Genomic DNA, 72,089 nt, shown 5'->3' with positions numbered 1-72,089 from the left:
TTTATTTTGCATCTCAACTAAAGATTGTAAATTCTTTGATAACTATAAAAGAAAGATGAGAAAAAGCAGGAAATTGCACTCAACCTTTTTTTCCTTTAGCGACACATCTTCAAACTAAAGTTACATTAGCAGGCATCAAAGCTAAAAGACTTAAGATAAACTAGGAACTTAAACCACAGCTTTCAACAGCTGTTTTCACACTTGCAGAGAGCCAAACCTTTCAAAGACCCAAACCCATTTTCTTACACAATATCACCTAAAGCACACCAAGCTGGATGTGCAGTTTGGGTCTCTCATAACTCCCAGACAATCATGACAATTTAGATTTCTGAAGAGTTTCTACAGAAAATTAACATTGAATAGAAGATGTAAAATCATACTGAAATGGAAAGGCTAAGCTTAGTTTTCTTTCTATCTAACGACTCCTGCTTTATTCAATGATTATTAATGACAGGCATATCAAATGCTTCCATCAAGACACAGTAGTCTAAAATCAATGAGGAAGAAGTCAAGCAGGCACTATTTAGCAAAAAATTATTCGAGTTCAAAATAAAAGCCAAATTTTCATTTCCCTAAGAGCTACGTGTACATACACCAAGACACTAAAACACTACAAATTTCAGTGGAAGAGCAGATCATAAAATTGTAGGACCCTTAAGGTGGAAATTCTCAGGACAAAAAGGATTATTCTGATAGTCACGTTTACAAGTCTGAGCTCTCGAGAACCTCTTGCAGCAGATGAGCACGTGCGAGTGCAGCCCCTCTGAGCTCCAGCCCCAACACCAAAGCCTGGGTAACACAGCTGGGAATGAAGAGCTGGTACATTGGGAGGCTGCATTTATTAAAAAACAAGTTTTACGGATTGTTTCCATTGCAAAGGAAGGTTTTAGAAATACCAATCTGAAATACTGAATATACAGATGCAGGAGGTGAGCTTCATCAACCCATATGCCAAGCAGAGATGTATCTACGGGCATAATCAGAGAATAATTAGGAATTTCTTTCTATGATGGAATGGAGACATGAACGACGAACCTTTCGGATCTCAAATGGAAACATGTCACATGTCACAACTGGATTTTGAGCCCTACCTTGCAGCTGTGCTTTGGGACACTCCTACTTTTTCCCATCACCTTGTCATAACTCCAACTCCCAACATTTTATTGACTGAATTGCAGCACAAGAAAATCAAAGGTTCTATTCATAAAGCACAGACACCAAGTGTCAGGACAGGGAAACAGAAGACCCCACTTTTCACAAGGTCTTTTGCTCTAACTTTTCATTGAGCTACAGTCAGAAATTATGTATTTCATTCTGAACTGTCCAAACTCCAGCTATTGCCAATTTCAATTAACCTTGTTTAAGGTGCATTGAATACAAGGTTTTGTGGCTGCATTTGATATAACACAATTATTCATCTAGAAAGTTAATTATGCAATCTTAATTTTTAGTAGAAGTACATTAGAACACAGAACTGCTGTTATTAGAGCTCCTCTAAACAGAATAAATTGAAATTCCACCAAGTTCCCCCAATAACGCTTTTTGTCTTTGTAAAAATACAAACTAGCACTTTATTAACATTTCAACCACTGTCTCCATTGAAGGTTCAAGAAAACAAAACAATTCTGAGACTTTGTTAAATCATCTGTCTCCATTTTACTTTATCATTATAAATTAAACTGCGTAGAAGATGCACAAGTAATTTGTAAACTCTTTCAAAGGATCTGATTTACATTTTTCTTCTACAAAGATGAAGATCTCCCCCTAACATGCTCCATTTGTGTTAAATATTAAATGAAGACACTCATACTACATATATGGCAAAAATGGAATATATTTTTGATATGTTTTGGAATTACTTTTAGCAGTTCAATGCTGTTTATAATACTGGTGCAAATACTGCCACCAATAAAGAAACAAACATTAAAAAGGTGTCCTTTAAGCTTCCCTTTAAGGCATCTACCATAATCGTATAATTTGCTCTGGACATCATTAAAATGTAAAGTTAATGAGGATTCAGCTGAAAACAGAAGAAATGTAACCTATTTTCAGGCAAAACTTCTAACACTGCAATCAGAGGGAAAACCTCTTTGATGTCTCTTTGTCTCTTCTCATTAATTTTCTTTTGGTTTAAAAAAACACAAAGGCTGTTTAAACTAAAAAATGCACAGAAGTTTAAACATGGTAATTATAGCCGAGCTGCAATGAGGTCATTAGGTTTTTAAAACTTTGAGATAAACAAAATTGAGATGTATGACTATTTTAAAAACATGTCAATACTCAATTTTAACTGTCCATGTGATTGATACCCGTTGTATTCTAAGGATTTAGTCTAGATACAGAATTGTTTCAAGATGATTTAGTGAAGGACCTAATCCCACGGCCGGGGTAGAGCAAAGCAATCAAGAAATACATCAAAATGAAAAGCTGTAATTACTGTATTATTAGACGCCACATTTAATATTTCTAAGTGCAACAAAGCACACTTTTGCCATCCGTGCAAAAGAGATGGCAAATTGTGAGATTTTACTATTCTTTACCTCTACAGTTCACTAACGAATAAAATATTGAACAAGTTAAATAATTCTATTTACTCACTACATCCATTCTTTTTTATGAACACTGCCAAGGTGCACACAAAGCTGCACACTTCTGTTTCAACATGCTAATTCTTTCCAGCAGAAAATACCTTAAAGAGGCATTTTTAATTACTACAGTACTGATGGAATCTGTGATATACTGTAGTGGTAGATATTTTTAGCAACTAATTTACAAGTAAATTTTCCCAAACTATAATCAAAACAATTTTTAACACAACTGTGTACAAAAGGAGATGATGGATCATCACAAACAGGAGTAAGGCCTTAAGCCACAAATACACAGGGCAAATATAATCTGATCTTTAGTGTAGAAAGAATTCAATCACAATGAAGCAAAATAAGCATATTTATAACATTTTTCCATGTGCCAGGATCACCTCTAGATAAAATGGAATAAGGTGAGATCAATACATTAGTTTGTGGCAAATGTAAAAAAAAAAGTATGAATGCTAAGACATTTGTGGACATAGCTTTAATAGAGAGTTATTTACCCTAATGAATCTTTTGAATGTGTTTGATAAACTCTTCAAATTAAACTGAGTCAATGGCCAGCAGGCAAGTATCAGATAAAACCAGGAACTATTTTACATGCAAGTGAAGCACAGCTCCAGAAGAAAATTTCATACCTATTTCAAGGGAAAGTTTGGGGGTCGTGTTTTGGTTGGGGATTTTTTTGCTTTTTACCTTTCCTCTGCCATGTTTTATTAGCACTTGCTCCTGCCCTTGCCCACTGAGCAGCTCTATCCTACAGAAGTACAACCCATCCTACAGCATGCACCAGCTTCTGCTCCACCGGAGCCACTCCTCACCTCCTGGGATCCTTCCCTACTTGTCTGCATTCTCTTAGTGCCATATTCAACAATCATAAAGCACACCACTGAAGTAACACTGCATCAAATATGCACCTTACAAACAGGAAACATCAGCAACCTGATTCTGCCTCTGCCTATACTGTGTTGCTCAATCAGCCATTCTGTCTTCACATTTTCACACTTGGTTTGAGTCTGCATTAATTATTTTTGGTAGGTGTTTCTCCACACAGAGTGATAATCTGCTTTTAGAATCTTTGGAACAGAAGATCTCAATGATCTCCAAAGTATCTTACAGACAGAAACTAGAGACATTTACTTAAGAGGTGTAACAATGTAAGAATCAATTAATTAAGAAGTCATGTTACCACTATTTATATTCATAACTACATCATTTCAAAGTAAATGATTCTTCAAAGGAACCGAAAACGGGGTTGAATTAACACCTGTAGAATGCAATGGGAGTTGTGAGTCTAATTCCCTTCACCACCACTTAAAATCCCAGCACAAATTCTAACGGTGGAAATTCCAGTCAGGAAAGTGCTCAGAAAAAACTCTCCAGACCATAACCCACTCCAGACAACAGATTATCACTATCAATTGTCTCTTCCCTTCCCTCTATCCAAGGTTATCATCCTCAATACGGAAGTTCAACTTCCTTGGTTTTGATTCTATCTCACTCTTCCATGAAAAAAAGTAATATTAAAAAGTATATAAAAAGCTATTTTCATCTTAAAAAGGCAAAAAAGTCATCTCCCAGGAGCCAAAAATCTGTCAGCATCTGGAATTTTGACAAATGGTTTACCAAAACTTGTTAGCCCCAGAAGGACCAAAATGCAAATGGTCTCTGGTAGCACAGAAGGTAGAGTATGGGATTTGTTTAGATTTGATCTTGGATTTTTACAACCGCCGCTGAAGTAAAACAATAGTCTTGCATTAATTTTACACTTATTTGATAATAATCTATCCTCAAATAATCTCTTTTAAACTCCATTTCAATTTTTAAAAAACCTAACACCCAAACCGCAAACAAACAGAAAAACCCACCACAAAACAAAACCAACAAAAAACCACAGGAAAACCTAACAATGTCACTTTCTGTTCATGACAAAAAATACCACACCAAAGGCAGGCAGCCCAGTACTGCCTTGGGCACTCTGACAGGTCTCTCTTTGAATTCCAGTTTACATTCTCTTCTTGCAAGGAACTCCCTGTAACAAGAAGAACCAGCAATAAAAACAGATCTAGTTCATCTTTTGCTTCCCCAAACTTGCTTCACCTGAGTGCTGCACTTAAAGCAGTGCTCTGTTAAGTGCTCTAAAGCACTTAGTAGTGCTCTGCTACAACCATCAACCTGCATGTCAACAGACTAAAGACAGACACAAATTCTAAATTCCAGTATTTCTATTGAAAACATCAATAGGAAGCATCATCCAACTGTGGAAGGACCGGTCAGTCACTTCTGGGACCATGCTAACACTAGGGAAAGGAACCACCCAAAGTTGCCGTTCTTCAATCTACAGGGAGTCTCCTTTAAAGTCATTACTACTTTGTTTCTTTTTCACCCGAATGACACTCGAATTGAAAGTTCTTTACATCAATGTCTATATCTAGGCTAACTGCTGACTGCAGATGCACTAAGCTTTGAGCAGAAGTTAACACTCATTAACAAGATTACCTGTCGTGATTAAGTGAGAACAAACAATAAACAAACCACCTTGGAAATGCTTGTGACTGAGAATGAACTAAAGTTAAAACTACTCCCTTAAATAAAGTCAAACACACACACACACACACACACACACACACACGCCCCTTTAACATCTACGTTTGGACTCTATTCAAAGTACAGTCTCTTTGCAGTTACTGGCATAGCAGCCTTACTCTTAAAGCAGCACAGTAAGAGAGAGTTAATTGCAACAAGTGCTTCACCAAATTCTTAAATGCTTGAAATGCTGATATATTAAGTATTTCAGTATATTGGGTATCTAAATTAAGTCTCTCAAGAACTCTTTAAAAGTAACAACCACTCAAATTCATCTATAAATTCAAGGAAAACTCTAAGTATAGCTAGTGAATGAAAATAATGTTAGAATCACTAGGAAAAAACCCTCCCTAAGAAAGTTTCAGTTTAGCAGTTAATTCCAACCTGCAGTTAAAAAGGCACTAGCTGTCAGTCAGTTTTCTCACCCAACTCTATCATGAAAAGAAAAACTGACAGATCACAGGAGCTTGCCTTTGTAAACCAATTCGGGAACTTTCATGCTTCTTATTTGTTAGGTTAAAGGTTAAATTGCTGACCTCTGCCCTCCTGCTTAGCAGCCTTTCCCTTTTTCTGTAAAGCTTTATTTTGGGGCTGTATTTACATGGATTAGTCTCTTTTCACGCTAAGAAGGAATCTGTTCACAGCCAAAGCCTTAGTTCTGGTTGTACAAAAAGCAGTCACAATTATTCAGCACCAGACAATGACCATATTGTGGATTTACAAAAAAACCACCTCAGCCATGGCAAGTTCTGTCCTTGCTGCACAAAACAATAGAAGAAAAATCTTATCAAGCATTCAAGAGAAAGCAAACAAAGCAGGCCCACTGTGAACTTGATGAAGATGTCAAGCTCCTTTAAAAAAATATAAATCAACAAAAGAGTTTAAAGTCCTGTGAGTGAGACTTTCTGTGCTGAATTTTTCTGTCTAGTTAAACAGTGCCAGCATAGCAATATACTGCAGATTAGTAAATACTTGTGAAATAGGGAAGACTGTGGACAGAAGTAGTTAAAGCATGAACCAGAAAGGCCAAACTGCTCTCTTCCCACAAAACAGCTCACAGCAACAGAGAAACGCTCAGTCATACTTGATATTACTGGTTTGGGGGTTTATTAAATCTAGTACTATCAGATAAGAACACGCCTCAAAATGTGTCAGACAAAATTTAAGATGACTTGCAAAATGACAGATTCTAGTATTTTTTTAATAAGGTGAGTTTCTCTTCAAATTGAGCTCTGTATTTCATTTATACTGTAAAAACCAAACTGTGAACTGTCTTCACAGAAAACAGCTCAAACAGTGCTATTCACTAACCCGGACACTGCAGTCCCAGTAAGCTCTTTGTTAAAATCCTCCACCTTGTTTGTACTTAAAAGCAAAGCAATCAAATGGAAACAGAAAAACAAAGCAGCAGCTTAGGAGAATTAGAATTCCCAAATACCACCTACCTACTTAGGTTTGGTTACTTTTCCAATCCTGCTTTAGGAAGTTTGGTGTAGCAACATAACACTGTAAAGATGGGATAGGAAAACTTGTGATACGGGAATTCCAGCCCCTTCAACAGAAAGCCCTTATTTAATGGAAAGAGACCTGAATTCTGCACTTCATTATTCCTAAACCTTCAGCATTTTATCTATTTCTCAATACAGAATGGGCAGATTGGAACCAACAAAATGTTTTCATCTTAAAAAAGTAAAGGCTGCTCTGAGAGGTGCATAGGTAAGGTTTACAAACCCTTGAATGACCAGCTCTTAACTTAATCCTAGTCCAGTAACTTTGCTTATGTTCAAGAAAATCCTTCATCTATACAGGAGGCACTGCTCTGCTATGTAACATTATAATATATGACAAAAGGTAATGGTAAGGAGCAGCAGTGTGTCTCTCGCAGCAGTGTGTCTACCTGCCGAAGTCCTACCACAGAAACCACAGTGACAACTGTAGAATAATTTTAGGGCCCAAGTACATTGTGAGTTCTCCCAGTAGAGTTAAGGACTTCGATTAGTTTAAGTTATACATTTGTGATCTACTGGGAAGCGGGGGGAGGAAGAGAAAGAGCTATTACAACCCAAGGCTACAACATGAAAAGTAAAGAAGGAAGTACTTAAACTACTCACAAGCTTCTAGTAGGAACAAGATTAGTAGTACATGCTACTCTAGGAGCCAATTCAAATGCAAATTTCATCCTTTCACTCAAACAATGATAAACTACCCCAGAGTTAATAGTTTCCTTCTAAGATTCATCTCCCTTTTCAACTTAGTGGTATGTTTTCGAGAAAAGAAAGAAGCACATGGAGAGTCTTACAGCAAGACCTTTTAAATTCTGTCATAAAAGAAGTAGCATAAACTACATTTCCTTTCCTAATCCAGTGAACATTTGTTAAACTCTAACACACACTTTGTCCATGCAGTCACATTTAGGCTTCTAACTTACCATGTTTTTTTAAAAAAACACTAAGAAAGAAATCCTTTAGCTGTACTAAACCATTTCAGCTTTTTCCTTGAACACACAGCAAGAATTTATGCTACACTCACAAAAAGATGAAAGATGAGGTCCTTGGAGAGAAAGGCCTTTTGGCACACTACATGGTAAAGCTACAGATTTGACATACTTTTATAATGTCTGCTTTGGCAAGAACACAAAAACCCCACACAAAAGCATGGTACGTCCTCCCAGACAGGGGTGTAGGGGGTGTTTTACTCTTGCGAGCATTTACTTTCAAATGCTCTTACTTCAGAGACTATTTTGATCGGTTACTTTAGACTAACAAATTCTCTTTTGCTATATGAACAGTTTGACAGTCAGACTACAATTCTCCTCACAGCCCTTTCTAACAAGAGAGAATCTTTGGCTGAGGTCCAGCAACAGCCTTAAATTTGTCACATCCTATTTTTGATGGATGATCTGCAGCAGTTTTAAGATCATAAAGAGCTTTGAAAGTTAAAAGAAAAATTTCACAAGTAGTAAGCTTTCACTTTCTTTATAAAGGTATTTAAACTAAATTTGCTAGCAGATTCTTTCTACTTCTGCATCTCAAAAAACCTGCACAAAACAATCTTCTGGCTGAGATTAAAAACATAGGAAACAGTTGCAATGCACTTTACTTGCCTACAATGTGTCAATAGCATAGAATTGGATATCTAGAAGTGCTTAAGGTCTGTAAAAGAAACAATACACATTCTTTCTAATTTACTACCTCAACTTCTGTGTAGTTTCACTATTACGAAATGCCATGACAAACACAAAAATCACAATCTTATAAAATGAATTTTTCCTTCCTTTACAAAAAGATTAAAAATAGAAAAAGAAATCCAGTAAAATAGCAGTACTTCATACAAAGTTTTTATTTTGCTCTCAAATTATCCACGTCATGTAACAATTCCAATGAATGAGAGAAGACCATGCACCAGAGATACAAAACTTAGTAGTTCTACTTTGAGCCAATATTTCCCCTAAAATATTTCATTTTTACAATAAAACCATGACTATTTTCCCCTCTTTTTCTGAAAGTAAATGTGTGGGAGCTGGTGAGAAGCATTAGACTTGCAAAGTTCCTCTGCTTGACATACTTACACCTGACACACACAACACAGATTTCTCACTAGATAAATTCCATGTACTGTCACTGTAAAAACACAGACTTCGTTCTTTCTATTCTAGTTTGCAGCTTCTCACTTTTGGTGAGAAGGCTCCAGGCTCCGGAGCAATGCATCCCTACAAAGAGGAAATCAGGAAAGAGAAGGCCTCTAAGGATGAACAAGGAGCTCCTGGACAAACTAAACACAAACAGGCAGCTTCCAGAGGGTGGAAGCAGGGAAATATGTCCTGGAAGGAATGCAGAGAAACTGTCTGAACCACCAGACATCAGGTTAGGAAAGCTAAAGCCCTGCCAGGAGTAAATGCAGACAGGAATAACAACAAAAGCTTTTATAGGTATGTTGGCAGTAAAAGAAAAAACAGGGAAAATACATGTCCTCTCAGAAAGGGAAATTCCCAGCTTCCACAGAAACCCCAATCATTAGGCAAAAAAATGGTCTGGGGTTGTCTTCTCCTACGGAAATACATTTTTAGTAAGAAATATTCATCTTCATGTGACTGGTCAGAGTTGCAGCTATCCTGCTTCACAGCTCTCAAACAAAAGACATCGTGTTTACATAAGTAAGAAAAATCCATACATTTCCAAGTAAGTTTATGAATTCAACAAAGAAAAGCACAAAAACCATCTTTAAATACAACTGAATGCTGGAATTGCATAATGTAGCAAAGACTTCATGTGCCAAAAATTTACAATGCTGAGCACAGATGATAATTTTTTCTAAACAATCTCAAGGGGAAAGGACAGTGAGAGCACAGCGAGCTGACCCAGTGATCATTTCCACTCTCAATTCACACATTTCACTGTGGTTTGGCAAAGTTCTGCCTGGACTGGAATAAAACAATGTCCACTTTTTCAACTTCTTTGGTTTCAATGAAAATTTTCTCTTTGTACCTTATTAAGCGTACAAAACATTTCCCAGATGATCCTGAAGCTTACACTTCTATAAATCAAATATTAGGATCATAGGATAATTGAGGCAGGAAGGGACCTCGGGAGGTCTCTAGTCCAACCTCCTGCTCAAAGACAGGCCAGATGTGAGGTTCAGACCAGGTTCTTCAGGCTGTGAAGGGTCTTGAAAACCTCCAAGGATGGAGATGCACAACATCTTGAGTGACCTGGTCTAATACTTGACTCCTCATGATGAACAGGTTCCCAATATTCACTTAGAATGTCTCTTGATTCTGTCTGTCGCTGCACCTTGTCCTCTTGCCACGCATCACTTGGCGAGCCTGGACACCTCATCCCGATGAACTCCACAGGTATGGAAGGCTGCTGCTCAGGTTCCCTGGAGCCTCCTCCAGGATGGGCCAGCCCAGCACTCTTGTCTCCTCACACTGAAGTGCTCCAGCTCTCCCACCATCTTTGTGGCCCTCCATTGAACTTGGTCCAGTTTATTGATGTCTTTCTTGGAACCCAGAACAGGATTTTCCCTTCCGCAGTTGACTGTGAACTACGAAATACATTGAAGCTTCAAACTTCAGCTGAACTTCACAGTCACATGGCAAACATCCTTTGCTACTTTCTCACTTTTCCTCTTCCAGTTTGCTCCCCCATCCAACCTGGGCTGGGGGAGCAAGCGGCTGCGTGGGGCTGAGCTGCCAGCTGGGGTTAATCCATGTCAGCTACACAAATTTTTGAATAACAAAATAGAGGCAGGTTTTACCATCCCACAAGCCAGACAATCCCACACACTAGGACTGTTACAGCTTTAGAGCAATTCTTTCTCCTCAAGACCAAGTCAGAAGATTGATATCAGAATTAAGAGCACTGTACATATCAATAGCGCTATTATACTAGACATAGACTTCAAAAACAGCTGTCTTAGTTAACTTTGGGATCAATTAAATGGGAAGAAATAGTTTTAAACCTGCCTGATAATTTGCTTCTTATGCACCTTTTATGCATTTTACTTTTCTCAACAGTAGCTGCTCCTTGCCATGTAACATACATTCCCTGACTGCAAAAAAGAAAAGTTAATCTATATTCTTAGTTTTTTGGTGTGGAACACTCAGCCAAAATGTGGACAGAGACTACATGGAGGTTTCTAGGTCTGTATTTTTGGAATTTGCCTGGGATACAGTGCAACTGTTAAATACAGTCAACACTGCAAAGAGCCAGACATTCTGTTCATTCAGAACAGAAGGACAAAATATTTGGGTATACGCAAATCTAAGGCTTCTGAGAATAAAGTATACTACTTAAGTATAAAAAATTGGTTGGGGAAAATCTCTTAAAAGATTCTTCAGAGAGAGTAACTTCAAAATACATGACTTGTAAAAACAATTATTAAAACTCTTTTTTTACTCCCTAAAAAGAATTTCTGAAGATTTTGCACCTACAAGTGCATACAACAAACCTAAAAACACAACTAAGTGAAACTCCCACAGAATCAGTTGGTTTATAGAACAAAATGTATACTAAATTCTCCAATTAAAAACCTGTAAAGTAGTTTCCGTGCTTTTTAACCCACCTTCCCACAGCAGGGAATTAATCCCTCCAGGGGGATGCAAACAAACTTCAAAGAGAAGATTATACCCAGACACTAGTACTGTACAATGTAATGTTTATGGTCAAATTTGTTCAGATTTTCTGGCACTAGAATCCAGGTCAGATGTGCAGAAACAAAGACCAGTTATTAAAAGGGCTCCTGCAGTTACATCAAATAGTTGTGATGGCACAGAGCAGTAGGATAAGCCAAAACTGTATTCCAGTTACAACTCCTATGGAGGCTTTGGCAGGGAAGGAAGGAGTTGCAGCTATTTGACTTTCGCAGACTGTAACAAATACAGATATAAAAGGAGGTAAGTGGCTTTCCAGTCAATAAAATATAAAAATCCTTTCTATTTGTTCATTACACCATATCTACAACATACACGATTGTTTCGTACAAGACAAAATAAATACTACTTCAATATATGCTGACTAATCATAATTATTTAATTTTGACAAACTTCCTTTTTGTACCATTCTACACACTGAACTCTCATAACAGTATCTTGAACTAAATTCTGGCATTACAGATTTCAACCTTTGCTTTTCTTGGTTATTTGATCAAGTTCCTCAGGTTAGATAAAGTGCAATCAAAAATTCCCAAATGTACTTACATGTTGGTTTCAGCAGTTATGGGAGTTCTCTACCATAAATATAGGAATACTTATCAAAAATAATATTATAGAAAAATACTTGTGTAATTATGACTTGATAGCAATGGTAAAAACAGTTAACCAAATCGTAAGCTGCATCCATGCCTAATTTCCAGATAAAGTCATTTGATCAAAGCGAGAATTCTGGGAGCAGATAAAAATACTTCTGTAGACAAGTAAGAAAGGGGAAGTAAAAATAAATTCCAAACAAGATGTTTTAAGAGCATTTTTTTGATTTAAAACGACCTTTTTTTTTACATGAGCAGTAAATACCAATCTGAAAAAGAACTTACTTTTTCAACCTAATCAAGAAAAGAGTCATTTATATTTTACAAGACAAAAGGAGACAAAACAGTCAAAGAAACCTGAAAATCGTCCACAATCAGGTGGTCAGAAACATGCATTTCTCATTTTTAGTCCTAACTGTAAAAGATTCCCCAGAACCAGTGATTACGATATTTTTAAAAGCCAGAACAGCATCATACTAAATATACTTCATTATCTCACAATATGTGGTTCTTAAGAATAGTTTTAGCCAATAAATAGGTAGAACTACAGTGCAAAACAGTACCTTTCCCAACGCAACTGATTCCTGAGTGGGTCACTTCTGCATACACCTCAAAGGTAGTTTCTGGATTTTGTCTGTAACAAAAGAAAGGTATATAGCACACTGAGAATTTGGTTTAAGGGCACTTGCAATGAGGCAGTCAGAAAGGGTTCTCAGCATGCGCACAGTACAATGACAACTAGAGAATCCCTATTTCTTGGTTTACAGCCTTGGATGATTTCTCATCAGACCTTTCTAAAGGTGCTAAATACAGGGATTTTTTCAGGAAAAAGATGTCCTGGAAACTTTTCACCAAACTGAAAAGTCACATTGCCCAACACTGAACAAACAATACCCAGATTCACATTTTCCTTACTGTGATCCTTCAGTTCAACATGATGACATCTATTTGCCCAGGAAAAAGGGGGGGAAAAAAGAAGCTGCAGTCAAGAGGAGGCAAAGTCACTTTCTGCTCACACTACTGAAAAACTTAAGAGGCTGTATTTCGGATGAAGACAGCGCCCCTTTTTAATACCTGTCAAAATATTTCTACCTCTTTGTCAAAAAAAGGCCATGCTGGAGAATATTACAAATGCACACGGTTTGGTCTCATGAGACTCCAGAGTCTTAAATCCAGAAATTTGTCAGATGCAAGGAAATAAGTGCGATAGTCAAAAAGCATACCAAATTGAGCTACAAGATGTAAATGATCCTTGAGGAGAGAGATTTACTCTGGTCAAGAGTTATAAATATACCAGTAGTAAAAGTAAAAAGTTAATGATACTACTTCAAATCAAACAAACAAACCATTTAGTGTATAATTTTAGTCCTTACTCATTTAACTCTATAAGTGATGCTCTGGAATTCCATCTTGTAATGAGCATGTAAATGCAGCAGGTGATTATATAAGAAAGAATACTTTAATTCCTGACTAACAATTTTAGATACTCCAGATATTTTTTATGAGATTAAAGAGACTGTAATTGTCTAGCTACTGAAATAAGGATTTTGCAGGTTTGAACATGTGACACTTTATTCTTAGACTTTCTGGTTAAAATCAAGAATCAAAATTGCATAATTACTGCTCCAAATTTATGGCTGCCTGTATAGTGATAATATTGTCTCCTATGTGTTAATGCAAACTAACATTAGAAAATTGCTGTGGTATAATTTACTTGTGAATTTTGTAGCTCCCTTACTGCTAAGGACAAAAATAATGACAAAACCCATAAATATATATGCTAGAATTCCTAACTGAACGATAATTTAAAAAATTAAAGTCATCTTACCCAACATCTCAAACCAAACATATAAGCATGTCAAGGAGTTCAGCTTACTCTTCAGAGAATTTCTATTATTTTTAATCCTACTTTAACACCAAAAGGATTAAGGAAAACATTTCTAACCATGCCACAGGCCCACTTAGCTTAACTCAAGTGGCTTTAAGCCAAACCCCACACCTATTTAAACTGACAGAAAAGCTACCATTGCTTTCAGTAGCACAAGATCACACTCCTCAGTTTTACAGAGCACCTCTCAGGAGCAACAATGGTTCACAACTCATTTAATGGTAATTTAATTTGCCACCAGTTCCCAACTGATTTGTCTTAAGTAGCTGTTTTTTTCAGAAAACTACATTCATAAGTTATGAGAAATCCAAAGTCAGCTATTATTGTGCAATATAAACCAAACTTGCATAATTCTTGCTGTGCTACTCGAGTTGTGGTACAAAATCTGCAAATACTGGGGTTTAGCTACATTCCAACAGGCATGGTACAGGGTGAGGACGAAATGATACCCACAGAGCACCAGGAATGTATTTTTCCTTTCATACACATTGCTGGGCAGCCTTATCATACCCTCCTTGTTTGTGTCTTTATTTTTAGCACCATGTTTTCTTAATTAAAAGTTTATAAACTTTATATTTTTACAGCTAATGGTTAAAACAACAAACACCTTTTTAGTATTATGTTAGAACCCATGTTCAAATTCTTAAGTGAAAGCACTGTGTAACACAGCTGGCAGGAGCACGGGCTATATACCAAAACTTTCAGACAAAAAGACATCACATTTTGTATTTTAATTTTCCATGACAAACATCCATTTATTTCTACGAACAGTGAAATTAAAGTAGCTTTCCCAAGTGAGAAACTCAGTATTAAAGGCTGCATTCAACAACCAACACCTCAGTATGAGAATGAAGTCATTGTTGGATGGTGAATATTTTATAACTTTTCAGAGGCATTAAGGAAACAAGTCACTATGAGACTTCATACAGTTTGCAAATACAGCATAAACATGATCATAAAATGTATATTCTGCTGTCCAATGTCACCTGTGCATTGCACTGAAACCCCAGCCCCTGCAATCCTCCACAGCACAAGAGCCTTGAACACACACACCAAGTTTTCCCTCCTCCCAAAAATCACTTACAGACCCATGGTAACTTATCAAGTGAACAAACAGATGCAATTAAAAAAAAATACATAGGACACAGAGGTACAAAATTACATAGTACCTCATTTATTTGAGAACTAGGTAATTTCAGAAGGAAATGCAATACTTCTTTGTAAACACAAACTTAGGAAGGAGCTGTATGAGAAAATAATACTTCTGTGATAAATGCTAGTTGTATGAATTACTTCAAATCTCTGATGGAGAAATAACTTCAGTATCAAAGCAATCAATATGAAATTCAATTTTACACTGAAATAAGATATTTCAAGTAAGTAATTTATGTACCTTTTATGATCAAAAATTGTGGTTTTTACCAAACTGTAACAGGTTTATGCAGAATAAAATTAAATCAAGTCCTTCTCCGAAGCTGGATGGCTGGAAATACACACTTTACACATCTACAGCCTATTTCAATTCTGTCAGGAGCATTTTTTTCTACACATAGGAAAATGCAATAGCACTTATGACAGAAAGTATCATTCTGCTTAAGAACTGAGGCATAAGACATTGCCTGATAATTAATTGTCTTGTAACAAGACTTAGTTGCTCAATTCTTGCAGAAAATAAATTATTAGCAGAAACCTGTAATCACTAATTCAATTCAGAAACTACAACTGAAGCCTCGATTAGTTTCCATATATTTAACTTTCTTGCCTGGTATTCCCTAGGTAGATACTCTTTCTTCTTAGTATATGACAAACGTTTTGTTAAATCTCTGAAAGCTTTCCCAGATGTACATTGGTCATCTATTGTGTCACCAGTGAAATACAATCACCTCTGGAAAGGAACATGCCAACTGTTTTTACAGCGCAATGCCATTCTGCTGAACAGATTGATAACGACACATTATTTAAGATAAATAAATAAGAAATCCTTTCCGTCTTGTAACACAGAGTACAAAGGCTGCCAAGCAATGACAGCAGCAGGTTAACAATGCTCCTATCCTACCTCACCTGGCTGGCACGGAGTGCCTGGCACATTCCCTGAGACGTGCCCCGACAGAGGATTAACCCAGCACTGTAACCCAACACTCAATTCAGCTTTTTTTTTGCCTGCAGCTATACAGAAGCCAAAAGCTTCCAGGACTGCTGGCAACTCCTTTATTTCTTTCACTTCAGTCTGATGCAGCTACTGATACTTTTCTCTAAGCAATCTTTCACTCAAATGACTCGTTACTATACACTCATCAGAAATCTAACTGACAGATATGCCCAGGTTTCATGCAGAGTCTATCACAGTGTGTGTAAGGGATCCTGTGCCAAGCAGTTTAATATTCCTCATAGTTATCAATCTATTGCAAGAAGCAAGAGGCCCGACTACTGGATGTTTACTGGGGCTCCAGCACATACTGGTGACACCCCTGAAGGAGATGTGCCTCACCCTACCCAGTTATCAAACAGTTCTCTCATTCACATTCCCAACCTGTCCCAAAAGGAACTTACCAACTTTAAAATCTTTGCTGGATTAAACATCCAGCTCAGAAAGGCAGACCAGAAAAGCCTCTTACTCAGACAGGCTCTCTCACTCTGTATATGCTAAGATTGTTTTGAAAATTGTCCTTACACTGCTCGGGCACAGTGTTCTGTCCAAAGTGGAAAAAGGCAGTTTATTAAGTGCTGCTCAAGGCAACGTTGCTTAATCACTCAGCAGACAAAATGCTTTCTCAAAAAGTCCAAGAATGAAAAGCAATGTTTACCTGGGTTTATTACCTCTGTTATTCTGGTGATTGGGAAAGACATGGGTTTTACCCACAGTCTTGAAAGACAAGTTCACACTGAAAGACTTTGCACAGAATAAGCCCTAAACTCTGCTGGCTGCACTAAATATTCTAACGGCTACATCTCCCTGACACCAGTTTCTAGTTGGAGCATCTCACCTGCCTGATGACATTCTCATTTAGCAAAGTCTACTCAAAGCCACTGAAGCCCAATCAGCAATCACAAACCCAAAGATGGAAAACACAGCTTGTGGGTTCAGTGGGCACACAAAAGAAACTGCATTTAAAGTAAGCATCAACCTCTTAATAGATTTAAGATAAGATCATCATAAGAAGTCATTTTGGATCATAATCTTAAAGCGATCCAAGCAAGGGTGATTGCTGCAGGGTCTGAAGGTGCAAGTTAGAGATACAGCCTGATCTGCTGCCAAAAGACCTACAGTTTTCAATTCTACCTGTATTCGACTGTAAGAGTTTAACCAGTTTCCCAGGCTTTCATTTCTCTGCAGCAACAGTTGATAACACATACACCAAAAATGTGCAAAACTCATGCCCACAGTATGCTTAAGGAAGGAAGGAAGGTTCATTCCTGAACCAACCAATTGCCACAGTGCTATCATTACAAACACTCATTATCTGTTTACATTTTCCTAAAACACGTGGCTGAAAAGACATGGTTTCATCTATCCAGCCTATGGACTTGGGAACATGAAGATGTGTCATCACACAAACTATGTCCCCTCCAGTCTTGTATTCAAGTTAAACAAAAGGAGTGAAAAGTTAAAGCCCAACGTAATCCTGAATATCACTGTGTTCAAGAACGAAAAATAATTGCTCAACAGCACCTGCTGAAACTGCTGAATAAAACAGCATCGACCTGGGTCTCTCCACTCTATAACCCTTCCATACACAGAGATGTCAGCATTCCCTGCTTGGCAATAGCTTTATTACACCTCTACCTGTGTCCAAGGAACTGAATTCTCCTGGAATGGCATATGAACGAACTGAGATTTTTAATATGACTATACCAAACATACCAACAGGGCTTACCAATAAATCGACCACCAGTTTTATGAAAACTAAAAAAAAACACTGAGGGCATGGACCTGCAGGCCCAGCACATCAATCACTTGCATCACTCTTCTCCTACTCCCAAACCCCTTTGCTAATGCACTTGGGATATCTCCCAGCCAGACTGTAGTCCTTCCGTCAGCACACTCTAACCTGGGCAAATAAATGTGCACTCCCTCGATCCCTCCACACCCCCGAACAGGCGTCGCCTGTGCTGGCAATGAAGATGTTCCCAACGCAGCACCCCCGCCTTCCCTCAGGCCTGCACCGATAACATTGCACTGCCCTCCCCGCCTGGCCCTGAGAGCGGGAGGGGCAGGGGGGTTGGGTGTGGAGCAGGGTCGGCTCTCGTCCCTCTCCTGGGGCAGGGCCGGAGGGTCTCGCCGGGGTCCCGCCCGGAGTTGGGGTCGGACGGCCCGTCCTGCCCGTCCCTCCGGCCCGCGGGGCAGGGAGCGCTCTCTCCCCTTCCTTCTCCCTCTCCTTCTCGCCCAACCCGAGGCCCGCGGGCTCGGCCGGGGTCCCGCCCGCGCGGCCTCACACGGAGCGGAGGGAGGGCGGGGAAGTCAGTCCCCTTCTCGCTCTCCCGAGGGCCTGAAGCGGGGCTGAGAGCTGCGGAGGGCACTCACTTGATCCTGGATCCCATGGTCTCCGGGGGGCCGCATAGACCCGGGGCGGAGCGAGACACGGGCGGGGGCCGCAGGGCCGCGCTCTGTCCGCCGCTCGCCCCTCACTCCATCCCGGCCCGCGCCGCGGCGCCCCGGCCGAGTCACGGCGCGGGGGCTGCCGGGAGCTGTAGTGCGGCGGGGCCCGGGGCGGGCGGTGCGTCCTTGTCCGGGAGAGCCGTCAGGGAAAGGAGCGGGCTCTGCTCGTGGTGCCGAGCCACAGGAAAACAGGGAACGGGCAGAAACTGATGCACAGCAAGTTCCACCCGAACACAAGGGAGAACTTCTTCACTGTGCGACTGACTGAGCACTGGAACAGAGAGGGTGTGCAGTCTCCCTCACGGGGAATATTCCAGAACCGTCAGGACACAATTCTGTACCGTGTGCTCTCGTGACTGTCTGGACAGGGAGGTTGGACCAGATGCCCCGCTAAGGTCCCTTCCTACCCGACCTATCCCGTGTCTCTGTGACCGCGGCAGGGAGCGCCGGGGATCGGCAATGGCAACGCTGACGGGCTCCGCTCCCCTCAGGGAGATTCAGGCGGCACAGGCCCCGCTCCCCTCAGGGAGATTCAGGCGGCACAGGCCCCGCTCCCCTCAGGCCCCCTCAGGCACCCGCCGCGCTCAGCGGCTGAAGAGCGTCCCGGAGCGACCCCGAGCAGCAGGGCCGGGCCGGACTGACGGGACTCACCCCGGTGGCGGCAGAAGCCGCCTCCCTCCCTGCCCGTCAGCGAGACGGAATTGTCAGGCAGCCCCGGACGGGGCCAAACCGCCTCACCAGCTTGATCCCGAGCCCTGGATATCCACTGATACCCAGGCCAGATGAGGAGCACGACTGTCCATCTTGGAAAGCCCCGTGCAGAGGGGAGCGGGTCCCATGGGCACAGGCCGGAGTCTCAGGCAGGAACAGGTATTCGATGTCCAGGGACTGCAGAAGTCAAAGGAAAGAGGCAGAGAGAGGGGCTGGGAGGGGTGCCCTGGCAGAGCTGTGACAGAACATTGTGCACTGTGGGGCAGAGAGACCAAAGCGGCTGAAAAGACAATAAAACATGACTAGAGAATATCTCAAAGCCAAGCAAGGTCATAAAGGGGACTGGAGATTTCTCAGAAATGGAATGCGGTCTGCTGAAAACATGTGTTACATTGACTCAAAAATTGCAGATAGACAGCTTTTGAAGCATGTCATGTTGGAGTTGGGAAGCAGGAACAAACAGGTACCCAACTATTTCATTAAACATGATTTACGGGAAGTTTTCAGGAAGGTTTGGAGCATTTCTAGTGTACTTTAGCAATTTTTAACTTTTTAGAGTTGGGGATGATCTACTGTGAGGAATGAAAGAATTGAAAATTTGTCTTTAAAAGGCCTCCAAAGTGCAAATCATTGTGGACACCAAGTGCTTGGCTGAAGAACCTAGGCAGCTAGAAGGATGCGAGAGAGTATAACCTGTCTGAGATCCTTTAATGTCCCGTTTGCTCCCCAGAGACTGGGTAGGAAAAATCATACCACCCTCATTCAAGTAATAAATTTAAAACATGTTAAGTACTATGCAAGAAGTCCTGGAAGATTTATTCACAGTTACAGTAAGTCAAAGGCGTGTTTGGGGAGATGAGGAGGAGTGTTTCTAGTACTAATTTGAGTACTTGAGATGAGGTGCTTCCACCGCAGGCTTCCACCCCCAGCCTCTGCCACAGGAGCCATGTGAAAGCTCAGACTTCAGTGCCCTGGCTTGTTCTGTGGTGTGATGCACCTGTCCCCAGCCCCGAATCACTGTTTGATCTGTAGTGCTGTTCCCTGTCCCAGGCAGACATTCCTGTATGCATGTGAAGTAGCTTTGTCACCAAAATTACTGTGTTCAGACAGGGATATTCTAACCCTTTAAACATATCGGTGCACTAAGGGTTACACATATAACAATGAAATAGAGGTAAGTTCATAGAAATATTGTTAAAATTGGTTGCAAAAGCAAAAAAAATCCCTATGGTCAGTAATGAGTTAAAAAATAAGGAAGCTGGTAAATACAATGCTGATGCAGTGTAAAATAACAACGTGGTAAAACCCCAACATCTTAGGAGTGTCTAAGAGAATTTCTTACGTTTCATCACTGTTACATTTCATCACATGTTCCTTTTTTTGGAACATGGATTGACATTCAATTTAAGAGACAGACTCACAATTTTAGTTTAGCTCTGTTTTGTGTAGTGAGCTTTTTAAAGATTTGGTAAACTTACTAATATGAACAGATGTAGTAAATATTTAATGGGGACATGTATGCAAGAGTAGTAGACTGGTTTATATTTCATTGTTTTTAGACAGGACATGCTAAAGAATAAAAGGCTGGGTGATTCAAATGAGCAATTTAAGCCCTCTCACAGAGAAAATGAGTGGTTGGGAAGTACGCATTCACCCCAGTTTGGGGGCAACAAGATATAAAAGGTGGATTTCGAGAACTGGACTGGATAGCTGAGGTGTTGGATGAACTGATAGTGGCTGATAACTATCACATGTCGGGAAAAATAGTGTTTGGCAACTTCCTTTAAATATATCTCCGTGAACATCTATTTCGTAGTTGACTGATTTGTAGTGAGCATATTTTCTTACCCCGGGGAAGAATTATAATGGCAGTCTCATGCTGGTATCTGCTCATCAACAGTTTCTCAGCCGGGATCTTGTGCAGGTGTATCCCTGAACTTTTGAGCAGGAGATATTATAGTCACATGGGTCATGTGATAAACATGAGACAATACATTTGAAAAACAATATTATAGTGTATTTCAAGAAGAGGATTACCTACCTCAAGTTCACAGTTAATAAAGACAAGTTTGATTAATAAAAATAAGTGGGCATGTGTATGGAAAATTGTAAGGTTCCTTCCTTGCAAAAGAAGATATACTTAATAGGACTGGCAACATGCAAATTCAGTCTATGGAAACTCTGGTTTAAAAAACTGCCTAATAAAACAGCTGTGCGCTTGTAAATCTGGTAATGCTCAGTCAGAGGAAACCAGAAAGGTGAGGACAGGATGAGTGTCCAGAATTTCTCCTACTTAAACAATAGAACAGACACTAATATGGAATTTGTACTGTGCTTTCTAACTGTATTTTGTATGTATGAAGCAAGCAAAGTAAGATATATTCCAGAATCCAGGATACAGAACATGCTTGTACTCCCCAAATGCTGATAATACAATAGGAGAATTCATTCAAAATTTCAACTGAGCAGACACTGAATATTTAAATATTTGTTCGAATTGTGAAAACTATATTTTCTGTGAAAAAGAAAATGGGGAAATAGTGTTAAACGTAGATGTTTCTGTTCAAGTGCAGGAAATTTTTCTCTCTATCTGCCTAATAGTAATTTCTGTTCCAAGCTGTAGAACTTTTTTCCCTTGCTTTACCTGGTGTATTTATGTAAATAAGCTGCTCATTAGGTACCCCGAATCCCATTTTCTGCAATTGTGTCAATGGCCCCCATGTCTGCAGCTGGCCCAATGGTTGATGTAATTGTGTCCCAGTGACAGGGCAGCAGAGACAGCGAAGCCCCCAAGGAGAGAGAAGGGTTCCAGCAATGCCTGCTGGCCTGGCCACGGAGGCCTGGGTGTGAGTGGCTCAGAATAGATGAGCTGATTAACTGTGAATCACCCTCCCAGAAGAGATGAAGCATTAATAGCAAACAAAAGGGAAGCAGAAGGGAAACTTCAGGCAGAAGAAAATAATCCAGGAATTAAAAGCTTGGTGAAAGCCCTAGGATGCTTCCAGATTGACCTGAAAGTCTAAGTTCAATACCATAGAAATAGAGGTCTGATACTCCAGGATGGATTTTGGTGAATGTAACTGAACCTGTATTTTACTATGTAACACACCCACAGCAACAAATGTACATGAGAACACGTTACTGTTTCTTCTCTGCCAGTGACAACCCTTCTGAAGCACAATGTAACCTGAATTTACTGGGGAGATTCTCCCTGCTACATTTCAGCCAATGGGAATGGCAAGGGAAAAAATGCTGACTTTAGAGATCAATAGTAAAGCTTCATCTAAAAGGTTATGCCTTGGAAGAGAATATCCTGCTATCTGACTAATATTGATTATAATGTTCATGTACATTTTTCCTAATTTCTTAGTGGATAAATATTAGGAAAATCTCTCCCCATGTTTATAAACTGATGGAAAGCTTATTAAAGATACTTTTTAGATGTGAAACGGAAGTTATTTCATCAACATAATTCTGTAATTCTTGTTGTTATCAAACAATGAGCCTCATGAGTTATGGATCAGGTCATTACAAACAGCTTCCAGAAGTGTTCACATATGTTGCTTGAGAAAAAAAGCCTGTTCTTAATGCTCCCAGACTGGAATTCATTGGGCATTGTTAGGATAGCTGGTTACCCTCAGAGACATTCACTTATGCCCTGAAACAAGAGAGATGTTTAAATCAGCCTATGTGCCTATTTGTATGGATGGAAATGGGTTACATTGACTAGTTTTCCATTACAAGTTAAGAAACAGTAATTTGTAATTGCACAGAGTGAAACAGATATTTAGAAAATCAGAAGAAAACATAAGAAGAAAAACAAAAACAAACAAACAAACAAAAAACCACCAAAATTCACTTATAAGAACATAATCAAAGAGTTAAATCAAAAGCATTCTGTCTCCAAAACTGGACACTAGCAGATGTTTAAGGAAAAGTGTAAGAATGTGGAAATATGTAGAATTCTCTTGCAGCCTCCAATAAATTAGTGTGTTTTCTCAGCCACAGATGCTGCTTCAAAATAATAACTTTTGCAGGGCCTGGCAGTGGGCTCCACGTGGATATCGAGCCGAGCCATTGACCACAAGTCCATGTTGACTGTCACCAATCACCGCCTCATTTTCCACATGCCTCAGCACGGTTTCCGAGAGGTCTGCTCCATGATTTTGCCCAGCACAGCGGTGAGACCGATCATCCTGTCTTCCCGTCAGTGGGAACGTCACTGGATTGCCCTAACTTCTGAAATACAATGGACAATGGCTCAGCAACATCATCCACCAGTTCTCTCAGGACCTGTGGATGCATCTCAGTTCCCATGAGCTTGTGCACCTTCAGGTTCTTTAGATGGTCTCAAACCTCATCTACTCTCACAGCAGGTGGTTCTTCGTTCTGCCAGTCCCTGCCTTTACCTCTGCAGTGTGGGCAGTGTGGCTGGAACATGTGCCAGTGAAGATCAAGGCAAAAACATCACTGAGTACCCCAGTCTTCTCCATGTCCTGGGTAGCCAGGTCCGCCATCTCCTTCCTGAAAGGACCCACTTTTTGCCTGTTCTTCCTATTATCAATGTACCTTTTCTTGTTGCCCCTGACATCCCAGGCCAGAACTAATTCTATCAGGGCTTTAGCTTTCCTAACCTGATACCTGGCTGTTAAGACAATTTCTCTGTATTCCTCTCAGTCTACCTGTCCTTGCTTCTACCCTCTGTAGAGGCTTCCTCTTAAAAGCTAAACAAGCAGTAAAATACCTTCCCTTTCAAGTGTTTGAAGTACCATACACTGAATGACCTTTTCATTTTCCATTTACAAAGAAATAAGAAATAACTATTCTTATTTCTGATACCTGTGATTATACCAATAGCTATAACTCAGGCCCATGAAATCCTTTAATGTAATGAGCCATGCTGGAGAGTCATTCCCCTAAAGAAAAGAGCTCAAGATGATTGACCTGAAATGGCCTCTTCATTTTTTAGTGAAAGGAGATCTAAATATGGCAAACATATTTAGATATGTGCTACTGTCTCTCAACAGACATCTTCCTCATCAGAATCTCTTATGATTAACAAGAATTGGTTATTTAATTTTAGGGGTAAACTAGCAAAATGTCTGTATCAACTATCTGGGTTTTGTCTTTAACTGTGCAGTGATTTTTCTGTCAGAAAAACCTTTTTTTTCCCTTTACTTATTTCCATTGTTTGCACAAGAGAGAAGTAGCCAATTCGGCATCAAGAAGTCAGTGCTTAGAAAAGTGTTATGGTGGAAGAGTGGGCACCCTTTGTTGGTTGTTTCATGTTTGGTGTGTGCAGAGACCATTTTTATACTGTTTCCTGCCAGCATCTTCCCCATAATCACTTTCATTCTCACCTGCTGGATCTGTTTGCCTGTATCATCTAACACAGCTCTTCTCTAATTTCAGAAATTCTTCCTGTTATAAATGTCTTAGGCTTTTACCTTTACCTTCACCTCAGAGCCCTCTCCAGCCAAGAACAGCAGTTTTACACCCAAAATATATCCATCTCACCATGAACATACCTGTGTGTGTTACCAAAGACACCAGGAGGTGGACTAAAGAAAAAACATTGGAAAGGTAAAGAAAGCTATAGTGAAACACCCCAATTTTTTGAAAAGCAGGAAACACCCACCTTTCCAAGGGACAGACGAAGTTCTGCAGCATTGGTCCCAAATTTTCTTTTAATACAGTTCTAACTAGATAGAATAGGCTTTGCAGTGTTTATCCTCCTTCCTGCAGTCTACCAGAGTTAACAGTACTTCTGTATTTTTGCTACCTGATACTGTCTCACACACATTTCATCCTCCAAATTTTCACCCAAGCAGCTTTAAATTAACACTAGGTAGGTAATAACAGTAGGTTGCTTACTCAGTGGTTTGCTTTTCTCTGGGGCTTACAGACCCCTCCTTGCATGTCGCAAAAATCGTCTGGCTCTGGCTTCTCGGAACGGCTCTGCCTTCCCAGCACAAACACTGCCTGCCTGGTTCTTGCTCTGAAGCTGTTGAAGACACTATTTCATCTGCCAATAATAAAGAAGCAACTGACCTAAGTTACTCTTCTCTGTTCACCTTGCTGTGATGGCAGAGTGCTGACTGTACCATTATTGCTCTATAAAGTGAAGTCAGATTTATGAGGCAAAATCTATGATGGTGTGATTCCAGCTAGACGAAAAAAAGCCCAGTATGAAAATAGTTATTCATATCTGTGATAGCCTTTGTCACAGAAAAGATAACCCTCCTGAGCTGAAAGGAATAAGATCACTGATGTAAATCAGACTGCTGCATTCAAGTTCCTCTAAGTTACTAATGAGCCTGGAAGAACAAGGATACTTAGGAGAAATCCAGAACAGCAAGACATAAGTTGTTGGAGCAGAGGGAAGTACTTACTTCAGATGATACTAAACTCTTGTACAGTAGTGCCCAGCTTAAGCTTGTAAGAGCATGAAAGAGAGGGAAGGAAAAAGAAAGAGATAAAAAAAGAAGTAAGAAAGAGATTAAAAAAAGAAGTAAGAAAGGAAGGTGTGAACAAATGAATGAATGAACAAAAAACCAAGGAATTTATAAAATGCAGTGTTTCTTACTTGGTAATGTTTATTATTTGAAACATGATGTTATATTTTGTTGCACTCATTCTAGAAATAAGAATAATAAAATCTTGGTATGAAGCATTGGCGTAGGCGGTGTTATTTTCTTTGGGTTTTCCCTGTCTCACAGAGTTGATGGGATCCTAATTTCAGAGTTTCAGAGTAGAAATTAAAAGAACTTTTTTATATGAAATTAAAGCATATTGTGAGCCAGGCTTCAAATGCAATCACTACAATCTCCATAAATCAAAAGACCACTAGCAGTGTCAGCTTCACTGCCCTTCTAAGGAGGAATTGCTTATCCTTTCTGCCATAGGACAGGGGCAACATGATAACTATTGATGGCTCACTACTTATTAAGTTGTCATCAGACAACATGTTGTCATAAGCTATTATTTTTAAATTGTTATTAAGAAAACATCAAATGGCACTTCTGTAATGTAAGCTGGTTGTTTTAACAATGAGAAGGTATGTGTTGATATCAGAGTTGAACTACATAATGTTAAAATCAAGATTTAGTTCATATTTCTGTGTAGAAAACTGATCAAGTATTTGAATTACTACAATCTTCAACAGCGCAACAGTGATTGAATAGTAGGGGTCTGAGTCTTATGTAATTTATAGTCATTTTATGTGAGTGTAATTCCTTATGATTGCTGAACCATGATATTCCAACTTACCTTTCTGGCAACAGCCAGTGCTCGGCAGGCAGTAGCTGTTTTGAACTTAAATATATAAAATGGAGTTGATGGCCTACAAATTTATTTTACTGATTTTCCTGCTTTAATGTTCAGAAGACATCAGTAATGTTACCCCTGATTGATATTAGGGTAAGTAAGTTCCAGATCTGCCCATTCTTGTTTGTACTCCCCCTTTGTCCAAGAAGTTCAAGTAGGATGTGTCTGATGTCCTGTACATAGTGGGGGAAGAAACCTGGTCATATTAAGAATTCAGCGATCCTTGACTAGCTTGGGGATTGTCTTTATACTGTCATTGATTAGTGTCTGTCGTTAACTTAATTTTTTAAAACATGTAGCATTATTCTTCAGAGACTGCAGGGTTGCAGTACAGGAGAGATTTCTTCCAAAACTGTAGGCATTGTTTGAGAAAAAAAAGAGTGGTGCTTTATTTCTAGATGTTATTTTAATTAGTTCTTTGATGCTAATGATCCCATTCCATTTTGGGGGCTAAAAACTAAACACAAACCAAAGTGCACTTATCTAAACATTGCCACTTACTTTATACTTCACAAAAAGTCAATTTTATTTGTGTAATTGCTGCAACTATACATGATCAAGATGTAACGAGGTGATACCATGAGCTAGCAAATACCTCTTCTGAATTCAATAGAGAAACTTTAAATAGGCAGTACTGCAAGCCAGCAAATATGCTCCCTTTCTCTAAAATGGGGGTAACATCCTGCTGGAAATGCTCTTTTGAGTCTAGTTCTGACACTTTTGTGGTATAATATAAAATTATAAGGTGGGGATACCAGTATGCTCCTGTCCTGCTGCCTCTAAATGGAGCCATCGTTAAATGTGGTTTGATTTGTCCTGGTCTTACAGTTAATGAAGACTGGGTGGTATTTCATCAGGGTTAATGCTCTTGGTCCTTGTTATTAATTCCCCTGTAAGTACTCGCCTTTTTCTAGACTTTCCAGTTAGTCCTGTAGGATGTTAAAAAATGTTTTGATACATATGTTAGTTGTTTTAATCGTAGAGCTATAAAGAACTAAGTCAAGAAAAGCCTCTCAAGTAATACACAGGAGTTAGTTTATAAAGTAAGTAAAGCTGAACCACTAAGTAATAGTGACCACAATATAATTAACTTCAAAATCCTCAGGGGAGAGATTGTACAAAAAATGAGGAAGCTAGTTAAAAAGACCCTAAAGTCAGAAGTGAGGAAATTAAAATCCTTCGACTCAGCATGGAGGCTACTTGAGCAACCATAACAGGGTAGCAGAAGGCACGCATAATCCCAAACAAACACGGACGCTGACAAGCAAAAACAATCCATAGGGCTGCAGGAAGGTTCACAAAGATTGTATAGTCAAACATGTATTTTTCTGAAGGTAGAATTATAACTTGTGAAGTCAATATGGATAAAACACAGTGGCTAAGATACCCAGTGGAGATTAGAAGGATGACAGAGGATTTGAGGAGCAGATAGCTCCTCAAACATGAAAATAAGATTTTTTCAAGTATTAAGAAGCAGCAAGCCTGCAAGACATTTTATAAGTCCAGTGGGCTATTTGGTAGAAAAGTAAGAAAACTAATGAGAATACCGTGACACTGAAATGAAAGTAAATGACTTGTTTGCATTAGCATTTTCACACAGAATTTAGGGTAAAATAGATATACCGAATTTTGTCCTGTTATGTACTATAGAAGAGGTTTTGTCAAACACAGGAATTAAAAGATGTGCTGGAACAAATTCATAAATTAAATAAAAACAGGCTCCTAAGACTGGAAAGTAAATAAATAAATTCTAAGGGGATTTCAAACAGAAATTTCTGAACTACCAACAAGAGTAGTCAATCTGATTAAAGTCAGTACACATCTAAAGTAGAAAGCATTTATCCCCTAAGAGGTATAAGGGTAGTTCTGGAAATGTCAACACAGAGATCCATATACATAAGAAATAAAACCAAGTTAAAATAAAATTGCCCATCCCTTAAGTTAGAATGATGTGATCAGAATTCAGGGACCTGTCCTGAAAGTACGTACTTCTCCAGCTCTTCAGGATAGTGACCTCCAACATGTCTACAAAGCTATTTGAGTGTTTTAAAATGTATTCATTTCCAACTAAAAATGATCTCACAGGAAACAAGTAGTAGAATAAAAAGTAAATGTAAGGCATGTGTGTGCTAGAGGTGTAGGGGTGGTCTGGCCTGACCTGGGGTGTGCAGTAGTAAAGAGCCAGGGCAGTCTGGGCTCGCTGGCTGGCCTGTGTTAGGAGAAACAGACAGCCCTCATGGCCTGGGACCTTACCCCAAATGGGGGGGATTAATCCCTTCTGCAAGTGCTTTTTTCTCTCTATAGGATTGGGAACTTGGTGTAGTTGTAGGATATTAACTACTACTAGCTCCTACACATGGGAGGAGAAATGAGCCATGTCCCAACTACCTGGAGATAAGGAGGGTTTTCCCTGGGGAACATTCTGAGGATTCTGATAGGACTCACCATTTCTGGGAACAGGCCACTGGGTTAGATAGGCTACTGACAGAGTGGGGCATTTTGTATTCTCCTGGGTTGCTGTAGAAGACAGTGTTTTTCACAATTAAGTAGATTGCAGTTTGGACATTATCTAATGTTATCCTTCTAGAGTAAAACATTGACGGAATCAGCAAAGTAACTGGCAAAATTCTGTGGTTTGTAAAGTGAACCTTTAGGAGATTGATGTTTTTCCATGAACTTGGCTATCTATAAAGTAACCAAAAACTGTTGGAAAGAAACCTAAGGATGTTATAAAAGGACTGGCAGAAAGACACGGAAAATGGAAAAAGCAATAGCAAATCCGATAGTTTATTGAAGTAAAGCATACCAAATTCTGGAAAACATTTGGGAAAAGGTAACCTGCAGTGTTTTTTGGGAGAGTACATGTTGCTCAGGTTTGCATAATTGATTTTCCATAACTGAGAGGTCCCAGCATTCAAATTAATTGTATTCCTTTGTCAAGATTATAATTTTACATTGTTATGCTCAAAATTCCATTCTGATACAGTTGAATATGCTTCTATTTCTAGAGAGTTTCTTCTATTTCCCATCCTTTGCTACCTTGTCAGTGTTGATGTAGCAATTGTGCTTCTCTCTGAAGTCACTGGCTGGACATCAAACTGGGGTGCTGCACACAGGCATAAACACAAGGCAGCGTGTCCAGCTGTGGGAGGGGGGTTAGAGATCTAGAATGAGAATTGTTTTACATACTCACACAAAAACCTTCATTCTGGAAGGTGAATACCTAAGTTAGGCTGATCTGTGTACAGCACAGACTTCTCTGTTAAAGCTGAGGAATACTATTCCAATTTTGCCTGCCTTTACATTTCATCATTCAGAATTTTTGACTGAATTGTAGATTTTGACGTCTTGTCTTTCTTGATTTCCCGACCTTGTCTTTTCATGGTTCTTCAGTTGCCTCTCTAATAATTTCTTCACTTATCCTTCATCCTGACATCACATCTCCAACTCTCTGAAGATATTTAGCAGACTTATATTTTTTGCTGCCTACTCCCCCTTCCAATCCAATCTTATTTTGGTGTAATCTCACAGTCAAACAGATTGAACTATCATCCCTATGTTCCCAATTGTCAGATCCACTTATTTATTCTAAACCTGTCTTCTCCTGTTTGAAGTGAAATCTCACTTTGTCTTCTTGAAATGTCTTTGTAGATACCTCACCATCATCTGCTGTTCAGAATGGGACTAAACAGAATTCCTTCCCTCTTTCCTGCTCTGCAGTCTTCCCCCACTCATTCCTTAATCACTATGTACATACTGCATGTCATTCAGCTTCTCGCCATGTATGGTCAATGCTTCTGGTTTGAAAATGTATTTAACTTGAAGAATGTCCAAAACTCTTTACAGTAACAAAAAAAAAAAAAAAAAAAAAGAAAAAAGAAAAAAGCCCACAAAGGGTAGTTGAAATATTGAGCAAGCAGAAAGTGATACGTTGAGAAGCCAGAATATGGCAGTGTTCTCAGTACAGCAAAGGTAGAGCACCAGTAAAGGCAAAGCGACCTTGTGCATTGCCCCCCGGGGTGCTGTGACTGTGACCTCGGGGAGCCGCATCCAGGCGGGAGAGGGAGTTCACTTGCCAGGGCCCATTCAGTCGTGAGCTCCTCTGCGAAGCCGCCCAACATGGGGTCCAATTAGTGCCACTTGTATTGGGGAATATTTTTTAGAGACCTGCTGAAAGCAACTGCAATAAGATTCTCAGATTAACTTTACACAAGCCACAGCTCCAGGGCCCTCAATCATTTTCATTCAAGGCAGATTTTGACTGCAGTCTGTAGGAGTTTTTGGCTAATGAAGGATCAGGTCCATCCTTTTGGTAATTTTTTATCATTACCTGGTTCCTATTCTGCTAGCCACTTTTCAGTCTGTATTTTTATTACCTTTCCCAGAAATTAGGAATAGTAATGTTTACTACTTCTGTTAAGTGCCTATAGTTATATCAATAAAAACCAGGTAATATTTAATTTCTAGAATTACCCACCTGCCACTGAACTAACAAAGCCCATATAAATCATTCCAAATGAGCACCTTGAGACATGTCGAGTCCCAAGTTAAGCATTATAAATGCTGGAAAGATGCAGAACAGAAAGTAAAAGGTCCATCAACTAGACTTTTTATTAAAAAAAGAAAGGGTAATTATTCACAGATATCAAATCACACTAGTATGAGAAAAAAACAGAGGGGAAAAACTTGCTTAGTAGTCATCCAACCCTGAATTTGAGCTGTTGTTCTTCTATGATTATTGTCTTTTGGTATGACTCAAATGTGAACTACACACAGAGAAAGAGAAAGAAAGAAGAAAATTGAGCTGAAATTAGCCTCCTGCTCAGAGGGCACTGGGTTATCTTGTCCATTTCTTATCCAAAGATAGTAAAAAATAAGCTTAAAAATGTGTGTAATTCTCAAATATACTTGAGCTAGAGCATATTAACTGTTAAACTATCACTTATTTGTACTGACCACTGTTTTAAATACAGGAGAAAGCACTAGCATTGTAAAATGTCAATTGGTTATGTTGATTCCAGGAGCCAGGCAGACGTCCTTTGTGCTGTTCACACTTAAACCTGAATTATATTGCTTAAGTAAATAATTAAGACAAAGCACAGTAACATTTGTAAATAAGTTAAATAATTGATAAAATACAGGGAGGGGAAACATATAAATACGAAACAGTATCTTCTGTTTAGGAACTGATAAAATGATGACTTTGTTTAGTGTGACTAAATGCAAGGACCACTGCCTGTATTTTATGTCTGCACTTAGTTGCTGGCTCAGACCAGACAAAAGCGTATCGCGCAAAACTATTTTAAGAGAAATTGCTCCTTGCCATGTAAATTCCTGCTAACCAGTGATTGCTCACAAATACTCCATTGGGAAAACTGAAATCATTAAGTAAACAATTTAAAAGCTGAAGTAGAAAGTGCCGATTGCTCTAGCTCAGCTCACCAGGCTGCTCAGATACAGGACTCCTTGCCAGTGTAACAACATATTTGGAAATATCTGGAGTGCCCATTTTGTCCCTCGTAATGAGGAAGTGAGGCCAGAAGTGGTAACTGGTGGAAAGACAATGAGGACATGAACAGCTTCTGTTGCTAATCCAGGCATTGTCCCTACTCCATGGGGATAGCAGAGGAGTGTAATCAGTATCTCGTACTACTGCAAAACATATTATTTAACATATATTATTTAACACAATGCCAACTGCATTGATCTGCTATGAAACTTATACTTTTAATAAGTTTTAAAACGAAGTGCTTCCTACCTCTGAGTTTCTGGGTTTCATTTCCCTTTCCCTCCTTTTTCTAATCTCTGACCTGCTGGTGGCTGAATAAAACAAAGAGTGTTTCCCTGTTCCTGGCGCGGTGCTTACGGGAGTTCCTGCGTACCTGTGGCATTTGCATCCCCGCCTAGTCCCAGGGCTGTCTATGGGCACCCTGACCCTGCCTGGGGTCCGATGTCCCCGTGCCTGGCGGTCCCCTCGGAGCGGCGCGGAGGCTGCGGGGCCGGGGGTGCCGGCTGCCTGCAGGACCCGGGCGGACCAGGCTGGATTTAATGAGCGCGTCTTCCCTGACAGATTCATTATTTGTGTTCGGTCGCTTCAAGTCAAAACTGATTAGTTACACTTACTGCAGCAAAGATTTAATGATTTTATTGTTTATCTTCAATTTATTTTGATTAACATCTCCGTTCTTTTCATTGCAAGTGCAATTAGGTGTAATATAGCAGCGACTACTTTAATTTTGCTGAAATTAAGATGAATAAGTGACGGATTATGGCACTTTGTTTAACAAATAAATCATAGTTAAGAGGATTGTATTAGTAATAAATGAAAAAAACAGGCAATCTAATTAAAATGCATGGAGCTGATTGTTCAAGTTTCCAGAAATGTAATGAATTTTCATTTTAGAAATCAACTAGATTTTGGTGTAGTACTTAGGTATTGACAGTAAGATGACAGAAAGGCACCTTATTTTGTAAACCATCTTAATTTCTTTTATTATATTGGTAGAAGGAAATACAAGCAATGAAATGAAGATGCACATTTAAATTTCTTTAGGAGCTAGGATGATTTTGTCAGAAAACACTGCAATTAAGGTATGGTAAAAAAAGAGACTATGAGACTGAAATGAGGGGAAAACTCATTAGTTCAATTCTCACATGTTCAGACTTCAGCATTTTCTGCAACAGATGAATATTCTCCAGGTCCCAGCCACAATTTTCTTTTAAGTTCGTAAGACTCAATTCACTGCCGCACAGCAAAAGCCTCAAGACATGTAAGATGGAAGAAAGAACTAACATGAAGAAAACTGAACTCAACAAACAGTGAGCAAATCAAGATTGCTCTATCCAAGCATCCCCAAATCATGGGGCAAGTAGCAGGGCAGCAATCCCAGAGCCAGCTTACTGTGGGGGTCGTATGGGCTTAACTTCTGATTGAGGAAAACCAAGAGGAAAACGAACCCTTCAGAATCAGAAACTTTATCCCTGTGATGTTTAAAAGACCTTGTATTTGACAGGACAGCTTTGAAGATAAAGACCGAAGTACTCTCCAGCTACAGGCTGTTCAGCACCCCACACTGCTGTCTGCAATGCACTTCAGTTTCGCACAGTTCACTCACGGTAGAAAGGAGACATGGGAGATGTTTTTGAGTATATTGTGCTATATTTTTGATGCCACTGTATCTTGCCCAGGCTCTCTTTACAGAGCCTGGAAGAGCTGGCCTCTGTTCTACACATTTCCATCATCCTTCTTTCCCACCCCACCCCACACTGGCCAGTTGCTCTTGGATGGCCAGCATATAAATTTGTTGGTTAAAATGTACACTGCCATCCCTGGCTGCAGGGATGGGGTAGCTCTGAGCCGAGAGATTGGCACTGGAGATGAGCGAGGATGAGAAGGGACTTCACCCTTTTCCTTAATGTGCAATACTCTTTTTTTGGGGAAGGCTGTAGGAGGATTTTGTTCCAGGGATTAAGGTTAAAGAAGACTTAGACAGAGCAAGACATACTCTGTTAAGACCTTGCTTTGATTTTTTTTCCCCTATGTATTAGGAATTGGGGGAGGGGGGGGGCGTGGCAAGGAGAGAAGAGAGGAGGAAATAGAGAATGCAATTTCTACGATCACAAAATCTGCAAGAGAGTACTTTGTTCTTCCTAAACTTTTGAGCCCTCTTCTTCTATTACTGTTTCTCTCTGTAACTGCTTTAAAACACTTTTTCAGATATTCAGAAAAAAAGTCAGTATTGAAAGAAGTACTTATTAGGATTTAGTAGTAATTTTTGAGGGTTTTTTCCTGCCTTATTTAGGGCTTTATCACTGTACATTCCTTGAAATACAAGAATTTCAGTGGCAATGCAAATTTGTTCCAGATAAGGATCTTCCTCACAGCTTTAAAAGGGACCTAAAATTGTATTTTAACAAATGTCTGCAAAAAAAGAAAATTGAAAAATAATTCCTGTCCTATGGGTGTAGTAGGAAAAATCCCTGAAGCCAGTTTTTTATTAGTGTAAAATAAATAAAGGGAAGGAGGAGGTGAAGTGACCGCATTAAAAGGCCTCCTTTCTTTGTCCCTTATTATACTGATCAGATCAACTCGTTACATTAAAACAGGTAGCTCTTCCTAAGTGTACAAAATCAAATAAATATGTAAGTCTGGGTTCATTCAACAAGGCAGTATACCAACTTATTTGCAAGTGTTTCTGTGTCTCAATCCCTCTTCTAATATCAGTTTTCAATATTTAATAAATAAATAGATGGTAGGTAAAGACAGAGTAAGAGCGGGAGATAGACAAGAAATGATGCTAATGACCAAATCAACCTGTAAAAAGCAGCCCTGCTCTGACTGGAGCCCCTGTCATCAGCTGAGTGTCATGTAGGAGAGCCCGAGGAGCCGGGGGAGGCTGTGAGGGCTTGGTGAGCTGGAGACTGGCAGCATCATTGGTTTGAACGGGCCGTGATTGATTTGTCACCAGAGGCCCATTTGACTGGGTGAAAAGCCCTTCTGATCTCAATCTCTCTCTGCTTCCTTACCTCTGCTGTCCCCTCTCCCTTCTCCGCATTGGGAGGCTGGCACAGCAGCTGGGCAAGGGGGCTCAAGTTGGGGCTGACACACAGCAAAAGGGTTTAAGGTCACGGCTGCTGAAACTCTGTAAGGACTGACAGCTCATCCTACTTCTCACTTTCTGTCTTGCCTTTAGAACTCCAGAGGTTTGCAAAGCCCCCAGTACACATCCACACAAATACACCAGCACTCCATTCCCCAAGCAGACACACAACCAAAGCCTCTCTCTGCCTCTCTCCTTCCCTCTGCCTCTGTCTCTCTCGCACACACTCGCACACACACTCACGCACACACGCACTCTCTCTCCCCACCCCTTCCACCTTCCCGTTATCTGTGGCTGGGAGAAACCTCTAGATCTACAAATATTAATTACAAAGGACAACGAAAGGTAAGAAGGCGTCAATTATCCAAAGGTGTCGTGATGTTATTTCAAGTCAATTGCAAATGTGTGAGGGGGAAGATTTCGCCCCAGTGATTCCTGTCTGCTTGGCTGATGGGGACCGGAGCTGATTCCCTCCCAGAACTGCTGCAGCTATGCCTTAAACCACACACTTTCCAGCAGGAGCCATCAGCATGGGCCTTTCTGAATTCTCTTTTTATTTCATTCATTAAGGGCATTAGGCAAGTTGGAATTTGTATGAAAAGGATCCTATGGGAATACTGTCTCCAGGGTAGGTATTTTCATGACTTTCCACATCCTGGGGCTCTCTCTGTATCTCTTCTCTTTCTCTTTCTCTTCTGTTAGATGGAGCTTTAAAGGAGGCTGCCCTCATCTTCCCCCTAATCTGGGGAAAGGAAATATTTTGAGCAGCATATACTGAGTGACAAAATATTTTATTTATTTTATAAAGTGGAAGCTACTAAGAAATTGTGAGACCTTTCCTGCTTAATTTTGTTAATGGGCTTTGTTATAATCATTATTATTCCTATTCCTGTTTTCAGGCTTTTCTCACACAGGACTTTCTAATGACAATTGCCTTCATTATCCAAAAAAGAAAGAGATAGCAGAATGGACAACAGCAAAATAATATTAATCAAACAAAGGCAGAGTTTAAATTAAAAGGTCTGTTGTGTTCTCATAAAAGCAGGACAATCTCAATACTCTAGCTCATTTCACTTGGCAAAAGAATGTGGCATCAGTTTTTTAACTTTAAAATAGTTTAATGAACACGAATGGAGAAATAATTTTTCTGTGTATTTAGCAGTCTATAAAGAAGAGAGAATGCTTTAACTTTGATCGCCACAATTAGTTCCCTGGGTATCTAGAGGGGAACAGGGCAGCCCTGGGAGCCTCAGTTCTTTAGATACAAAAGCATTTAGATCGCTTTAGAGCAGTTAATCCTGAGACTGGCTAGGGTCCCTTTTGTTTTCTAACTCCATTGTGGGTTTTGTTCAGTTTTTTCTATTCGCATGATTGACTGCCCAATGGATGCTAATTATCCAAATGTCGCTTCTGTCCTTTGAGTGACTTTCTATGTATTATGGGCAACTGTCATGCATTCTGTCATTCTATATCATATTACATGTATTATCATATGAAAATGGTACTCTGCATAAAGGAAGGTGTCTGAACCAGCAGATGCTGCAGATATTTAGAGGACTTGCCTAATTTGAATGGATTTTCTATAGAAAAATTGGTCAGAAAGCATATAGGGGAGAGTCAGAAATTGAAAGTTTATCAGGTAATTATTTTTGTCCTTTTGCTGTTTACATGATAATGTACAAGGCATTAACTGTCTCTGCTTCTGAAATCTGCAGCCACCTTCCTCCTCCCGAACCAGGCAACCCGTCTGTATTTATTAGAGTATGACAGCTTAAGCTAATTAAACTGATATCTGTCTAAAATAATAAGCCCAGAAAGTTAGAATAAACATTATGACTATAAGCAGAAAAGGCAGCTATACAAATGTAGCATCAGTGTTATATTTTAATGATAAACTAAAATTCCTGTATGAAAAACATTGGATGTAGAATTATGAACAATAATAAAGTTCTGCAAAGAAATTTTTGTAAATATTTTTTGCTTAGATCTTCATCTCTTTCCATGATATTAATAAGGCTAAGGGCTAACACAGCTGTGAACTTGAATATTTTTTATTTTATACATATGTGAACATATATTTAAAAGGATATCAAGGGAAAGGTTTTTACTGCAATTTTTCCACTAAAATAACTTAACACACCTCAGTGTAATGTGCATGCCAACACTTAACAGGAATACAAGATTTATAATGATAGGGCTTTTTAGATTTGCACTCTGGGGTCCATTGAATCCATAGGCACATCCAGAGTTTCCTATCCTAAAATGTTAGGATAGTGTTTTATATTTGCCATTCATATGAAATACTGTGGATATATAACACTGAAATTCATGTTCTTGAGCTTCATCAAATATATGTGCAATAAGTTTCCATTAATGATAAAGCTAAATCATGGGAAATATGTGCTTTAGGAAATAACACAAAGATGCCATAGAAAGTCTTGCTCTGCTGTATCAAGGTGCTTTGAAATTTTACATGATCAAATATACATGATCAAGCTGTGCTTGTTAGGGTACGAGGGGCTCCAAATGGTCAATGGCTATTGATCAGGCTGTTAAGTATTTGTTCGCAATTCTTTATATCCCAAAAGGTTCAGGGAAATGAACAGTGAAAAATTGCATCAGAGTCCACCTTTGTTTGAGATTGATGTATCAAAACAGAGTATTCATTTGCCAAATCTGTTGGAAAAAATGTGTAGTAAATTATGACATAAAGACTCCAAGTACAGAGTATTTCCCTTTTTTTAATTATCTTTGTAAAATTTTAAGTGCTAATTAAAAATGTAGAGACAGAGTCTTTGTAGAACACGAATAGTGAATTATTGATAAGAGCAGATTTACACAGCAAAAACAGAGATACAATCATAGCTTATCAGTTGACCTTTACATTTTACTTTACATTTTGCTCATGCCAAAATTTTTTAACTGAAGTTGCAATGACAGTGATGCAGGAGAATCCATAAGGTGAAAATGGAAATTTCTGTTACTCTTAGAAAATAGCCAATCTTACTGGGATCAGTTACTATCTTTTAGTAATTGAATACATATTACTCCTCATGAAGAGTTCAAATTAAATGTGGTGGGTTTTTAAAATGATAATGTCATTTGGCAAACATCTCAAAATATTTTAATAATAATTCTTTCTTCTTTCTTGAGATTTCTACAATATGTATTTCTACAAGTCCATCATATATATTATTTATTTTTTAAATGATCTATAAAGCTGGTTCCATAATTCAAAATATTACACATGTTGAAAGAGAATGCTAACCTATAATTCTTCCAAAATCATACAAGGCATACTTTATTTGATTTAATTATACTATACATTACATAAATTCATAAGATCTTTCCTGAACACAGAAATCTCTGAAGAGAAACTTAGTTTACACTAAAGAAAACTACTGAACACAAAGAATTATTTCTGCAGATATTTGCCTCTAAAAATGATAACATATGTCTGTGTCTGAATCTGCAAATAGATAGATGGTTACACACACATATGTTCATACACACACACAGAGCCTCATACTGTGATATATCTTATACATATTTATATAAACAAATTTACATACTGCATCTTTGGAAATCTTAAAACCAGCAATACGTATTTTGTGCCTCATCTTCAGATGGTAATTCCCTTAAAAGTACTTAATATTTTCCAAATGAGAATTACATTGAAAAGAATCAGCCACGCTTATATAAAAAGTTTGCAAAGTATAAAATGGGCAAAATGTTCCGGATTGGTGGGAAATGCCCTCTCACCTTCTCGTGTCTGACCTGCCACTTAATTAATCTGCTCTTGTCTGGGAGCGGACAGTGTGAGCAAGAGGCAGCACAGCAGCAAAGCCTCCAGCACTTGGAAAGTTCACAGTACATTCAGCTTTTAAAGAAAATCGTCCTACTCAAGTACATTTATAAGATTACTTGCCACTGTTTCAATTTGCATCTTATCTGACTTCTTCTTCCTGCCAATATTTGCACGTAAGGTGCCCTGCGTGTCCCTGTCTGTGTCCAGCTCCGGCTCTCCCCACTCCCCAGGCTGCATTACAAAGTTCGTCTCTCTTGCCATACCTGCTCTTGGGCTGGGAAATGGTTCTGCAGAGCCAGGCGGTGGCATTCAGGTAGTCCAGAGAAGGCTTTAGAGTGACAAAATATTGACCGGATTTGGTATTCACTTATGAAGGATGACGTTAGTGCCACAAAAATCCCTGTGATGTACAGGGAATAGTTAATTAATTAAAGGACCTGCTAATTGCTACTTGAGGTACTGTGCAGAGCTGATGAAGAGTGCTTGGTGCAAGGTTAGGTTCTCAGTTTTGAGTGAACATTTTCATTTAAAAGATTTCTTTAAAGTACATCCTAATTTTTTAATGTTTTTTCAGGTTACTGTATCTAGTTCAGACTCAAGTGTTCAATTGAGCTTCAATTAATTATAATATATAGTCAGGGTTCTTTAGCTGGGATAGATTGATGGAGAAGCTTTGTTTCATTTGGTGCAGGTGGCACTGTTTAATAAGCACAGGAGAGAGTGAATAATGTAGTGTTTGCAAAGAGAAATAAATGCAAAATAGAGAGGTGCAATTAGATCAGCTCAGAGAAATAAAGGATAAATATTAAATAGTCAGGTATCTTGCAAATATCAAATAAAATAGTAATAAGTATCCAGTTGAAAACTGCCATTTTAATTTATGAATATCTAAAAGCACTGCTCTAAAATAAATCTAGTGAGCAAGTCTTCTGCCTTCATTAGGCAGGCACTTTTCAATATCTGGAAAATACCAGACTGCTAATTTTTAAACTCTACACATTATTTTTCTGATACTGAAGTATAAATAGTTTCTGAATTTAAAATACAAACACGATGACTTCAAAAATTAATTTCTCAATTGTACTATAAAATACCTTAGCATTTGGCACTCTTTTTTAAAAATTGGAGCTATGTTATATTGGGGAAAAAATTACCCCATGGAAAATTAATCTGGGAAAACTTGTAAATCAGTATCAGTAATGTACTAGCCAATGAGGGGCTTCTCTGCATGCACTAAAGATGAAATAAAGCTGCAGAAGATTATTGAAAGGAACAACAAAATTGTAGTTTAAAAAACTAAAAAAGCCCGTGAAAATGAAAATCTTCTAATGGCACACAAAACCCCAAACCAAGTTTATACTCCTGAAAATAACAAATAAGAAAAAAAAAAGGAGAAATGTTATTTGACTTAAAAAAAAAAAAAAAAAAAAAAAAAAAGGGATCTGGGTATCTGGTAGCTAAGAGGATAGTCCTGTAAGCTACTTAACAAAAGAATGTAAATGTATTAGGCATTTCAGCAACACTTCTGCATCTAAGAATTTCAGCTGTAGACAGATTTTCCACAGACGATTCCCCCCTACTGCTAACCTCTTAAATATACCTATAAAATACAAAATGTTCCAAATCACCTCCAATAAAGGAAGCTTCCTTACATTAAATGCATCGAATATTTGTGTTAGAAATCTGAAGTGCTTTCTGATGTGGTTAAATTCACAAAGAAATGTGGTTGTAGAACAGAAAGGAATGTATTGAGCACATCACTCTGAATATTTGCAGATGGATACAGAGCTGGGGAAGTTTACTTGTAAAGTATGGAATTAATCATATTCTTAGGCTCTGAATATTCAAAGAAGGCAGTACTATCAGAGTCTTTTCTCTACAAACCTTGTTTTTGTTATGTAGCCGTGTTTACCAAATCCCTGATACACCCAATCAGGGCAGGCTCCCAAACCTCGAGGATTGGTTGATCCTGAACTTGTAAAATGTTTATGAGGGAGTGTTTGCCTGGTCCTGCAGCCCGGGGTGCCCTGCTGTCAGCAAGGAGCTGCCGGGACTGCTGCACACACAGGGGCTGCAGGAACGAGACAGGGAGAGCTGGGCAGCCACAGGGAACTTTCTTATCTCAACTCTTAATGTGCGTTTGGGTAAAAAACCTTCCCCCCAAAAAAATAACCTTCCCCAATTTGTTAAAAAAATTAAAATCTGCCCATTTACATTAAAAACATGTTCCTACAAAGGACCTTGTTGCACTTAATTTGAGCTCTGACTGTAGAGCAGTAAGATTAGTCTGCAGTAAACAGATTAAAAAAATAATTAAGAAGCAGCTACAGTACTAGATGCAAAAAAGAGACATTTTTGCAATCTTTGTCATGTTCTGTGCATGAATTTACTGAATTTCTAGTAATTACCACTTTATATTTGGTAAAAGTTATTCTATTTACATTTTTTACTACGGTAGATGCTTGTCAGGCAATCAGATGTAAGCACATCACCGAGAATGTCTATTGCTCAAAATAAAACTCCAAAGCTATCTTAAATATACAGCTACTGACCTTCAGAATCATGTTTTCTTTACCAATTCACTGTAATAAAAATGAACATTTTGTCATCACTTTGGGAAACTGTGCCAAACACCTTAGAACACATGTCACATGCCAACTTTACTTCATTTTTCTCCTCAGGGAATAGATACATCTGGAATCATAATCACAGATAAAAACCTTGACAAAATTGCACATGAGCCCAGCCCTTCTCTCCAACACCTACCTTTTCATAACATTTAATACAATATTAATATCAGTTACTAAAAAGGCTTCCAACCTTTACATTTCTGACATAACATGTTCAGACCCATATTTCACACTTCTTGTTCTGTTTTAAGTTCAGTGGATTTAACAGGACTCTGGAGAGAAGATCATGTGGTTGAAGATTTCCCTCCCTCTTTGACACCCGTAGAGGCAGTTTTGGAATTGTTTAAATAGCTGTGGCTATATAAACTGAAATATGTGAGACATTGGACATCTTATTTCTTTCTCACATCTATAGATATGTGCTTGTATTTTCCTCTGAAATCAATTGCTTGTACCAGTGAACAACAATTTCAGCACAACATCTGGGCAAAACCTTCAGAATATTTTCCTTTTAAACTGTATTATTTCTCTTTCCTGCATATGCCTGGTTTACCAGACAAATACAGTTAGCTAGTATATATAATAATATTATTTGGTATTTTTTATCTGTGATTGACAGTTTTTCAAATCAAAATAAAACACAATCTTAGTCGATCATCTTCTTGAGAGTGCGCTCCTCTTTTAAGCTCGGTTTGCTTCTCAATACAGACAGAGATCTAACTCCATCCAGGGTAAAAGGTGAAATTATAGCTCCAACAGATCCCGTACTGTCTGAAAAATGCTTGGCTTAATATTTAATACCTAATTCCTGGACTGATATTTTTACTGCATGCTTTTATCAAACACTCATCAGCTGGTATTGCAAAGAAAAAGAATTGGAAAACTTTGCACATTTCCATTTATGATTGTGTTTGTAATTAATCCCATGCTGGAAGTACCTCGGGCAGCTCACTGTATGGCTTTGTTCACGTCAGAATGGGGAGAGCAACCTCTTTTTGTTACATATTTAACAGCTTTGAAAGACATTTTTTTAAACAGCAAATGTACTAGACAGCTTTAAAGCAGAGGACATTAAATAGGAGCCAATTATTCATTCAGCAGCTCTACGTGCATCAAAAACATGCATACCACCAAATTTTCCTGAGACAAACCACTTAAATTTCCCATGACTCAGACACCGTTTCTGTACTAACTAGATAAGGATAGCAATGATTTACAAAAAGAAACAGATATAACATGTTTCTTACCCTGGAATACTGAAAAAATCTTCAAAAAGACATTCATTTACAATTTGGGGACAGCATTGGTGACAATAAATATCCTATTTTTAAATGGAACAGTGTTCCTTATTAAGATAATTTCATTATTCTCTTTCACTTTAAAATGACCCAAAGTGTCTGACTCAGTATATAAAAAGTGCAGAAGGTGATCCATGAATGGAGTAATAATTTGCCCGAACCGTTTCAAGCCAGTCCATGGAGCAGCTGACTGAAGCTGCTGGTCTGTCTGCAGCAACTCGAGGAGAGGAAGAGCTGAGTTGAGCTCCACTTGCTGACAGGAATCAAACTGGCTCACATTTTAGGAGAACAACATCATTGCCTATAAAAATGAAGAAGAGACAAAATAAATAAAACCAGTTAATGTTGTAGTTAACTTGCAAATCAAGTAAATCTGTTGGTACAGTATTTTAGAAATAAACGATAACAGCATCACACCAAACACACATTTCCAAACATATATGCATTCTGATTTTGATTTAATGGTATCTCAGCGTCAACTATTGCTTCCTTTGCTGGTACACACTTCCTGATGCCTACTGTGAAGGGTGCCCATATTTACAACTGAGTAAGATGATTAATTACACCTTGTCAATCACGGTGCATGAAGACATAACACCACAGCAGACAATGAAGAAGATGCCCGAAGCTACAATTACATTTTAATTCATAGTTTATTGTATGTTCCCATATATTGCAGTCTAATAACCGTAGGGGCATTGAAAACATATGAGATATCAATCACTCTGCCCCCTGGTCTTTCATGTTTATATTATTCCACAGCCTTTAAATTACCATAAGTAGTTACTTATTTTCTAAGCTTTCTTCTCTTCTCTCTTACCTTTTGCTTCCATTTATCTTTTATTCTTAGTACCTTTATCCAACAGCTATAAGTATTTGATGGAAGTTTGTAGCTCACTTAAAATCTGTAACAGACAACCTGAAACCCAGCAATTAGTAAAGACAGCTTAGACTTGTGTTCCTTTGTTGAAGGAGGCGTTGAATCTTTTGTTCTGATTTAGTCACGGTAGCTGGGTGGAAGCTGGTACCTCATTATGTGGTTGGTCTGTTTGTCTGGTAGGTAGCAGATGGTACTGGAGATGACGTTACCAAGAGAGGCAGGGTAGAGAAACTCAAGACCTGTGATTTGTTCACCTGTCACCTATAACAAAATACAGGTTAAAAGACTTTATTATTAGCTGCACCATTTTTTAAATGAAAAAACTCTCATTTCAAATGAGCCCACATTTCATTCTGAAGACGATTTTGCTCCAGCAATTTTTCTGTGGCTTATTATTTGAGAGTATCCTTGATTTTATTCTGAACAATGTAAATGTCATTCATGTGTCAGTGTGTACATTAGCAGCTTTATGTTTATATTCTGTTACTCTCCTTGTGTTTTGGTAGCAAGGGTTGGATGTCTTCTTGTGTTTGTATATCCATTAGGAAGATAATCAGAGATACCCCGTGAACTGGAGACTGTGCCATACTTTTTCAGCATGCTCTTGGTATTATTGGTTCCATCCACTGAGGCAATTCTGTAACGTAAAATACTGTATTTTAATTCTGTTAAATATCTAAAATCTTTTTGATAATTAGAAAAGTCAGATGGAGTGTATGAATCCATGACCTTTCTTAGCTGCAAAAAGTACACAATCAATTCAGTGATAGGGAATTAATCTGGTATTAAAACGTCCGAGGATAGTACGGTACACAGCTGTGAGTAAGGATATCTACAGCCAATTGCTTGAGCAAAGGTAAGCCGGTGCTGTCCCACCATGGGGTCTGTGGTGTCCGGCGAGCAATGTTCCACAGCTGTTCCTGGAGGCAAAGCTCCCAGCACAGATGGGGCTTGAAAATGTCTCACAACTGCATGGAAGAAGGGAAAGACGATTTTATCAAGATAAATACTACACAGAGCCACGAATTGTGCTGCAGAACTCTAATCTGAATTCAAACATGAACTTCCATTGTTTCCAAGGTCTGATTTTAGGACAGTCTTTGGGTAGTTCCCACAGATGCCAAATTAGCTTGCATTCTGTATAGTTTCTTGAGGGGTCTTGTGGCTATTTCATATGCATTTCTACAAGAGACACTTTGTTCTCCTCTGTGACATGCAAATGTCTTTAACTATTCAGAGCAATCCCAACAGAAAGATGATAAAAAGCCTCAATTATTGTAAGAGCGGAACACATAAACCCAGCCAAGTTTGGCTATAAACAGAAGAATTCCAGTTTTAGCAAGGATAATCTTAACTGCACTACACCTGTAAGAGGCAAATCGCTCTGTCAGAAAACAACACCTGATGGGAATGCACTGAGTGATGTAATAGTTCATAGTCATGGATTAAGCAGCAAGTCTCATGATCTCAGATGTGTATTCAGATTTACCTTCCATTGTGCTACCTTTGCTAACATAATTAGAAGTGTGATATTTGACATCTTTAATACTAATTAGTCCTTCCTTACTACCCACCTCCTGGATAAATATTTAGACATCATGAACAGTCTCCCTGTGCACTCTTTGTCTTTCCTGGAGACTTTCTGAAGCTTTTCCTCAAGTTCAGAGACCTTTCTGGCCTGGTTTTCTTACAGTCTATTTGAAAATGAGAGATGCAAGAGGCATTGGTTTGTGGAAGGCTCCACAAACTGGAGTGACTCAAGTTATTATATTCTAACACTGAATATTTTTCATAACGAGGGTTATTGGGTGCATTCAACTAGTCATAAATGTTTGGGCTATCATGATCTCGGAGTGGAAACAAACTCTTGAACGCCTCCTTCTCCCGCGCTGGAGGAGCTGTGCCCCACAGCCCCTTCGGCGCGCCATGGCCCGTCACGTCGCCGACGGTCACCGGGCGGCAAACGCCAAGCTCCGCGCGGGGCCGGGCCGCTCCCGAGGCCGCGGAGCGGGCAGGACGCGGCAGCGCTCGCGGTGCCCGGGCGGCGGGGACAGCGCGGGGACAGCGCCCGGGGACAGCGCGGGGACACCGCCCGGCCCCGAGCACATGCCGGCGGCCCGGGCGCGGCGCAGCCAATGGCGGCGGGGCAGGACATGATGTCAGAGGGGCTGTAGAAAAGGCGCGGAGCCCCGCGCGGTCCCCGCGCTGCAGACGCGCCGCTCGCACATCCGCGGCGGCTCCGGCTCCGGCTGCGCTCCCGCCCCGGGCCCCGCGGGCCGCGCCGCTTTAAGGACAGAGGGGGGCCGCGAGTGCCCGTCCCATCTGGTGCCCGTCCAACTCTTCCTCCTTCCCCTTGGCTTTTTCTTTTCCCAATGAGCTCCAGCGGGCTGGGGGAGGAGCGGGGAAGGAGCAAACTTTGCCCCTGAGCTGCCGCCGCTGCCAGCCCTCTGGACTGTGAGTGCGTACGGTGGGCATCCGCCCCAGCCTCCCTGCAGCACCAGCCTGCTCTCCGTCTGCTGCAGCCTCCCTCTCCCTCGCTTTCGTCCTCTAAATTTCGCACAATACGATGTAGGGGGCTTGTCGTAATTTTTTTTTTCTAATTCTTATTTATTTCTCACCGAAGATGGTTTAATTTTTTTATATTTCTACTATTTATTAATTCCTCCCAACCGTAAGCGTGCCCAGCCTTCTGCCAGTTGGGCCAGAGCATAAAGCCTGGGACTGCACCTGGGGCAATGAGCCCTGCACTGAAGAAGCCTCCTAGAGGGATGTGCCGGGGCCGCGCAACAGACTAGATCCAAGCCCCGAAGCTTACACCACCAGTTATCCCCTCTCCCTCATCCCCTTCGCCCGCCTTTTCTGCACCCCATCCCTTGAAACCTCGGATCAGTGCCTGCGCCGCGCTCCGGAGAGCTCTGCCGGGGGAAAAACCCGGTGCCCAAGGAGAGACGGGGCGGCCGTGCTAGATGCATGGGGGAGGGCTCCGGTTAATGCAAGTTCTGGGCTCCTGCAGGGACCCCGACAACTGTCAGCAGCAACAGCAACTCGGGCCCTCCTCCTCTGCTTCCTCAGCGATGCTTTTCCACAGTCTTTCCGGCTCGGAGATGCACGGGGTCATCGACGAGATGGATCGGAGAACCAAAAGCGAAGCACCGGCCATCAGCTCGGCTATAGACAGGGGAGAGACGGAAACGGTAGGAGCCGAAGGAATGGGAGAGTCATGCACCCCCCTAAACATACCAAACCCCTCACAGATACAGCTTTTCCCCTAAAATAGCAGATCGGGGGGAAATGTATATGCAAAATACTAAATCAGAAGAAAATTAAGCATAAAGGCACCCCAAAAGATTAAATGAAATAATTAATTTAAATTAAAGGCACGAAACTGTTAATTATTAATAATATGCATAGTAATAGTAACACTTGGGTGAAATGAACGGTACTGCTCTTGTGAGGAAACAGAAAGATAGACCAGCCTTTTGGTAGCGTCCAAGAACTCCTTCCCTTCCCCCAGCCTGTCCGGCCTTCCAAAGTTTTTAGGAAGAGGCAAAGTGTGGTTTTATATTGATAACATTTTGGCACAGCGAATTTTTTGTCTGCGGAATGGAAACACAAACACCAAAGAATCAAATGCTGTGTTATTTTTCAGGTAGGATGTCTTCACGGAGATAGTCTTTATAGCATTTATTTAAGAAGAAAAAACCAAACACGAGTGTCCTTAAGTTATGGGTTTTAAAAAATAATTTTAATATGTGGGTTTGTAAACATGGCAAACAGAACTAGAAGATATGTCTCAGGGACACGGATGGATGCGAATTTTTATAACTTTACCACATTTTACATTCTGTCTGCTGATGCATAGTCCTTGTATATTAATACATTTAGATAATAAAAAGATGCATCCGTCTAGCTAGCGTTAAGATGGCAAAGTGGAAGACATTTCCGAAGTGTCTTAAGTGATTGCACAATTTATGTATACTATTTTTTTTTTTGTTAAGAAATTACAATTCTGAAGTGAAATTATCTCGTACGTTGGTTAAATGCTCTCTTGTAAACTGATACAGGCATATGCAAGGAAGATCCGTTCTCAGGTTTTCAAACTTCAGCAGTATATGTTCTTTCTTGTAATGTTATGTGCAATTTGCTTAAAGGTGACAGTGGGACTAATCTTGAAACACTGGCTGGAAAACGGCCTTGTACTGTAAGGGTGGGACGCAATTTCTAATCTAAACGGTTTTGGTTTTCTTTTAAGAAGTTAATATTTCTCCGTACAATTAAACAACATCCAATGATCTTTGCTGGAATAAATATTGTGGCGTGATAGCTTTGTAGAACTATATATAATCTATATGGGTACACGTGTGTATATAACAAATAGTGGGTTGGAATACTGGATCCTTGAATACCATTTCCAGACCTTAGAATATTTTTGTTACTGAAAAAGCAAAGTAGAAAAAATCGTTAATTCATTTAAAGTGGATTTACAAGAAACTACTTTGGTTATAAAACGATCCCTACTCGGAGTTCAGTTAATGCCTTAAAGAAACAAGCTACCGGTGGGTTCCTGTGACTAACACCAGTGGAGTGCCAGGGTTTTATTTGTGTGGAGTTCTCCTAGTGGGAATGATGCGGTGCAAACGGGAGTGCTCACAGCGATGGGATTTTGTGATCCCCGCAAGCACAGGATGAAAGCAATGGGTCTGGCATGTGCTGGAAAATCAGCCTCGGTTCCTTTCGATTTCCCCCGATTAGCTGTGTTTGCTTTTTGCTTTGCGCGAGGATTTAAGGCTCTAGAGGAGGTAAAAGCAAACAAACAACTTCTCCCCTGCCCCGAACCAAAACAAACTACGTGTTGGGCACAGCTGTAAGGAAATATTTCGGGTTCTCTTGCACAAGAACAGATCTGCCGTGGGCTTTTGTGCAAAGCGGGTAAGAGTAAGTTGGGACCGAAGTGGAAAGCAGCATATTGCAAGATCTGCCCCAAACGCTGCTCCACCGAGCCTCCTCTCCCGAATGCTGTTTTAAGGTGTCCGCTGAAATAAATAAGCATGCTTAAACAGTTCTGATATTTCTCCCTCTTTCTTGTTCAGTAGAAGTTGACAGGATATGTATGAATTTGGGGGTTTTTGAGGGTTTCAACTGGATTGCGATTTGACACTAAACTATTAAATTATATAGGGCTTATATTTAGTTTTATTGCTTCCAAGTTTATCCCAGCATAATCTAAAGTGTTCTGTTGGTTTTTACCCACTTTCATTCCGACACATTTCCCGCTATTTCGTTTTCCTGATAAAACATTCTGCACCTTGGATTTAGTAATGCTCATCTCCTCCGCAGGTTTATTTACTGATCCCTTTAGCGCTTTGGGTCACAGCAGATCGCGATCCATGTTGTTTGGAACCAGCTTTCAGAGAGCTGTGTCTGCAGCACTGGGGGTTTGATCGTAATTCATTTGGAATTTTATAGCCAGGAAAATACACACACAGACACGCTCCACATACACGCACTCACAGAGCATTAACTATGCAGACACTCTCAATATATCCATAATAATAAATTTTTAAATTAACTATCTGCGATTTGCCCTACTCTGTTATTATTGCGCCTGTTTATTGAACAGCATCTTTTCTTGGTTTGAGACTGGAAAATTCACCAGAAAAAAAAAGTTCTGGGTCTGGTCTGGACGCCTCCCCTAAAATCCAGGGTGGTTTTCTGTTTGTCTCGCCCGCTTCCCCGCCTCCTCCCGGGAAGGTGGATGCGGCGGGACCCTGGGGACTGGGCGCGGGGGCCGGTCGAGGTGGCTGACTCGGAGCGCCCGCTCCTCTGCCAGGAAGAGCAGCAGCTCGGCCCCGGCCGGGCAGGGGGAGGGGGGAGCCTAGCCGAGCTCAAGAGTTTCTCCCTCTCGCTAACGGTCTGTAATTGTTTTCCCCCAGCAGACCATGCCTTCCATCAGCAGTGACAGGGCTGCCCTGTGCGCCGGCTGCGGGGGGAAAATCTCCGACCGTTATTACCTCCTGGCTGTGGACAAACAGTGGCACATGCGCTGCCTGAAGTGCTGTGAATGTAAACTCAACCTGGAGTCCGAGCTCACCTGCTTCAGCAAGGACGGCAGCATCTACTGCAAGGAGGACTATTACAGGTACAGCCTGCCCTCGGCCGCCAGCCGGGGATGGGGGCACTGCCCGGCACTCCCCCGGCTGAGCAGACCCCGTCCTGACGAGACTGCGGAGGGGATCCGTGGGCACGCGTGGGGCAGGCTGTGAGCTCCTGAAACCTCCCCCTGGAGAGGGAGACTCGTGGTGAGGATGAGTCCCGTGTTGCCGGGAAGGGGGCACGGCCCGGGCACAGCTTCCCCCCAGCCTGCTTTGGCTTCTGGGGCCTTGACCAGGCGTGCCCTGCTCGACCGCCTGTGCTGGGCGCGGGGCCGGGGCCGCTCCTCGCCCGCCGGCCGTGCCTCCTCCGGCCCGGGGGTGTGGGCACATTCGCGAGGCGGGGGTCGGTGCCTTTTCCTGGTGGGGTCTGGCGGGGCAGGAGCTTGTGCTGCGAGCTGGGAAACGGGACGGAGTCTCCCCGCGCTCCCGTCCCGGGATGCCCGCCCGACTGGGCTCCGCAAACGTCCCGGCTTTGTGCCGCTGCCCCGGCCGAGGTGGCCGCCCCGGGGCTCGCAGCCCTTTGCCGCCCTTCGGGCAGAACCGGCGAAGGACGGGGTGGGGGGGAATGCACCTCTCACCGTCTCCTCTGGCCTTTCTGTTTTGCAGGAGGTTTTCGGTGCAGAGGTGTGCGAGATGTCACCTGGGGATTTCTGCCTCCGAAATGGTCATGAGGGCCAGGGATTTGGTATATCACTTAAATTGCTTCACTTGCACCACTTGCAACAAGATGCTGACCACTGGCGATCACTTTGGCATGAAGGACAATCTGGTGTACTGCCGCCTCCATTTCGAGACTCTCATCCAGGGGGAGTACCAGGTGCATTTCAATCACTCGGATGTAGCCGCTGGGAAGGGCCCGGCTTTGGGAGCAGGCTCTGCCAACACTTTGGGACTGCCTTATTACAATGGCGTGGGGACTGTCCAGAAGGGGAGACCCAGGAAAAGAAAAAGCCCGGGGCCTGGAGCAGATCTAGCAGCCTACAATGCAGGTAAGAGACCCCCACCTTCCCCCGGAACAGTTCAGATGGTTTGTTTCTGTTCACTTCCAAAGGGGGATTTCCGTTTATTTTAGCTTAAACTGTTAATAATAGTTTAGCTGCAGCATAATTATTGAGATCAAGTGCTGTCAAACTGCAATTACAGAAGCTAATATGTTAGCATTTTTCACTTCAGCTGGAAATAAAATGTTTTGAAGCAAGGTCATCTGGTTAAGGGGGGGAAGAAGGGGGAGTGCAGCCTGAAATAAAATCTGGAAACCAGAGATTTTAAGTTAGCACTTCAGAGACCCGTGAATTTTCTTTAGTGGCTACACTCTAAAGCTGCTGCCGGGTGAACTATTCAGCCCTGTCCTGAGCTCTTGCACCCCAAAGTTTTGGAAGGAAAGAGAGAGAGGAAGTGGCCGTTTCCCAAGGGCCTGGAGTGGGAGGCGGATGGGGGTGCAGGGCTGGGTGTGCCCGGGCAGGGGCCGTGGGCAGCAGGTGTCTGCGGGCAGCACAGAGCCTGCTCACACGGGGGCAAATTCCGCTGGAGTTTTGTTCATGAGACGTGACTCGGAGAAGAGTCGGGAAACTCGCAGCATCCCCTTTGCAGCCCATCGCTGCCCCGCAGCACAGCCCCTGCCCCTGAACCGAGCCCAGCAGCAGGAGGAATGGGAGCGAACTTGGTAGCAGCCGGGGCTCTCTGTATCCAGCAGCAAACTTTCCGACGTGTTTCCTCGTTTAACCTCCCCACCGCCACAGCACTGTAATTTTACAGGCAAAGGAATTCCAGCAATCTCCTACCCCCACATCCCCGCTCCCCTCTTCCCCTCGTTCCACTTCTCCAGGTAGCTGCCACCAGAACGGCTGCCATCACGGGGGCTTCCTGTGCTGCTGCTTGTATGCAACGGGGAAAAAATGCTTGGACAAAACAAAATTCTTAGATGTCGGGTTTATTCGAGGACTTGGAGGCAAAGGTGGGCTCCCTCCCGGTCCGGCGTTTCCTGAGCCGGGCGCTCGGGCCATCCCGCCTGGGCACCGAACTCGTTTCCCTGCGTCGTTCTGTGCCTCGGTGTCCTCTGTGCTTCTCCGCTCGTCCTAGCCTGTTTTCTCTCTAGACCTACCTGGTTCAGACGTTTCCCGTAGGGCGCAGATTTGCCTTTAACATGTTTTGGTTTTTATCCCTGGAGAGGGCGTTCGGTAAAGGCCAAGTTTGCTGCGGTTTGTTTCGAGCCGCATCTTTGCGTGCCCCGACAGCTGCGGGCTGCGCCGGCGGCTGCCGCTCCGCCTGCGCGGGGAGGAGGAGGAGGAACAGGGGGGAGGAAGGCGCGGGGGGGAGACCGAGAAGTGCAGGGGTGGCGGGGGGCTCGGGCTTCGAGCCGGGGGAGGCAGCATGGGAACGGGAGGCTACGGGTGTTTTGCGCCTAAAGGGAGTAACAATAGCGACGAAATGGGGTGGTTTGCACTGAAAATGCAGGGAGAAAAGGCGCATCTCTAACCGGCAAACGCACCGCGGAACAAAATTGCCAGCTATTATTGGTTGAACTAATTGCTGAATAATTTGGAAATAATGCGAAAAGCAGTAGTAGTCCCAGTGGTGAAGGTTGATGAAAGGTGGATGTAGTGTTCTCGCGAGTAACAGTTCAGCTTTAAAACATGCATCAAATATGCATTTTTCCCGTTTAAAAACGTCTCCTTTTCGGAGGGATTAGCTTTTAATTGTCCTTCCGCTGTCTCCCTGTGCAGGGCAGATGTTCAGATTCAAAGGACCTGTAAACCGAATCAACGGCATCTGTCCTGGACAGGAGCACAGCTTGAGAAAGTCTCACTGCTCCCTGACTTCCTAAATAAACCGCCTTTAACTGCATTTTGAAAATTCGTTTACAAAATAATTGCCGTCCGACTTTTTTGTCTTTTAATCTTTGTTTAGAGCCTGCAACTGAAACTTTAGAGATCTTCCTTGAGTAACCTTTGGCTTCTTTGCTTAAGCTATTTATCTACTTAACTATTTACTAGACCTATAATCGACTAATTTATGCGGTAATAAGCGCCATTGATCTTGGAAATCAGACTGGGTTGCTTGTTGATGTAAAATTCCATAAACGAGTAAATTATTGCAAAGCCTTCGATTTTGTGCCTTTGAAAGAGAAACCGTTTAAAAATGTGATAGTTTCTCTTTTCATTCTTAGTGGAACTTGTCATTTCCTTCTCAGAAATGCACTAGAAATGCACAGTGTTGTCCTCTGAGGGGATCTGTTCCTGGTGATTTGTGTAGAATACTTTGTGTAAATAAATCTACACCCAGAGGTGGTGGGAAAAGGGGGACCCATAAACTTGGCAGAGTCGATACTGAAATAATTTTGTAAATTGCAGCAAATATTCATCTGCAACACGAATTAGACTGACTTTTTTTTTTTTTTCCTACTTAAACGAGACTCCGGTTGCAGGGGGATGATGGGTTTAGATGTGGATAGAGCCTGACAAGTGGAAAATAGCTTAGAAGGATGCTGAAACTTCAAAAAGATTTCTTTTTCTTTCTTTTCTCTTTCTTTTTCTTTTCTTTTCTTTTCTTTTTTTTTAAGTGTGTTCCTGTGATCATAATTTCCTCCTTCACTTGTTGGAATGGAGTTTGATGGGTTTTTTAGGTCAGTAAATCAATGGCTGAAAGCTTGCTGAACACAGAAGCACCTGTAAAGAATTCTGAATACTCCCTTTGTGAATTAGACCCCAAACCTCCCACAGCCTGCTATGTTTTATTCATTTGTATCTAGTCTGCCTTTAAGACACTAAAATATCCTGGAAAATGATAGATGTATTGCGCAAACTTGGGGCACGACGAGCTGATAAAATACCCGTAATCTGTGCGAACAGCCAAGATATTAAGAAACACTTCCTTCCTTTGCTAGCAGGAAGATGCCTAGTGCTTCGCTGAGAGAGTGACCGAATATCCAGGCTGGACGTCCTCGGCGGATGGGGAACTGGGACTGGGGGCGGCTTTTTGCCGGGGGAGGGGAGGCTGCGGAGGGCGCCGACCCAGCTCCCGGCAGGCTCGGGGCAGCGCCGGGGACGCCTGGAGCTGACCCTCTCAAGTGGCTGTGTCAAAAGTGGTTTGGTTTTTTTTCCTGACAAAAATGCGAAAAGCCTGGAAAGTTTTGAAGAGCGAATCTCTCTTTCTCCCTCGTTTCCCTTGGGACTAAAATTTCACAAGAAGCTTCTCTGTGACTACTGTGACAGAGCGAGCAGATGGGAATCGCATCTTAAAATCGGAGGTCTTGCAGAGATTTCCTAGGAACAATTAGGGTTTACCCCTTTCCCCCCCTCCTCTTGCTTCTCTCCCTTCTCTCCCTCCCCCCGGGCCGTGGTCACCTTTCGGGTCCCCGGGCGCATCTGGCCCCTCCCCAGGGGGCTGGGGCTGGGGTCGGGGCCGGGGCAGGCGCAGGGGCTGGGGCTGGGGTCGGGGCTGGGGCAGGACGCCGGCACCGCTCCCGCCCCGAAGAGCGAGCGGGGCCCCGGGAGCGTCCCCCCGTTCCCCCGGCGGCTGCGGGGCCGGGGTCCCTCGGGCAGGGCCGGGGAGCGGAGCCCGCTGCAGCCCCGCCGCCAGCCCCTTTCCCCGGCGGGGCGGGCAGCGAGGAGCCCGGCTCGGCCGGGGCTGCCCGGGTTAATCGCGGCGCTCAGGAACTGACCGCGCACTCGCACCGGCCATTCAGCGCCATTCAATTGGCTTAATTGAGGGGAAAAACCCTGGCGGCGGTTCCTCCCGCGGGGCCCGGGCCTGGCCGCCCCTCGCCGGCCCCTTTGTTCTCCCGTCCCGCAGCCCCGGTCGGGCCGAGCTCCCCTCGGGGGGCACCGCGGCCGGGGGGGGCCCGGTCCTTAGGCAGCCCCGGGGGCACCGGGACGCGCAGCCCCTTTGTCCGAGGCGGCCGGCGAAGGCCGGAGGAAGAGGGCTTCTAATCCTGATTCTCCTCTGTCCCGGCCTTGTGATGCTCGGCCTGGGCTCCTTAAGACACTTCTTGAAATGTCAAGGTTGAGGCAGCGCTGTCCTGTCTGTTGCTCCATGGCTTGGCAGAGACACGCTCCTTTCAGTGCCGCCAGGGGTACCTTGCCCGCTCCCAGTGCCACAGCTTCACCCCTTTTAATTCCTGTGGTGAGAAGTTCAGGCATCTGCCTTCTCTAAGTGTCTTCTCCTTCCTTCAAAGAGAAAGACTATGTCTGTTTCTGTCCCAAGTACCACTCAGAGGGCTCCGTCTCACTTCTGTCCCCTTTGAGGATATGGGCACCACAAAGTCCTCTACAAGCTCCGACCAAACAACAAATGTGGCTGCACCCCTGCCTGGTCTAGTTAATCACAAGTTCCCTCTCCAGGCAGCAGGAGGTTAAAACACCCCCTTGACTCCGATTACAGAAGGAAAGGGGTGTATGTTCCTGAGCCACTACTGAGAGATAATGCACACACCAAACGTGTCTCGTTTCATCATTCTTTCAGAATCAGGATTAGTTTTCTTTCTTTTGGTGTAATCTAACATGTCAAACGCAAGATACTAAGAACAAAATTTCCCCCAAAGGAAATTTCTCTTTCTCATCTTCATGTGCCATATCCTTAGCAACCTACTAACTACTAAGCACATGCTTTGCCGAATCCCAAGTCAATGGGGGCTCTGGTGATCTGAGGGTGAAGCAATGCTCCCAAGTTCTCCTCCTCTAACAGAGTTTGTTACAGGCACATCCTGCTTTACGCTCCTGTTGTTGGGTTTAGGGAGGTGTTATGCATTAATCTGCAAAGGGTATTTTGGTTACCAATATCAAAACAAAATGTTTTCCTCTTAATCTGTAGGGATGTAGTGATGCTGTCCATCGACATCACCATCCTGTGACTGGGTGGCTCAAATGGGGCTGAAGGTGTAAGTGCTGCCACTGCTGTGCCAGCAGAGGGTGGGAGGGCAATGGCCTGGGTGTGGGGTCTGGGGAAAGGCACAGGGCCTTGGAAACGTTCTGGGGTCAGAAAAAGAGACTTGGCACTGCTTCAGAATTTATCAAAAAATAGAAGTGAAATGCTCGTTAATTTAAGGTTCCTCTATTCGACTGGAATTCTACCAATTGTGTTTCTGAAATCCCAGCAGGAGCCTGAGCTACTGCGATGGAATGGAAATGTTACATATGGATAGTTCAGCAATTCCTTTGGGAGATACACAGGACACCACAAAAGAACAGGGAAGACAGTGCCTGAAAAACACAGGGTTGCGTGAGGAGCATGTACAGTGTTAGTTTTACACCCTGATGCTTTTTGCAGAAACTCCTCAGCTCTTAAAATCTCCACTTACACCCTTGGCCCGTTCTGTGTGTCTGTGACTGCAACACCCGTGGACATTGCAGATTCTGTGAGAGATGCAGATAATATTAGACTGAATAAAATAGCCTTTTGAGGATGGTGCCAGGCACCACAACCAAACACAAGAGGGGAATTGGCACCAACTAGGACTGTTTATGTCATATTGGGTGATGCCTGGGAGTAGCCAAACCACTTGCTCAGGACAATGAACAGCACACACCCTCATACACTTCCAAAGTCTGTTCTGTAACTTCCGTCATAGACAAGGACATTTTGCCACTCTCAAACAGTACATGTTTACTGTCATTTTAATATTATTTTTACTTAGTAGATAATGAGGTAAAATGATGAGAAATTCCAAGAGTAAGTTGTTCCTTGTCCTATCAGGGTTTGATGAAAAGCTGACACCCTCATTCCATTCTGGGCGGGTTTAGAATCAGTTTTATATCCTTAGATTCTGAATGTATCTCATTCTCTATGGGACATGTTAAAATTCAACTTCTTGCAGCCCTAGGCTTTGTTTTGTTGCTTATTAACAGGAACCAGACCTCAGTCCTGCAGACAGATATTTTGATGCATTTCCTCCTATGTCTCTGTCTTGTTATTTCTTGGAGGGTTTGAAAGCCTCTAAGATGACGCACAAAGGTTTTTCCATTACTAATATTGAAAATTCATTGGGTACATTTTAAAAAGAAGCATGATTTGGTTTTACATTTCCATAACAGAATTTTCTATGAGCATTACTATGTTATTCCTCCCAGTGCCCTTTATATCAGGAATTGTAGCTATGAAGGAGACTGGAGCACATGGGATGACTCCAGATGGGCAGCTAAGTCTCAGATCTTAAACCCAGAAAGATTCCATCCAGCTCCATTACTACTCCATTGTTACTATCTCCCTTTAAGTATCTTACACCTTTTAAATTCAGGTACTTGCAGTTTTCCATGCCGCAGGAAAACAAGCAGAAATGCGTCTTATGGCCAGAATCTGGCACAAGATCCTGAGGTCTGGAAAGGATTTATACAAATGTATGCACATGCACGCACACACGCACACAGACACACACATTTCTACATACAGCACCATTTTTTTAGCTGCTTTTTAATTTGTAGGAGTACAGAAACACACAGAGAAGTTCGAGGCTTTGGACACTTTGGGTGTATCTGTTAAACAAACGTGCTTTTGGGCTTAGAGCTGAATTTTTGCAGGCCTTGCTCTATATTGTGCCACATCTTCTTAGGAGGTTTTGAAAGGCTGAGGTTTGTAAAGCAGCTACTCTAGCCACTGCAAACCTGCTTAGGGAACCTGCATCTTTACTTAGGAACCCGTGCATTTTATGTGTATTTTCTAAACCTGTTTGTAACACATGCCTTTCAGAATGTGTGTGTTTTCACTAGGGCTGAGATCCACTGATGGACAGCATGAATTCAAGTAACACTATAAAGACAGGTCCATGAGATGTTGTAATCAAACAGCAATAGTGGACAATTGAAAACAAACCTGTTCATGTGTTTAAGAAACTTAGCAACAATTCATGTTTTAAACAATTTTTTTTGTCATTTTTTGCATGCCATGTAGAATTTTCAGTTATATCCCTAATTTTTTTATTGGATTTAAGCTCAGTCCTCAATGTTATTTTAAGAGGTTTTCTATGGTTTACTGTATGCACAAATAAATTAAAAACTACTTTTGGTCTACAAGATTATTTTGCTTGGCATTCAACATTTAATACTACTTGATAATTTTTACAGTGTTCCTTGCTCACAGACCTTCTTCTTACGCTTGATTTCTGCAAGTGTATCAACCAGTGTCATTCCTTGATTTCAAAAGGATATGACAGAATTGATCATTCAAACTAGTATTTGCCAACACTTTTTAAAAATGGAAATATAAATATATAAATAATTTTAAAAATTTTCATTTGGCATGCCAGTGAATATGTTGTATTAACAGCTTTATTTCTTTAGCTAGTCAGATTATAGTCATAATTTGCTGTCTGGTAGCCACAAACTTTATTTCTTTTATAGTGTTTCACTTAATGGTCTCCCTTGTACTCTACAGGGTTTCGTTTGATGGAGGAAATAATTATGATTTTAACTAGTCTGTTCCACTGAGATTTAAGTGGAGTGTATTGTGCAGCTCTCTTTGTGTGTTACAGTGCAATTTATAGTGATACCAAGTACAGTAAAACCCTTTACAGAGTTGAGGACAGCTACTGTCCTCCCACAGAAAGTGGAGGAAAAGTTCTGTGGAGGTGGACGGGAGGGAAAAGGAAACAGACCTGACATTTTAAAAGCCACAGAGGGGCAGGCCAGGGTCCTTGCAGACTGGTTATTGTAAGGGAATGGCTGGAAGGTGCAGAAGTATGATCCAGCTGTGCCCAGGTGGGCAAGAGGCCAATGGCCCCTGGGCTGTGCTCGCCCCAGTGCTGGCACTGCTGGGGCACCTCCACTCCTGGGGGCAGCTCTGGGCCACTCATGGCAGGAGAGACACTGAAGGGGCTGGAGCATGGCCAGGGCAGGGAACGGAGCTGGGAAGGGGCTGGAGCCCCAGGAGCGGCTGAGGGAGCTGGGAAAGGGGCTCAGCCTGGAGCAAAGGAGGCTCAGGGGGGACCTTGTGGCTCTGCACAAGTCCCTGACAGGAGGGGGCAGCCGGGGGGGTCGGGCTCTGCTCCCAGGGAACAGGGACAAGTTGAGGGGAAATGGCCTCAAGTTGTACCACGGGAGGGTCAGGTTGAATATTAGGAAACATCTCTTCCCCAAAAGCAGTGGTGGAGCCCCTGCCCTTGGAGGGATTTCAAAGTCACGTGGATGTGGCACTTGGGGACATGGGTTAGTGGTGGACTTGGCAGCGCTGGGTTAACGGTAGGACACAATGACCTTAGAGGGTTTTTCCAAACTAAACTGCTCTACAAATCCATGAAAAGGAGCAAAGGCAGGTAGGGCTTGTACCAGTACGTGCTGTGGTGTGTTGTTTAATTGCTGCACCCAGGGAAATTGCAAAAAAATGTTGGTTGTGGAGCAGAAGATTTACAAGCCTTTTCCTCTTGTTGCCTCAAGCTTTAAGTTGCAATGAAAACGATGGTGACCACTTGGACAGAGACCAGCAATACCCCAGCAATCAAAAAACAAAGCGCATGAGGACGTCCTTCAAACACCACCAGCTGCGGACAATGAAGTCATACTTTGCTATTAACCACAATCCTGATGCCAAGGACTTGAAACAGCTAGCTCAGAAAACCGGCCTCACCAAAAGAGTTCTTCAGGTAAGAGCAGTCTTTTGCCTCGGAAAGTAATCAAAAGATCAATTTTATAATTGAAAAGCCATGGGTTTTGCTGGTTTTCAAGCTATTCTTAATCATTCGTACCTTCTCTGAGACTAAGTTAATTCCCAGAAAGTATGAGAAGAGTTATTTCCTTTCAATTTCTCTAAAGTAGATCACTTGGGTTCTAATTTTTTGTGAGAGTTGTGAACGTTTGGGGCCCTGCTTGTTTTCCTGGAGTTCTTTAATTCTGCTGCATGTTTTAGCTTCCAGGCTGCTGTAAAAAAAAAGTGACTTATTTTAGTTAGTGTGCTCACTGTAAATAGAGAGCTTTTAGTTTAGAAATTCAGAAAACACGTCAATGTTTACCTTTGTAAGAAATTAATCTACAGTTTGAATTCATTTTATCAGGACAAGGAGGAGGGATTTTCTTTCATAACTGAAGCAGACATAAGTGAAATTTTTCAAAAAATCATTTTTATTCATAGTTTAGTAACTTAGAATGAAACAAAACTGCACTTTAAAAGTACTTTTTCTTGCTTCGTGGGAACACACTCCATTTGAGCTATTGTGGGGAGGAAAGGGAACAGTATTAGTTGATTCAGCTGCATTTTAATTTATAGTTCTGACTCAAGAAGTCAGTTTTAATGACCACTTACCCAAATGCCTATATGTAGAGATAAATTTGGGCATGTAGGAGCCACAGCATTCCAGGATCTATTGCTGAAAGTTTTAAATGGATCTTAATTGTAGAAAAAGGATTTGTGACCTTCCTAGAGACAGGTAGGGCTGCGAGCCCAGTCCTGGGAAGCATCGTGGACAGCTCACAAGTCACAGGCAAGTGAAGGGCAGGAGACAAAAACTATTGAGGAAAACTGAATTCACTGGAGGGATCCTGGAGCTTACAGAGTTAACACCAACCAGAAGAAGGAACAAAGGTTTGTAGGCTTCCCAGTAAAATGACAAACCGTACGTAATGATTTCTTGTGGCTACGTTCTCATAGCTGGATTTGGTTTGTTTTTCTGAGGCTGATTTGCTGTGGAGGAACAGATTCCTCTGACAGAGAGTGCACATCCTAGCACCTGGTGTGGTGTCTCACAGCAACTGTCCTTAAACCACACACATGGCTGAAATACTTTACTGCATTGGTCTGTCCTTAGTTTGACCCTTCTCCTCTATTGTCAGAATTTAGACACTGTGGTAATACCAGGTCTGTCCATTCACACCTGAATTACCTGAGAAATTGAACATCAATGTCTAGGAAGTGTCTTTATCTTGATCATCCTTCTTTTCTCTCTTGTCATTCCACACCAACTTTGACTTCCATCTCTCTCTTTTATTTTCACTGAACGGGTCTTTCCTTGCATCTTTTTTCCAAGTTACTGTCTGTGTTTCTTCCTATTCAGAATGTATTTCCTTGTCTCTAAAACTGGACTCTAACCTATTACTCTTCTGTTCCTCTTTCAGTTTCTTCATTGCTTCTTCATTCCATCTTAGACATGTCGCAATTTGCAGTTTTAAGGTGCTTTGTGGCTCTTCTTTTGTTTGTAGCAGAACTTTACAATTCCACCAAAGTTTTGTTATCATTTTGGTACTTGGTGTTTCACTTCTTTTACTTTCAGAGTTAAATACTCCTTTATGTCCAGGCTCCTTTAGCTACAGTGGTGGAAGGTAAAAGCTGGTGGTGAGGATTGTACCCTGAGGATGATGCTGTTGGAGGCAATTCCAGAAAACAGCCTGGAGTGATTTTTTGTCTGGTATCACTTGAGTTTTCCTGCCTGTTATGAGCACTCTGTAGTCATGGATGTTTTGTTTGAAAATTAATTCGGGCCATGAGAACGCAAACTTGTATTTTGTATGGTTTAGAACCCTTGTGCCTAGTTGGCTTATCTCTACCTGTGAGTGGCCATTTTTCAAACAACGAGGTTCACCCATATGAGTTTCAGGGTTGCTCTTTGCTGGGAAAGCTCGTCACGATGTTGGTTACTGAGACAGTGTCACTTGTTATTTCTTTGGAGCCAGAAAGGCTGGCATTCCATCTGTGTCACTGAACACAAAGTGATTCACTGGCACTATTGATCTAAACAAGCATCATTAGCACTGGTCTGTCCCACACCCCGGAGGTGTTGGGACTCGCAGGTGTACGGGCACACTTGCCAGGAGCCAGAACTCTGCCACACTCCCTATCAGGTGTTTGTGAGCTGTTGGATCTTCTGTGTGTTCAGATCTCCATTCAGCTAGTGAAGGATCCTGGCTCTGTGGATACCCTTCATAGAATGTATTTTAAGGGAAAATTCAGGGCAGCAGATAGGGAGAAAGATTCTCTTGTGAAACTAGTGAACTTCCTAGACACACAGAGCAGAGCTCCTGATGATTTAGGGAACAGCTGTAGTGCCCTTGCTGTAGAGACAGCCCCACATGACATGTAATGAGGGGACTTTGTAGATGAGCAGAGAATTTGAGGATTTTCCAAATGATCTGTGATACTGGAGTTGGAAGTCCTGACTGATGTCTTTGCTTTATATACAATTTGTCACCAGCTGCACACATCCAGTGGTGGGATGGCCTGGAAATGTAACATTCTGCTTCTCAGAATGCATTTCCTTCAATGCTTTCATAATGCACGCTGTTCTCCTGAAGTAGCCACATTAGAATCATAGCAAACTTATTTATATTTTTAACACCTATTTTTATTTTGTTTCCTTCCAATTTAAGTTTACACTTGCAATTTAATTCATGTATCTCTTGTACTACAGCTGGGGAACACAAGCCCTTTATTGTAAGCTATCATTTGTAATTAAAGGCCCCGGCTAATTGTGAGCTAACTAACCTAACTGGCATAAACACTGCTCTTTGGGGAACTGATCTTTCTTTCTGTGAGTTTAGAAAAGGAAGGTGGAAGTAGATAGCCCCGAGGAGGTATGGTGTGTTAGCTATAGGTACATACCTCTTCTCTCCCCAGGGGGCTGGATTAAGATTATCCACAGCCAAAGCACTTTAGGAACACAAAGCATCATTTTTCAGTGTGTGTCTTGTACACCACTTATTTTTTGTTGAGTCAGTCCCCAGTGAAATCGCTACCAGAACCCTGCAAAGATCGCTGCATGCGTTTGGACTTTGCTGGTCCAGATTCCAGTAGTCAACAAGCCTAAAATGTTCCCATCCCATGTGGGGATCTGTGCTGCCCTTTGGTGAAGGTTTGCTTTAGGTGGCAGGCTCTTCCCGAGCTCCCATTCTTTAAACATCTCTTTGACTGTACAGTTGCTAGTTACAGCAGAGTAATCACAATGTGTGTGCAATGAGTGAACGTAGTCTGCTTTGTGGTGCTACATCCTCTATATTTTATTTCTCCACTCACTAGTTAGTGAAATTCAGAGAACCTCAACGTCTCTAGGTAGCTGTGTGAATGAGCGAAATTTGGTTTAAAAATTTGTTTTAGCAGAAGCTGTTCACACAGCTAATATGTAACAGATGCAGCAATGGAGGTGTTACAAACCAGAAAATAAAGTTGTCTAAGGTGATGATCCCATTAACTTCGGTATCCAAATCCCTCACAACACTTGGTGTGTTTATTTTCAACACTCCCTTATAATATGGAGATGTTATTTTTTTCCTATTTGACTTGGTGGAGACAAAGAATTTGCTGCACAGATCACTGAAGAAGGACTGCAATATTTTCACCTCAGTAAATATTATTCCGCCTAACTGCCGAGTGCCCAGCTCCTCGCATCCAGCCTGGCTCACCGGAGTGTGGGAGCAGCAGTGGTGGGTCTTGCAGCTGCTTTTTATTTTTCACTGGGAGTTTTGGTCTGTATTTCCTCCTTTGATTTGAAATAGCTCAGCCTTGTACTGATACAGTTGGACAGAAACCCACTAAATACTTCCCAATGATTTTGTTTATTCCTCAGTCCTGAAGGAATTGTGTAATTGATGTGAGATAAGTCCTTCTGGAAGGATTCTTTCAGTTCTGTATGTCTGGGTGGTTATTTCTGCCATGCCCTTCCAGGTGCAGGGCCTGAGCTGCCCATGGGGCAGCTGGCTGTGCTGGCCTGTGGTGGGGCAGCCCCGGCTCCAGCCCTGCCCACTGCTGTCCCCACTGGGATAATGGCCAGGCCCACGGGCAGGGGCAGCCCCACAGCTCAGGGGACAGCGCTGCTCCTCTCTCACCACTCTCTTACACGAAGGCTTTGCTGGGATGTCAGATCTTAAGCACATGCCAGAACGTCACTACAGCAATAAAAATGTTATCCCTTTCTATGATAAGAAAAGGTGTTTTCAGAATTCAAATTAACAAATAATTAGATGTATTTTCAGTAATAATACAAATATTTATTATTATACAATTTTAAAGCACCTTATAACTATTAACTGATTAACCTTGACAATATTCAAGTGGGGAGGGAAGTGAAAGCAGTCATATAATCTCTATTTTTGGGTAATACTTGCAGGATTATGTGATATTTTCAATGTCTAACATGGATTACCGCTAATAAAGAGACAATGAACCATGTTATATGTGCAGCTCCTGAAAGCAGTGTGGGTGCTCACTGGTAAGGGCAGCTGAGCTCAGGTTTTCATATTAATGGAAGATAAAGGGAAATACATAAAAACCAAGAATCTTGCTCACTTTACATGCTACATGTTTCCAAAAAATACCATAGAGCCTCTTGCCCTGGTAAGGTTAAGGAGCAGCTGGACACTTAGGAACAGTGTAATGTTTGTCATATTTGAATATAAAAATATGGGTATTTTAATGAACATAAATGTGAAATTATGCAGCAGTAGGTGTATCTACAACTGGCCAAGTGGTTTGTCTGTTCTGTTTTAATTATGCTGTGGCTACGTGAACACACATAGCGACAGCAGCCAGCTCCAAACTCCATTTCACAGCTGTTATCCTTCATACAATTGCCAGAAGGTATTTTAAAGAAATCAACCACGAAATTATTTTGTGGAACAAATAGAAATGATCTCTTACTGAAAGGTAAAAAATCCTGTAAAAGTTCCAATTGCTGTTTTTGCCATTCCTGAGCAGTTGGCTTGAGCCTTTGTGACTTAAATGACCAGAACAAAGTGATTGGCTTCACTCACAGCCCCTGCACTCGAGGGGCTCTGAGCAGTCCCACAAGAGGACACCGCTTGGGAACGTGTCAGGCAAAAGGATCACTTCGGGGTTTGCCCCTTTTTGACCACATTGCTGGTCTGTAGCAGGTTTACTGCTATACTGGATTCTTATAAAATCATGAGAATATTTTTACCTGTGCTGGTTTAGGAGAACTTCTCTTTTTGTACATGAAACTGATAAACAGCCTTTAAATGAAGCGTTTTAACAAAGCAAGTGACAGCATAAACTGGCTTAAAATACTGAGCTTTCAGAAAAAAGGACGTGTAGGGATGTGATTTATGTGTGGCCCTTGAATTTGTGCCTGAGGATTATTTCCTTGTGGCATTCCCTGGAGAGAGTGTGAGAGACAGGATGTGCACATTAAAGACCTTTGGCTGGGGGAGAAAGCTTTCCAGGGAAGGAAGAGTGCTCAATAGGGGGAACTTGCAGCTGGAGCATCCCTAGATGAGAAGAAAGGTGGAGAGAGGTGAAGCAGCCAAGGCAGGTCCATCAGCTGTGACTGCAGTGGGAGCACCCCCAGCTCTGCCCACGTTCCTGCGGCGCTGCCTCCCTCCCTCCCGGCGCTCGGCTCAGAGCCCATCCCGCGGCAGGGCCAGGCAGCTTTGGAGCCAGGAGCACGGGCTGCTGAGTCCTCAGGAGTCCCACACACTCAGTTTCCCTGTCCTTCACTCAGATAATCAAAGAATGCAAGAAGTAGAAACCTTGGAAAAAATTCTACGTGGATGCTTTTCCTACTGAAATCACAGTTTTCGATGCAATGTGGGTCTTCAATACCTTTCCAGCCCCTTTCCCCAACATTATTCCAGTACTGAAAACATTTGATAAAGGAAACAGGCATAGGTGAAGAAAGCTGAAGCATTTGAGAAAGAATAAGAGAAGAGCAAGAAAGAGGGACAGTCCTTTCAGAAGAGGGGAGCACTGCAGGCACTGGGATGTGAGGGAACTCCTGGGTGAGCAGGAGCCCGTGGGAAGGCAGGGTGCCCTGGGCTGTGCCAGCAGCACTTTGGTGGGAGATGGACATGAGATACAAGGGGGGAAACTCCTGATTTTGTGTTCATCAGGTGAGTGGTGTTTGTCTCACCCAGACAAATGCTGCAGGGATCGAGGGCTGTCGAGGATTCTGCACGCTGCCAAATTTCTCAGCATCCTTTCACATGCCCTGTGCAGACAGAGTGCCATCCTCTGTCCTTAGTCCGCTCCTGGCCCAGGCAGACTGTTTCCAGGGATTGAAGGAGAGGGAAGAAGGAATATTTTGCAGACAGAAGCCGCTTCTCATGGCTAGGACTATTTTTCTAATATGTTACCAGTAAAAACATCTTTCCCAATTCCAGCACTGATGAATTTGTGAATATGCTTTTGCTTTTTTAAACACTGCAGGTCTTTAAATGCTACCCTGTTATATTAAATTATTTCAGGTTTGGTTTCAAAATGCTCGAGCCAAATTCAGACGGAACCTCTTACGTCAAGAAAACACAGGGGTGGATAAGACTTCAGACTCAACACTCCAAGCAGGGACCCCCTCAGGTCCTGCCTCAGAAATATCCAATGCCTCCATGAGTCCATCCAGCACTCCCACTACTTTAACGGACTTGACTAATCCTACTATGCCAACTGTGACGTCGGTCTTGACATCAGTGCCCGGAAGTCTTGAGGTTCATGAATCTCGAAGTCCTTCACAGACAACTCTTACAAATCTTTTCTGATGACTCTTTCTTAATAATTTCTTTAAAAAAGAAATTATTCTTAGCTGAAATTCCAAGTGTATTTTAATAGAGGCTTTGAGCAACTGACTAACCACAGTTAGGATCTCTCCTAAAAAACCGAAGGAAAAGTAGTGTTCTGGTATTACGGAGTATGGACTGAAGAATAACTTGGAAGATCTATTGCAACACAACATTTGTGTAACTGTACAGTTTTGTGGACTGAGCAAGGGAAACAGCAATTAATTTAAGTTGGCTAAAGCTTCTGTATTTTCAAAGACTGCCATGTGCCTTATATACTGTTTTATCTACATTCTTTGGATTCCATGTCCACTTCTCTCTTTTTCTCTCTGTATATTTATGACCAGGGCAAAAATGTTAAAGAATTTGTTACTTTGAATAGTCCTAAGCCTTTCATTGGTTGCTTTGTTGTTTTAGAATTTTAAGGTCGAAGTCTGTTCGAATACCAGAATTTGTAAAATCTAACCAGTAATAAAACCACTTATGGAAACTACTTGGTAATGGCTGCAATTACGTTTAACATTAGTGTCACAATCAAGGTAGGCTGACTGGATTTAAAAGGGTTAGAAAACTGCACTTCAAACACAGTGTCTGCCTAGGAAAAACCCTAAATGTGATGTACACATTCCTCTGGTTCCTAAAGCATATATGGGTGAGAAATCCAGCTTGTACAACAGACTAGGTATCTTCATTGTAGAGAAATAATGTTAGTTGCAGGTAGAAGTTATCAGATAATGTTAAAACTCAAACAGAAGAACTATACTTAATTTCACCACGTGAAGGAAACCTGACTTTGACCAGCATGTATGAATCTTGCTTTTGTGCAAGACTGTGGCTTGTCCCATGTCCTGGAGGAGGCCAGCAGGGGTCCCACAGCTGTGTGGCCACAGCTGGTCCATCACAGAGGTGGACACTGGGAAAGGTTTGCCCTAGGAAAAAGGCAGAAGTATTTCAGGTTATTTTACAACACTGGTGGGCAAAGTTGAGGCAAAATTATGTTTTATAAAGTCACAGCCTTGCATTTTTTCTAATGCTTTGAAGGAATAAAAAGCCAAGGAACAATATATTATTGACACTAAAAGTGGTTATTCCTTTAATCATTATGGACCTTTCAATACAATTGAATTCCTTCTCCCCAAAAATCTCTGCAGAATATAACTCATATTTTGCGTTTTTTTCCTACTGTTTTTAAAGTTGATTTTCTGTAATAAAAGAAATACCTCAGCAAAGTTTAAATATGTATAAGAACGAGTCTACACTATGCTGTTTGCCCAGTAGGTTTAGAGGTTTGGAGTGGTACATAAGATGCAGATGGTTGCTCCTTTTCAAACCTGTTCCAATCAGTTCTTTCAGTCAGATGTTGGGTTGTACTGGCCAGCTCTCTAAAACTAATCCCTCATTCCCATTGGATCAGAATTACCAAAAGATTATTCCAAATAAACAGCAAAGTAGATGCCAAGATTTGTGTTCTTTGCCCTTCTCAGGGCATTGAAGATGGTTTTGTAGGCTGGACTCTTTCCTAACAATGTTTTGGTTTTTAAAATGCTACATTTATTCAGTTTTCTGAGCTGCAAATTGGCTATTCTTGTGCAAGCCAAATTCCTATCGAGATCAGGGAGAGATTTCAGAGCATGAGGACTATGGGATAGAAAAGCTGACATAATTAGGTCATTTATTAACCTTTTTTACACTTCATCTTAAAAAACCCCACGGGTGAGCTATGAGTAAAGCGAGACAGTCCTCAAAGATGGGAACTAGCTGAGATCCGTGAGAGGGATTGAGGTCTGGTCACCAAACCTAGGGGTGGCAGAGTCCGTTGAGTTTATGCACAGTGATGAGACATTAAAAAAGATAATTTATGTTGGATTTATAAATGTTACAGGTTTATCCAGGACATTTTTCCTCGTAATCCAAATGTCTAATAAGGATGTTGTGCTGGTTGGTGGACTGTAATAGATACATACCTGCCTTTCAAAGCTGTTCTGACACAGAGATTCTGCTGTTTGTAATGTTTTGTTCATTGTCAATCACCTTGGAGATTTTTTTTTTTTTTACATGCTTAGCTGGATCTTTTCTTGATTTAAAAGGCAATTTTGGTCCACCATTAAATGGTTACAGCCCATAATTAAAACCCAGTGTATTAACCTGTAAACAGTTTAAACATTCTGAATCCTGAAATCTGAAGTGTTACAGCAAATGTAGCGGAGAACAATTCCAATGGTTCTTTAAAACTGTACTGCTATTATTTGTGATCTTGTATCTTAACTACCTGAATCCACGTGGATGGAAATACCTTTCAAATCAATTCTCAATACTGCCTTTTCAAACACCTGACCTTCATGAAGGGGAATACTCTCATGTTAATCTTATCTGAAACCTATACGAGACAATTAGAGAAATTGTCTGGTTTAATCAAATCAGGGATTTTGCATATAAATAAGAGACAATATTCTATGTAGGGTCTTTATGTAGGTGCATTAGGATTCACTCTGGCTCCGATGACCTATGTTGTCCCCATGATTGTTTCAATCCTGTGGTATTGTTTGGTTGTTTAGAGCTTGTTGGTTTTGAATGCTGTACATTTTTTTACTACTGCAATCCTAATGTTTCTTCACATTCTTGTACAGTTCCACATTTGATGTATTAGTCTGAAATTCTGTTAAAAACATGAACAAAAATGGAAATGATATTTCTTTGGAAGTGTATTTTTACTGTATATCTAATTTGAACTAGTTGAACATACTTCTTTACATTTTGCATGGTAGGTGTGTAGTTCATTTTTTAAATATGAAAGAGACTTAATAGTAACTTAGAACAAGAATATAATGAAACTATACAAATATGGAAATACATACAATGATTTGCTACTTTTTGACTCAAGAAGCTTTTTGAAATACATTTTACCTAGTTTATTTAAGATAATGCAGATATTTTGTCTTTGAGTTCATACGTAATACAGAATATAAGAGGGGATTACATACTAGAAAAACTTTCAAGTCAACTTGGTACTCACCAGCACAGTGGATTATTCTTGTCAAACAGAGAAAGGACATTTGATTTTAAGAGTGCTGAATATATTTTGATCTACAGCAGAGAGGGATGGGATTGCTGCAAGTGATATGCAATCACAGCTTAAAATTTATTGACTCTATTAATGGCTACATTTCATAAAACTTATTTTTTATTCAAATTATCTAATTTTGGGAAGAGAAGACCAAGGATCATTATACTAATGAAGAAGCTGAATGTGTGCCCTGGAAGCAAAAGTCAATTTATCAAATATACTATGGATGCAGAGGGTGCCTCCAAGATATTTTGGTTTTCAAACTATCTCTTCCTCCTGGCTGTTTAAAAACCCCACATAACGAGGTCACTTTCCTATAACTGTTTTCTATTTTTTGTCTGTTGGAAGGAAGCTTAGGCACCTGTAAGAACAATCTTCATCTAAAAGAAAAGGAGAAAAAGACACAAATCAAAATAAGAATCAGGCTTTGTCCTTAGGTGTGACGATGGCAAAGATGTCCAGGTGACTGAAAGAAGTCAGTGGAATGGCCTGTGCGTTTCTGAGTCCCTCTCACCTGTTTTTGCACAGGCTGCAGGTGAAACCCTGCTGCACACAGAGGGAGCACACACACCAAACCCCTACCAGCATCAGACCTGTCCATGTCGAGGAGACAGAGCCCAGCCCAAAAATTACTCCCACTGAAGCAGCAAATACTGACAGGCCTATAGGTAGAAATTTATATTACTGCCATTTCTGCTGCAATTGTACTCTCCCCCCAACCCTTCATACTCGTTGAACAAGTGCTCCATACCCCCATTCCGCCTGGGAAAACTCGAGCTGAGCTGGACCAGGGCTGCGAGTGGCATTTATCCATTTGACAATTCATTTTCTCAAGGACTAGGAAAAAAGATACACTGGGCATTTAATGGATTTCTGCTCAGATTAGTATGATGTTAGCAGCTCTTTCTGGCCTAATAACTGGATTTTTGTAGCAACTAAGGCCAGTAAATATTTTGGGGGTTTTAATTTGAGCGAAGCATAGTACTTAAAATATGCAGCCTGCTGTCAGTAAATTCAGACCTTGCAGTATCATTTATTGTACTAATGCATAACACTGTGCAAATTATTATTTCTGGAGAAAACCACTTCTGTGCAAGTTCTTCTTTGCCCTGTAAAAGACATGGCTGTGCCTATATATTTACACAGCTTGTTTACATGCCACTGTATCATTTTATTACATTGTAAAATCCGGCACTTAACAGGAAGTTACATTTTTGCAATAACATCTAGGAAAAAAGAAATAATTAACCTTTTTGTTAAAGAATGAAATCTATTCTTTCCCCTGCATAGTTTAGCCCAGTAGCTGGGGGGTGGGGGGGATTGGGGGGGGCGGGGGGGAAGTAGCAGCCAAAACAAAAGGGACACAAATATTTGGAAAGACTGACCTCACTCTATGGTGACCTGTTTTAATTGATGCCTCTCTCCAGTGCATCCAGATCCCGGGGTGATTAGGACTGGGAAGCCACAATGGATCTGCAGCACTGCAAACACTGAAATAACCACTTGCAGAACACCACTTGTCTTTTTCTTGCAGTGACACAAAACTACCGAGGCCGTTACCCATCCACGGCACAGTAATTACTGTGAATATAACACTCCTTGGTTACTACTCAAAACCAGTGAGAAGATCCTCAGGCTTTGGTAATTTAGTGTTCCTAGAAAACGGTATTGATTTTCCATGGGCATACTGATCCACTACAGAGTATCAGTGATGAGGAGCTCTAATCCATAGACTGTTTGTGTTGGCTGAAGGCTGTAGCAGACAGCCAGGGATGAATCCTTCCCTACATAGAGCTAACCCCCAAATTCTCCCAGTGGCTCTCCATGTACAGATCTTACTGGCTCTCCTTGATGACTGAAGGAAAGAATGAGTCCAAGAGACATATTCATATTCTTATCAGAGTGCACAGGTTCCAACTGTGCTTTTTTGATTTCAACCTCCAGCCTACACAAACTGCATTTTCACCAACTATTTCTTTTGCCTTCCCACATCATTTCCTTGTATTTCATCAGTCATTTTTGCTGTCCTTCCTCTGGAAATGAAGACTTACAAAAGAGGTACTCTGTAATATGGCTTTGCAGGCTATGATTGAGCAAGAAACTGATGCCAAGTCTTACCCAAGTCTGGGCAAAGATTCTGGGAACGTGGGGAAAACAATTTCTGAGAGGCCGGTCTGTCACCCACAGACAGATAAGAGCGTAAAGAGACACCATTGCTTGGAACAAGCCTCCCAAGACATCTCATCTCTTGAACCCAGACCTTCTGAGAATTTGTTAATGGTCCTATGAAACATTTTGAGGCAGAAGAACACTTTATTTATCATTGCTTTTGTGATTATCCCAGACAGGCAGTTTCAGCTCTTTCCCACTGTACATCCTGGAACACCTTCTGCTGGAGCACAGGCTGTGTCTGGTGGATTTAACCCTGCTGACCACAGACTCGCCTTTGTTAGTTCACATGCACAGATCCCTTAGAAGTAGCTCAAAAGCTTTTGTATCCACTTTTGTTCCTGTATGATCTGACCATTTCTGAGAAGCTGGCAGACAAGCGTGAGCTGCCCACGGGCTGGGGAGAGGAGAGGTTTCATAGTCAGGAGCTTGCACTGCTCTTTGAAAGGAGGCTCTTCCCCCCAGTGCTGGCTGCAGTGCTCACTTCCATCTGGCCAGGGCTTGTTAGGAGTCCTCGGAATGGTCCCTGCCAGCTGTTGATGCATTTTGGAGCTGATGTTATGCTTAAAAAAATCAGTGATGGGTGTTCCTACCACCTCATTCAGTCAACTCTAGTTAATGCAGAGCCAGACTTTC

General features: G+C 41.4%; 2 protein-coding genes and 2 long non-coding RNA genes across 10 annotated transcripts in view; 2 read left to right on the top strand and 2 right to left on the bottom strand.

Annotated features, from left to right (window-relative positions):
• DENND1A (DENN domain containing 1A) overlaps positions 1 to 18,487 on the bottom strand; it is a 159,876-nt gene extending 141,389 nt beyond the window's left edge. For 3 of the 5 annotated variants that reach the window (XM_039561628.1, XM_039561627.1, XM_039561629.1), the window contains exons 1-2: positions 18,329 to 18,486; positions 12,482 to 12,552 (exon numbers count right to left, since the gene is read on the bottom strand). In XM_039561628.1, the coding sequence (XP_039417562.1) occupies positions 12,482 to 12,552; positions 18,329 to 18,345 (88 nt within the window). In that variant the 5' untranslated portion in view covers positions 18,346 to 18,486. Of the gene's footprint in view, positions 1 to 12,481; positions 12,553 to 18,328 lie in introns of all 5 variants that reach the window. The other 2 variants (XM_039561625.1, XM_039561626.1) reach the window with 1 other exon arrangement.
• Positions 18,488 to 18,541: 54 nt separating this feature from the next.
• LOC109144387 lies at positions 18,542 to 25,787 on the top strand. The gene is made up of 2 exons (XR_002045143.3): positions 18,542 to 19,577; positions 23,152 to 25,787. It is a non-coding gene; the product is annotated as an uncharacterized LOC109144387 (long non-coding RNA).
• A 9,353-nt stretch (positions 25,788 to 35,140) lies between these two features.
• Positions 35,141 to 69,089, top strand: LHX2 (LIM homeobox 2). Of its 3 annotated transcripts, none has more exons than XM_010397875.4 (5): positions 35,141 to 35,385; positions 49,590 to 49,795; positions 50,415 to 50,797; positions 59,171 to 59,376; positions 65,915 to 69,089. In XM_010397875.4, the coding sequence occupies exons 2-5, from the start codon at positions 49,596 to 49,598 to the stop codon at positions 66,200 to 66,202; spliced, it is 1,077 nt and encodes a 358-aa protein (XP_010396177.1). In that variant the 5' UTR covers positions 35,141 to 35,385; positions 49,590 to 49,595; the 3' UTR covers positions 66,203 to 69,089. The 3 variants fall into 3 exon arrangements, with proteins under 3 accessions (XP_010396177.1, XP_010396175.1, XP_010396174.1); XM_010397873.4 differs by lacking the exon at positions 35,141 to 35,385 and adding an exon at positions 45,878 to 46,850 and having other exon boundaries at positions 49,593 to 49,795; XM_010397872.4 differs by lacking the exon at positions 35,141 to 35,385 and adding an exon at positions 45,878 to 46,850.
• Positions 40,259 to 43,808, bottom strand: LOC104688384. Its single transcript, XR_751671.3, has 2 exons — positions 43,597 to 43,808; positions 40,259 to 43,077 (listed from the first exon to the last, which is right to left on the bottom strand). It is a non-coding gene; the product is annotated as an uncharacterized LOC104688384 (long non-coding RNA).
• Positions 69,090 to 72,089: the final 3,000 nt, after the last annotated feature.

This window comes from Corvus cornix, chromosome 17 (genome assembly GCF_000738735.6).
Source record: "Corvus cornix cornix isolate S_Up_H32 chromosome 17, ASM73873v5, whole genome shotgun sequence".
NCBI classification, from domain to species: Eukaryota; Metazoa; Chordata; class Aves; order Passeriformes; family Corvidae; genus Corvus; species Corvus cornix.
This window is presented reverse-complemented; position numbering and strand designations above follow the sequence as displayed.

Coding starts and splice junctions, on each gene's coding strand:
- LHX2 (XM_010397872.4), top strand. CDS start 46,623: ATGCATGGGGGAGGGCTCCGGTTAATGCAAGTTCTGGGCTCCTGCAGG. Junction 46,851..49,589: donor ACAGGGGAGAGACGGAAACG/GTAGGAGCCGAA, acceptor GTTTTCCCCCAG/CAGACCATGCCTTCCATCAG. Junction 50,798..59,170: donor TCTAGCAGCCTACAATGCAG/GTAAGAGACCCC, acceptor TGTTGCCTCAAG/CTTTAAGTTGCAATGAAAAC.